General features: G+C 34.6%; 1 protein-coding gene across 4 annotated transcripts; it reads left to right on the forward strand.

The window, feature by feature from the left end:
• The first annotated feature begins 18,652 nt into the window (after positions 1–18,652).
• Positions 18,653–46,780, forward strand: LOC147396470 (protein SEMI-ROLLED LEAF 2-like). 4 transcript variants are annotated; one of them, XM_086450918.1, is made up of 21 exons: positions 18,653–18,715; positions 18,896–18,919; positions 19,184–19,341; positions 21,554–21,628; positions 22,785–22,900; positions 25,200–25,314; positions 26,052–26,180; positions 27,190–27,237; positions 27,398–27,591; positions 27,711–27,907; positions 28,492–28,784; positions 29,976–30,125; positions 30,249–30,626; positions 30,785–30,934; positions 32,267–32,339; positions 32,782–32,909; positions 33,021–33,221; positions 37,073–37,213; positions 37,318–37,446; positions 38,069–38,263; positions 46,389–46,780. In XM_086450918.1, the coding sequence occupies exons 3-21, from the start codon at positions 19,207–19,209 to the stop codon at positions 46,521–46,523; spliced, it is 2,982 nt and encodes a 993-aa protein (XP_086307044.1). In that variant the 5' UTR covers positions 18,653–18,715; positions 18,896–18,919; positions 19,184–19,206; the 3' UTR covers positions 46,524–46,780. The 4 variants fall into 4 exon arrangements, with proteins under 4 accessions (XP_086307044.1, XP_086307043.1, XP_086307046.1 ...); XM_086450917.1 differs by having other exon boundaries at positions 18,896–19,341; XM_086450919.1 differs by lacking the exons at positions 18,653–18,715; positions 18,896–18,919; positions 19,184–19,341 and adding an exon at positions 22,651–22,687.
• The last annotated feature ends 25,309 nt before the right edge of the window (positions 46,781–72,089 follow it).

The following is a 72,089-nucleotide window of genomic DNA, read 5'->3' on the forward strand; positions in this document are numbered from 1 at the left end:
TTTAGTAATTTTCCAATTTAGAAATTTTGCATTTTCCTATTTAAAAATTTCATGCTCATGGAAATATGTGATTTTTTTTAATTTGAAAATTTTATATATATTTTTTTAAAACTTTATATTTTAAAATATTCATGTTTTGCAAATTTCTAATTTGAGAGTTCATTCTATAATTGTAATTTTCTATTTTGAAAATTTTATTTCTAATTATAGGATTCATTATATATTTATAAATTTCTAATTTAGGAAACTTCAAATTTCTAATATAGAAACTTCACAAGTTATCATTTTAGAAATTTTACATTCCTAATTTTCTAATTTAGAATATAGCGCTCCCAAAACATTAATACAAAGTCCCATGTGAAATCTCAAGGTAATAGTGATGTCTCGAAATTTTGGCATGGTTTTATCTGTTTATGTTAGTATTCCAAACCACTAAATACCCGTTTTACCTGATAAACAATATACATTATATCCTGCATATGTACATTCAAACTATAATAATAACGAAAGCCTATATGCATCTTTTAATGTACGATAGATCAAAGTGCAGAAGAAGAAATTAATATATAACATTATACATAAACTCTTCACTCAAAGAAAAGTCTTAACGTTCAACCCAAAATCTATAATATAACTTGGACGAAATTGACGCTGCTAGTGGTTATAACCCCCAATACTCACCAGGTACAGGACTCTGGTCGTTTATTTGAAACTAAAAAAAATAGAGAAGGAAATGATGAGTAACAATAGTTATCCAGTAGGGAAGCAAACAATTCCTGCCAATAACTTCTCCTAAAATAAACGAATAAGCATACTAAATCATTTTAACATATGCAATAAACTACAATTAACTAATATATATAGTCAGGGATAAGCAATTAAATATTTTAAAACTTACATTACATCAATCAACAGTACTCACTATAACATTTCTTTTTATACAAATCTAATTGACCAAATAGAAACATTAAGCATGCATTTCATTTTATATATCAAAATAAGGCAACAGATACATAATATACAATGGTGGAGTAATGAAATTAGAGAGTTGAGATTTATGACTGAATCACTCCCAATCGAGACATGATGTTTCATAATAAAGTATTAGTTTCTAATTTTGTGGTTGGTCACTATCTACCACACTTGCGAGACCATTTATCCAGCTCAGGCTGACCGTTTGATGTGATTGTAGTAATAGGTCTATTTTCAATATGTCAAAATGTTTGACTACTATAGATTGTTAGTAATCACTGACTAATCATTTTCGTCTATGCTTATCAGACGTGCATGTAATTCTCAAATATACAACCTCATTCGTATATGACCATATTTACATTACAAGTTCACTGGTAAAAATAGAGAGGAATAAACCTGGATTCCAATTGTAACTCCACTCTCATACGCGTCTGAAAGCTCCCTTGATTCGCGGGATGCGCGGATCCACTTTTAATTTTTGAGGTTTGAGAATAGCCACCTAGTTATTACGGTCTATGAACCGAACACTGACTCTAAAAGGTAAATAATATTAATCTACGAAAGAAAAATATAGGTTAGGGGATCACGTTACGGGGTTGGAAGGTGTTAGGCACGAACCCCGTCCGGCAAACGCCGGTCTCTACTAATTTCCAAATAAACTACATTGCTAAAAAGACCTAAATAATAAAAATAAAAAATAGTCACCTTTTTCGAATGCAACGATTTTGTTCCTTCAGATCTCATAGAACAGTTCCTTGTACAGTATTCTTCGCTTCGTTTTGACACTAGATTCGCTTCAGACCTCCAAGGCGAAGTACCTCCTTCTTAGATCTGAATTTTTCTGATTTATTTATGGATTTCTGGGTGTATTTTGAAGGGCTTCTAGGTGTTTTTTGAGCTAAAATTGATGTATGGGTGTTAGGTAAAGAGTTAGGACTTCAAAATTAGGGTTTTGAGAGGGTAGGGAAGCTTTTTGACCGACTTTTCTTATGGTTTATTTTTTCATACGAAAATGGGTTGTAAGGACCCTTATTTATAAAAAAATTTAGATATTTTTTAAATAGAGTTATTGTTAGATTATAATTATTTTAAATAGAGTTATTGTTTAATTATAATTATTTTAAATAGAGTTATTGTTTAATTAGAATTATTTTAAATAGAGTTATTTTTTAATTAGAATTATTTTAAATAGAGTTATTATTTAATTAGAATTCTATTAGGGTTTTGACTTTTAGTCTCACTTGATTGACTTTAGTCTTATTTGATTGACTTTAAGATTTTGACTTGAGTCTTACTTGATTGACTTTAATTTTAATTAAGATTTCACTTTACATCAATTAATATTTTAATTATTAATTTCAAAATTTTTAATTATTAAAATTATGAAATTATCATTTTACCCTCGGAGAAGACTTTTTACGTTTTAAATCAGTTTTCGATGTTCCAGGATGTTTTGAAATCGATTTTTAGAAAGGAATTCGATGGGAATATTAGTTTGTGTTATTTATGAAATTTTTTGTGTGAAATGATCGTGAAATTTATGAAGGGCATTTTCATAATTTTATCGAATTTTGTGAAAATTATCAAAATGATTTATTTGATTTTGATTTGTTGTTTTATGTGTTTGAAAGGAATTTTCCAAGAGTACTATAGGCTCTAGGGATATTTTGATGTTAGGGGTATTTTGGTAATTTGATTATTTTTTAGTGATTTTTATCGTGAAGCTTCTTTTTGTTTGAAAAATGATGATTTCTAGGCTTTTAGGATTATATTTACCTAGCGTAGCGTGGTTTCTAAGGTTTTGTTGCTTTGAGATACCTCATCCGGATCTCTAAAACATATCTAGTAACAAAATATAGCAATGGAATAATCATCCATCATTGGGAACCGTTGCAATCGGGTTGACGAGTTGGTTAATCAGGCGAGTACAAAAATGAGGTGTCTATAGCGTCTCATACTACGTATGAGTTTAATTATCCATACCATACATCTTAAGATAATATATCACTCTGGATGATATGACAGATTATCCCTTCAAGTATTCACAAGCTCTTTAAAAGTTCACAAAATAGTTACATATACATATCATTTCTTTTCTTTGAAAATAAATAAAAAATTTTCTTTGAAAACAAATAAGAAATTTTCTTTAAAAAAAATAAGAAATTAACAATATAGAGTTGAGAATGAATATCTAATTTTCTACCATGCAACTGTGATCATGTGATCTAAAATAAATAACAGTACATAAAAGAAAATTAGCGCTTCGCACTAACAAACCGTAAATAAATATATACGTCACCTTGTAATAACAAAAAGTAAATTAATCCTAAATATCCATTCATTAACTCACACATAACATCACAATGTAAAATGTATAAATATACACGTCACCTCTCGGGTATGATTATGACATTTTACCTTTTCATACCCTTTTTTTATTTTTTCCAATTTATCAAACAAAACATTCATATTTCGATATTCATTAACTTAATATGAGTTCATAGAATATTAAAATTACTTTTAAACTTTAAAATTTATTTTTATCAATTAAATTGAAAAATTACAAAACTTAAATCAAAATAGGGTCCGAGTAGTGCACACCCAATTGACGAAAATAACTCAGTGAAATGTCCTAGTCACGTATAATTTGTTATATAATACAATTAAACATATCAAATATGAAGATCCAGACATGAATTTGAAATAACAAAAAGAATTCTATAATTTTGAAACACATTACAAATTTTTGTTAAAAATCTTAAATGCAATTTTCACAATTTACGATTACCAATAAAAATTGAGAATCCCTAATAACCTTTATGTGATAAGATTGAAAAGTGTGCATAAAAATCGAGATGATGAACATAAAAATCAAGGTGAATTAAACGTCGAGGCGGTTGATTTTTGAATCGGACCCAGTGCCGTCTTTTTTCTCTTCTACAACGGAGGACGATTTGGGCTCGAAGTAGATAAAATTCGAGGTTGAAGTTTTGAAACCCCCGTGTATTGTACGACTATTTTTTTATGAAATGAGAAGAAGGGAAGAGAAAAAGAAAAGAAAATGAGTGGATTTTGTAGAGGTCGACGTTATGAAGGTTTTTTCCTTCTTTGTTGGAAGTTGATAGCAACTCGTTCTCGGCGAATCTCAAGTTGAAGGTTAGGAAAAAATAAATTTTTTTCGTTTAAAACTCTCAGCTGGTTTTGGACGATTATAAAGATAATGAATAGTAAATTTTATTTAAAAATTATTTATATATGCTGGCGAGACAAAATCGATATTTTTAATATTATTTCATTTGACAATAACTTGACCGTCTGAACTCCAAAAGTAATGAGTGAATACTCTATTTTATATAATTTTTCATTCTAGATCTAATGACATAATCAAATTTTACAAATCATATCTCTCACAAAAATTCAATTTTTTGGTTCGATAGGACCCTAAAAATTGATGTTATTTCCGTTTTTAACATAATTCGACTTTTTAAGCTCCAAAAATGATGATTAAATACTTCATTTTTTATAAGTGGTGGTAGTAAGTGGGACAAGAGATGACAGAAGAAGAAACATTGGCTGAGCAGCAGAGGATGTTTGCAGAAGCTTGGGCAAGGATGAATGGTGGGGTAAACATCCCCAAGCAATCTGATTCAGAACCGAGCTTAGAGAGTTAATATTATAACTATTATATAGGTCATCCTTGATTTTTTTCTATGTAGGTTCTGTCATTTCCTATTGTCTATACTGGAATCGTGGAGGATGTAACAATCTTTGTTTATATTTAATTTCTTTATATTTACCTTTGGATTATGTAAAACATAGCAGACAAGCTAATCTTGTCCATGTTATTCATAAATGCTAAATTTGAAAAAAAATTATTGAACAAGACAATTCAATCATATGGGATTTTGTAAGCAAGACGATCAAGATTTGTGTTTCCTAAGCAATCTTGATACTAATTTGTAAAAAAGAGTTCATTGTCTTAGTTATATTTGTTTGTACAAAAAAGTCAGCTCTTCATCCAAATTCCCTGTATTCAGATTATGAATGACTAAATGAGAAGAACATAACCATACACTTGTGATCTTTTAACTTCATATTGAGCTGAGTTCACTTTTGTTTCTTACACAAGTTCCCCCGTAGAGCTTCGAGTCACCAAGAGTTTCTTATACCCATAGTGTTGTTGGCGTATGGGGATATTGGTCGTCCCAAGTATCATGTTTATAAGGTCTATGTTGGATTCGTAGGAAAGTTGTTCCTTGTCCCTTGTATATACTCCCTTGGGGCTGGTTGGCTGGTACCAACACATGTCAAAAGTGGGTCAGGATGGGGATTGCATCTTGATACATGGATGGAAATACTGACACTGAGAGGCACTAAAATGCCCAATGCCTATTAAGTTCTCTATTTGATTACAAAAGAAAAGCCATCTTACTCACTAAAATGACTTTTCTCACTTGTAATAGCAGAATGGTTGGTCGATCATTCATTCCTTGCTGGCATGAAAAAACCAGCGACCTACTGGTTGCTTTGGTCTTTACCGATCATGAGAGTCGTTATATATCATTTTTTAGTGAGAATAGAGCTTAGAAATGTAAGAAACATCATAATTGATTGAATCCATCCGAACCCTAAAGCAGAATGTTCGAGTACAACAGCTACTACAAATTATACTGGATGTTTATTAACATTAGGATGATCTTAAGAATGATTTCTTGATGAAAAAATAGCATATAAGAGGAAGATATCAATTGGACTTAATTGAAGATATCAAACTAGTAAAGAATAACATAATAAACAACTTGATCAATTGTGAATTGGTTAGTTCCATGACATACATGATAAATGATAAACAAGAACACACTTGGACCAACTAGTCACAATCTGTTCTTCCTTATCAAACCTTCAGCTCGAGTATAAATAATTTGGAGAAGAAAAACAACAAACAAACACCTTCCTTCATCTTCACGTAAGTATCTTTCTAACTCTTGTCACCATCTTCCTAGGTCATCATCAATTTGGCAGATCAGGTCTTTCTCGAGCAAATCCTAGCTAAAGGATGTAATCGACGACGTGCAGTCCAAACATTAACACAAGCCAAAAACATGAATATCATCAATCGACGACATGCGATCCAAAGTGGTTGTTCATACCTTCACCCAACAATATCAAATGCAAATGATCAATCTGAACATTTGGTGGTTCTCATCAAGATGATATTCGATTGGATGATTATAATCATTTGGTTTATTAAATTATTTTGGGGGAACAGACCAAAAGATTATACAACTTATAATCTTTGTACTGCATTTATTATCGCTGGACCCATCTGTTCTAAAACTAATCTTCTACTTAGAAGACTTGCAATAACATATATTTATTAGAAGTAAAATAAAAACATGAGAATTGGTGGAGATTTGCTAATATTCATGTTGAGCAAATAAGGAAGGAATTGAGGAGCTTAGAAGTTACTCACCAAATAGAGGAGACACCCAATTCATGTCTCGTCGGACTGCCAAAGACGAAGGGAACATTTAAATACCTGGATTGAGAAAATCACTCCGAAAATGGCTCTGATTGCTACCCCTCAAAAGAACCCGCTTTTGGTTTCTTGGCCTATTAAAGCTCTAGTCATTGCACCAAACATAGAACCCACTACAAATAAACAGAAACACATGTTTGTTCCATTAATAACAATTTGAAGAAGCCTTATCAATCCTCCCAATTTAGATTCTTAATAACCTCTTATTCTTACGAATTTAACAACATTGAGGACTACAAAAACTTATTTTGTTAAACTAACAAACTATTTTTTTCTGTGATTCTGTTATAAAATTTTCAAAATTCAATAGAAAGGTTACCCATATGGGTAGATAGTTAACAAGGTGGTTGAATTAAGTTACAAAACATTGAAAAGGAAAAGTGAACAACTACTTTTACATTTATAATAATTGAGAATTGAAGTAAGATAAAAAAGCATGTAAAAAAAAAAAATCACCCATACCAGAAAACAAAAGAAAGATCCAGAATCAGTACCCACTATGATCCCAAATATGTCATATCACTAAGAAAACTACAACAATAATTACCATAGCAATTAGACAAGTTCAACTCAACCACATCCTGGAGCATGGACTGGAGACTGTGTACACGTTGTATGGCATCTGGTGGGTCAAGAACTGTAACTTCTGGATGGTTTTGCTTGTTATCATTTTAAACAGTAAAGGGGTTGGGGGCAGGTATGAAAGAATGGCTATTAGTACGAAATGAACATTAAAATTTTGAATAAAAAGGAAAAGATACTGAAGTATATGATCAAAAGCACTTGAAGAGAGAAAATAAGGAAATCATGGATCTGGTTTAAAGCATATAAATTTTTTGTTGGGTTCTGGTCCCCCATGTTAAAGAAAACCAAACCCATGATGCTTCCATACAAGGTGACCTAAAGGAAAATGGCATAAAGAAGTATGAAAATGTCACCACGATACTAGTGTATTAAAATCTGCTATTCATACAACATAATGACAATAGGTAAGGGTCCAAGTGTTTCTTTTCCCTTCCAAGATGCAAATCAATGAAGGTGTTCTTTTTCTTCTTTTTTTAAATGAGAAAATTTAAGATCTCTCAACAAATTGCAGTCACTTGTCACCATGATACTAAGTGGATTGGCTGCTAAACATGACTTTTAAGCATCAAGTAATCTAGTAATCAGAACAGCCATTTTCAGTTCATTTTTTTATCCCCAACATTAATTGATTGCATTTAGAAACATAAAGTTTAAGAAGGATATCAAATATACATGATTTCACACAAATCATAAGGTTTTATAGTGTGAAGAAAATGAATAATTGCAAATTGAGTTACAGAGTTTATCTCCTCAAGAAAAGGTAACTCAAATGAATCACCTTTAAAGACCATGCTACATTGACAACCTTTAAAGAGATCTCCATAAAAAATGGAGAAAAACATAAAAACCATTTCAAAAACAATCTGACATCTCCAACCTTCAAGACTTGTAAGAGAATCCCCATCAAAGAATCCACTAATAAAATATGAAAACCTACTTGAGATATACAAAAAAAAAAAAAAAGTTGATGAGCAAAAGATAAAATGGATTATGAAAACACAATACAGAGTATAAAGCTATAAATGAAATAACAAACAAGATCCAAAAAATAAAAAAATGCCTAGAACATATGCTCTATGCCATTTAAAGAAGAGCAAAACTAAGTACAACTCTAGAATAATTTCAATTTGTGATATTATGTTATCAATTAAAAGACAAGACCATAATCCCAAGTGTAGATCTCTCAGATTTGTTATATATCTTGGTCCTTAACACTAATATTGAAAAAAACCAATCAACCCTTCACAAAAATGACATCTTCATGGGAAGACAACAACTCAAATGGGGACTTAAGATAAAATTTATTGTTTCCCTGTGGAGGTGGGCTCTTATCAAATCTAGGTTTTTACTTGGGTTTAATTATCTCAAAGAAAAAGGGCAAGATCGAAGCTTCAAAAATTGACTAAATCAACATCAATAAAAATATAGAGAAAAAAAATCGCACCAATAGAAGAAAATAGAGAAAAAAGAAGCCTTAAAATCAAGGATTGAAATAAAAGATAGCAAACTAAGAAAATCCAAATCCATCTCTCATTCTCTGCAAATTTGATATCTTCATGAACCAACTATCGATTCAATTGAAAATTTTGAGCAAAAGAAAGAAAAAAAAAACAAAATCAAAATCAAATAATATTGAATAGGGGGGAAAGACCTACGATCTCCAATTTCTGATATCCAATAAGGTTTCTTGTTCGATTTTCGAATATTTGAACATCTTTAGATTCTAATATGTTCTTAAGCTTTCCCTGTTTACGTGCACAAAATCTAGTTAGCTTTTCAAAGCATTTCTTTAGAAGATCATCAGTTTCTTCAACAGAGAAGAACCGATGGATATGGAGACAACAATTGTAGGATTAAGGAAGGACGAGGGTTGCATATATATATATATATATATATATGGGAAGGGATCAGTAGCCATGTGGTGCCCCGCCAAACGCTAACACAAATCCCTATGTCAGATCTCGAGGTACTAGGTAGCACCTCGAAATTTCGGCATGGTCTCCTCTGTTTATGTTAGCATTCCAAGGCATTCAACCTGCACCTGATAAACGACATACAATCCTGCATATAAACAAATAAAATATAATACTAGCGGAAGCCTATATACGTCTAATAACGAACGAAAGATCAGAGTATGGAAGAATAACCAGAATACAGGATTATACAAAATTCCTCACTCTAACAGAATTCCTAACACTCAAGACAGAATCCATAAGACTACCTGGAGGAACTGACACTACTAGGGGGTATAGCCCTAGTACTTATCAGGTGACGGACTCTGGTCGTCTATCTGACCAACCAGATGATCCTCATTCGTGCTCTATACTTGCCTCGCCAAGCTCTGAATCTGAAACTAAAAAAATAGAGAAGGAAAGGGTGAGTAACAATGGTTACCCAGTAAGGAAGAACACAATTTCTACCAATAACCTCTTTTAACATGAACGAATAAGCATGCTAAATCATTTTAAAATATATAAAATTTTACAGAAGAAACTACGATTAACTGGTACATATAGCCAGGGATGAGCAACTAAACATTTTAAAACTCACATTACATCGATCATCATTACTCAATATAACATTATCTTTTTATACAAATCTAATTGATCAAATGGAAACATTAAACATGCATTTCATTTTATATATCAAAATAAGACAACAGATACATAATACAGAATGGTGGAGTATTGGAATTAGAGAGTTGGCATTCACGACTGGATCGCTCCCAGTCGGGACAAGATGTTACAATTCTTCTCTGGCTTTTAGTTCCTGATTTTGTGGCTGGTCGCTGTTTACCACGCTTGGTTGATCATTTATCCGGCTCAGGCTGACCGTTTGACGTGACCGTAAGCAATGGGTCTCTTTTCGATGTGTCACAACATTCGACTACTATAGATTGTTAGTGATCACTGACTAATCATCTTCGTCTATGCCTATCAGGCGTGCATGTGATTCCCAAATATACAAATCATTCGTATATAACCACATTTACAGTACAAGTTCACTGGTAAAGATAGAGAGGAATAAACCCGGATTCCAGTTGTGACTGCACTCTCATACGCGTCCCATACCACGTATGAGCTTGGTGGTCCCTACCGTACATCCCAGGATAGTACACCACTCCGGATGATATGAAGCATTATCCCTTCAGACATTCACAGACTCTTTAACAGCTCACAAAATAGCTACATATATATATTACTTTCATTTGAAAACAAAAGAGAAATTAACAATACAAGGTTGAGAATGGATATCCAGTTTCCTACCATGCAAGTGTGGCTACCCGGCCTAAAATAAATAACAAAACAGAAACGTAAACAGCGCTTCGCGCTAACAGAAAGTAAATAAACATGCAACCAGTAATATTATCCCTGGATATCTATTCACCAACTTACACACAACACAACAACGTAAAATGCAGACATCACCCCTCGGGTGTGACTCTGACATTTTACCGTTTCATACCCTTTTTCCCTTTTTTTTTCGATTTTTACAGTTTTCAATCTCTTCAATAAAATATCCATTTTCTGATATTCATCAACTCAATATAAGTTCATTGAATATTAAATCACATTTTCCAACTGAAGAATTTATTTTTTTATCAATAATATAAAAAAATACAAATTATTTTTCAAAACGGGGTCCGAACAGTAAACAAGACCCAATTTATGGAAATAACCCGTTAAAATATCCTACCCACGTATAATTTGTTAAAAATACAATTAAACATTTCGAATATACAATTTCTGGTGTGAATTTTTGAAATAACAAAAGAATTCTATATTTTGGAAATACATCCAAATTTTTTTAATAAAATCATAAATGCAATTTTCACAATCTACGATTACTAATAGAAATTGAGAGTTCCTTACAATCTCTAGGCGAAAGGATTGAAGCGCATGCACGGAAATCGAGATTGACCGAACTTTGAAGCGGTTGATTTTTGAATATGGCCTAGTGATTTTGAAGATTTCGACGCCGCCATCCTTTCTCTCTTCTGCGATGAAAAACGGTTTGACCCCGAAATCGATGAAATTCGAGGTCGAAGTTTTCAAAATTCTCGTATATAAATACGACTGATTTTTGACGATATCGGGTGAAATAGAAAGTGAAACGAAAAAAGGTTGGGTAGGTTTTGAAGATGTTGAGGCTGCGAACGTTTCTCCATTCTGCGTCAAAAGACGATTTGACCCCGAAACGGACGAAATCCTAGGTCAAAATTTTAAAATTTTCGTATATAAATACGGTTGATTTTTGATGATATTGGATGAAAAAAAAGTGAAATGGAAAGAGGTTGGGTGGGTTTTATAGAGAACGCAGCTGTGGACATTTCTCCCTTCTGCGTCGATTGTCAACGGCGAGCCGTTTACGAGAGATCTGAGGTGGAAGATCGAAGGAAAAACAAATTTTTCGTTTATATATGTCGCGGCTGTTTGGACGAGTTGGGGAAGATGAGAGAAAAAAAAATTAAAAAAATTTATTTATATAAAATTTGGGACAAAATCGGTATTTTGTCTATTGTTTCGATCGACGATAACTTGACCGTCCGGACTCCAAAACTGACAAATGAATACTATATTTTGCCTAATTTTTTGTTTCGCATCTAATGGTGTGGTCAATTTCGATAAATTATGTCTCTATCCAAAATTTACATTTTTGTCCTGAGGTGACCCATAAACTTGATGTCGTTTTTGTTTTTGACGATAATTTGACTTCCTGATCTCCAAAAATGACAAATAAATAGTCCATGTTTAATAATTTTTCATTACGAATCCAATGGTATAATCGAATCTTAATGATTCTTGCTCTAACAAAAAGTCACTATTTTAGCTTGGTCCGACTCGGTAATCGAGGATTTTATAACTTTTATATTCGGACTCGCATTTGAGCATGCTTACAGGCTAAAGTATGTTTTTCGATCATTTTGAATCCAATGATGAGCTCAGATTCTATTAAAAATGATCAGAAACATCCTAAAGTTTTACCCCTAAGTCCCACTTTCAAGATTTTATAAAAATTCCACTATTTATTTTTCCTCGAGATACGAATTGAAAAATCGGGTTTTTACAAGCCAAAATCTCAAACCAATCGTATACGCCAGAGATGAAGAAGATAATATTGAGATGGGTTTTTTTTTTTTCTGTCGTTGTCATTAAGGTCAGGGTGTTGCGGAGATGGAATAGTAATGTTCGCTTGCACGTCTTCGTCTTCTTCGTCGTAATAGTTAGAATGGTAATGAGTTTTCGTCGCAATAGAGAGGAAGAGGGTTAGGGTTTGAGGTAAAATGAGGAGAAGAGAGGAGAGAAATCCAAGTTTATTGTTGGGGAGGTGTTTACAATTTTTAAAACTAACAAGTGGGAAATATCACACGTAGGTTATTAACATGTTAATCCGATCAGCGTCGTTAGATCTATGTTGATCTAACGATCAGCATAAGTTGTATGGATGTTAGTTTGAGATTTTGGTTGCTGATCCCTCCCTATATATATATATATCGGGTTCCGTGTACACATATCTACTCATATATCTACAACGTGTTTTGTCCTAATGGCTAAAAGTTTTAGATTGAGTTGATGTTTGGTGAGAATAATCTCTATGATGAGAAAATCATCATCACCAAAAATCAGCTCAATCCGAAATTTTTAACCTCGTCAAAAGTGATTTACAGAAAATGGAGGGTCCACGATTCTTTAACTCATTAATATGGGGTTAAAAGTTTTAGAATTAGTTGATTTTTGGTGGGGATGATCTCCTCGTCATAGCGATCATCCTCACCAAAAATCAGCTCAATCAAATTTTTTTAGCCCACACAAGATAAAACACGTTGTAAATATATATATATATATATATAATATATATATATATATATATATATATATATATAGGGTTAAATCAAGGGACATATGTAAAAACAATGTAATAATAAAACAAATTCAAAATATAGGTTAGATGTTTTGGATTGAGTTGATTTTTTGTGTTGATGATCTCTATTATGAGATGATCATCCTAACAAAAAAAATCAGTCCAATCTGAAACTTCTAATCCCATCAAAAGTGATTTAGAATGTGGACCACCAATAATTTGTAAACCACTTTTGATGGACTTCAAAGTTTCAGATTGAGCTGATTTTTTGTGAGGATGATCTTCTCATCATAGAGATCATCAACACAAAAAATCAACTCAATCCAAAACATCTAACCTATATTTTGAATTTTTTTTATTATTACATTATTTTTACATATGTCCCTTGATCCTGACCCTATATATATATATACACAACGTGTTTTATCTTGTGTGGGCTAAAAAAATTTGATTGAGCTGATTTTTGGTGAGGATGATCTCTATGACGAGGAGATCATCCCCACCAAAAATCAGCTAATTCTAAAACTTTTAACCCCATATTTATGAGTTGAAGAATCATGGACCCTCCATTTTTTGTAAATCACTTTTGACGTGGTTAAAAATTTCGGATTGAGCTAATTTTTGGTGAAGATGATTTCATCATCATAGAGATCATTATCACCAAACATCAACTCAATCCGAAACTTTTAGCCATTAGGACAAAACACGTTGTAGATATATGAGAGGATTAATATTCATAGCAAGTATGAGTAAAACATAATAGACGATATAATTGATGAGAGAAATAAAGATAAAGAATAGAAGATGTGAGAGGGTTATTGTTGATAGACATTGATAGGGAAGTGATACAAGGTGAATTGATTGTTATCTTAGTGTTATACAAATAATGGATTAATTGGAGTATAAGTTTAAATTAGAGTGATTAATTAAGGAATGTGCTAGGGTGACGCAATACATGTGACATAAGGTTACGAGTTATAAATGAGATTGGCTTGAGACTAAGAATAGAAGATAATTATACATGTCGTGTTAGTGAAATGGTAACAAACCTTGATAAGGTATGATTTTAATTTCCAGGAAGAAATTTTTATTAAGGGGGGGGGGGAATGTAAAACCCTGAGTTTTTGATTCGTATCTCGAGAAAAAATAAATAATAAAATTTTGAGAAAATCTTGAAAGTGGGATTTAGGGGTAAAATTTTATGAGATTTATGAGCATTTTTAAGGAAATCTGGCCTCACCATTGGATTCAAAATGAGCGAAAAACCTACTTTAGCCTATAAGCACGCTCAAAGGCGAATCCGAATAGAAAAATTATAAAATTCTCGATTACCAAGTTGGACCAGGCAAAAATAATTACTTTTTATTAAAGTAAATTTTTTTAAGAATTGATCATACCATTGGGTTCGTAATGAAAAATTATTGAATATGGACTATTTATTTGTTATTTTTGAAGTACAAAAAGTCGAATTATTGTCAAAAAAGAAAATGACGTCAATTTTAGGGGTTATCTCAGGCAAAAAATGTAAATTTTTGTTAGAAATAGAATTTATAGAAATTAACTGCACCATTAGATCCAGAACAAAAAATTAGGCGAAATAGAGTATTCATTCGTCACTTTTGAAGTCCGGTCGTTCAAGTTATCGTCGATCGAAACAATAGACGAAATATCGATTTTGTCCCAAAATTTATATAAATAATTTTTTTAAAATTTTTTTCACTATTTATTTTCTAAACGTGTTAAAAAAATCAGCCAAGGCATTTAAAAAAATTATTTTTTTATTCAATTTTCAAACTCAGATCCGTCGCGATTGGGTCACCGTTGACTTCTGACGTAGAAGGAAAAAAGGTCCGCAATCTTAACATCTATGAAACCCACCCAAGATCTTTTTGTTTCACTTTCTTTTTCACCATGTATTGTCAAAAATTAGTTGTATTTATATACGATGATTTCGAAACTTCGACCTCGAATTTCATCCATTTTGGGATCAAATTGTCCTCCGTCGTAGAAGGAAAAAAGACGACGGCGTCGAGATCTTCGAAACCACTGGGTTAGATTAGAAAATCAACTATCTTGATTTTTGTGTCGACCACCTCGATTTACGCGTATGTGTTTCAATTTCGTCACCTAAAGATTGTAAGGAACTTTTAATTTTTATTAGTAATCGTAGATTATAAAAATTACATTTAGGATTTTATTAAAAATTTGTGATGTGTTTCCAAAAATATAGAATTCAATTGGTTATTTCAAATTTATGCCAGAACTTGCATATTTGATATGTTTAATTGTATTTTATAACAAATTATACGTGGGTAGGATATTTCATCGGGTAATTTCCGTCAGTTGGATTATACATCGTTCGGACCCCATTTTGATATAAGTTTTGTATTTTTTCAATGTTATTGAAAAAAAATGAATTCCATAGTTGAAAAAATGATTTAATATTCAATGAATTCATATTGAGTTGATGAATATCAAAAAGTGAATATTTTGTTTGAGAGATTGAAAATTGTAAAAATCGAAAAAAGGAGAAAAGGGTATGAAACGGTAAAATATTAAAGTCACACCCGATGGGTAATGTCTGTATTTTACATTGTTTTGTTGTGTGTATGTTGGTGAACAGATATTCAAGGATAATGTTACTGGTTGCATGTTTATTTACTTTCTGTTAGTACGAGGCGCTGTTTACGTTTCCGTTTCGTTATTTATTTTAGGTCGGGTGGTCACAGTTGCATGGTAAGAAACTGAATATCCATTCTCAACCTTGTATTGTTAATTTCTTTTTTTATTTTCAAATAAAAATAATATATATATATATATATATATATATATATAGTTATTTTGTGAGCTGTTAAAGAGTCTGTGAATGCCTGAAGAGATAGTGCGTCATATCATCTGGAGTGGTGTACTATCCTGCGATGTACGGTAGGGACCACCAAGCTCATACATGGTATGGGATGCGTATGAGAGTGGAGTTACAACTGGAATCCGGGTTATTCCTCTCTATCTTTACCAGTGAACTTGTAATGTAAAGGTGGTCGTATACGAATGGTTTGTATATTTGGAACTCACATGCACGCCTGATAGGCATAGATGAAGATGATTAATCAGTGATCACTAACAATTTATAGTAGTCGAACGTTCTGACACATTGAAAAGAGACCCATTGCTTATGGTCACGTCAAATGGCTAGCTTGAGTTGGATAAACGGGCAACCAAGCGTGGTAAGTGCAACGACCGGCCATAAAATCAAGAACTAAAAGTTAGAAAAGAATTGTAACATCATGTTCCAACTGGGAGCGATCCAGTCATGAATCCCAACTCTTTAATTCCAATACTCCACCATAGTGTATTATGTATCTGTTGTTTTACTTCGACATATAAAATGAAATACATGTTTAATATTTTTATTTGGTCAATTAGATTTGTATATAAAGAAAATGCTATAGTGAGTATTGTTGATTGATGTAATATCAATTTAAAAATGTTTAGTTGCTCATCCTTGATTATATGTACTAGTTAATCGTAGTTTATTCTGTAAAACTTTGCATATCTTAAAATGATTTAATATGCTTATTCGTTAATTTAGAAAATGTTATTGACAGAAATTGTTTGTTTCCTTACTGGGTAACCATTGTTACTCACATTTTCCTTCTCTATCTTTAGTTTCAGATTCGAAGCTTGGCGAGGCAAGTGTAGAAAATGAGTGAGAATCATCTAGTGTGTCAGATAATCAGTCAGAGTCCGTCACTTGGTGAGTATTGGGACTATACCCCTAATGGTGTCAGAGTCGTCTAGAAGTATTATGATTTTTTTATCGAACATTAGGATTTTTGTTAGAGTGAGGAAATAGTTATATAATTCTGTATTTTGTTATCTTTCCGCACTTTGATCTATCGTACGTTATTAGATATATATATATAGGCTTTTGCTGTTATTATATTTTGTATATTTATGCAGGATAATGTATGTCGTTTATCAGGTGCAGGTTGAATGCCTTAAAATGCTAAGATAAACAGATGAGACTATGCCGAAATTTCGAGGCACTACCAAGTGTCTCGAGATCTGACATGGAGCTTTGTGTTAGTGTTTGGCGGGGCGCCATACCAAAACCTCTAATTCATATTTTGAACAACCATTGTTTTTACATATGTCCCTTGATCTGCCCTCAAATATATATATATATATATATATTAGTGGTGTTCGGAGGCCCTAAAGAAAGCTAAACATTGTGCCAAACATTTTTCAAACACATGAGTTAAAAGTTTTAGAATCAGCTGATTTTTTGTGAGGACGATCTCTATGATTAGGATATCATCTTCACCAAAAATCAGTCTGTTCTAAAACTTCCAACCCTATCAAAAGTGGTTTACAAAAATTGAACTATCCACGATACTTCAACTTGTAAATTAGGGTTAGAAGTTCTGGAATAAGCTGTTTTTTGGTGAGGATGATTTTTTCATCATAGAGATGATTTGCCAATAATTTGTAAATCACTTTTGATGGATTTAGAAGTTTCAGATTGAGTTGATTTTTTGTGAGGATGATTTTCTCATCATAGTGACCATCTTCGCAAAAAATCAACTCAATCCAAAGCCTCTAACCCATATTTTGAAAAACCATTGTTTTTACATATGTCCTTTGAACTGCCCCCTATATATATATATATATGTAACATTAATAAATTTTCAAAATATTGGTTAGAAGTTTCGTATTGAACTGATTTTTTGTGAGGATGATCTCTATGATAGATAGATCATCCGAAAAAAAAAATCAGTCAAATCTGAAACTTTTAACCCATTAAAAGTGATTTAGAATGTGGACCGTCGATTTTTTTGTCAATAATTTGTAAATCACTTTTGATGGATTTAGAAGTTTTAGATTGAGCTGATTTTTTGTGAGGATTATCTTTTCATTATTGTGACCATCCTCGCAAAAAATCAGCTCAATCCAAAATCTCTAACCCATATTTTAAAAAATCATTGATTTTACATATGTCGCGTGAACGTGCCTTTTATATATATATATATAAAGGAAATAAGGTTAAATATGAGATTTGGATTTTGTACTGAAAATGTCCTCAAAAAAAAAAAAAATTTAACAAAAAATACTCCTCGATGCTTGTTCCAAATAAATAATTAGAGTCAACCCCCCAAATACATGTATAAAAAATGTGCATTGCCCAAAAGGTTTCACGAGTGTCACTTATCGGAGTCACAACACCACCTTCAACAAAGTATTTGCAAAGAACCATCGATGTTCCTCGAGTTCATAACCTCGTATTTTGAGAAAAAGCATGTATGATTTTGTGCACGGTTGTAGAAAGTCAATTTAGCATTTTTTAATTAATTTACGGAATTGGTGTCTCTCTAATCTCATTGCGATGTAACTATAATTGGTCAATATAAGATCTCAAAAAATAAAGAGAGAAAAACAGAGGACAGAGCACAATGGTAATGGTAAAGAAGGTCAAAAAGCAAATATAAAACTTTTGACATGTTAATATATTTATTATAAGATCAACTCCCATAAATCCCGGGACCATGAGTATTGTTAGCATTCATTGAATTGTTCCCCAAAAGGGTAAATTATCATTATTGTTTTTATTATATAATTTTAATTAATTAATATTGCTAAATTAAAAAAAATGATTTGGATTGTTTTGTTTTGTTTCACCATATTAACGTCCACTGAAAGAAAAAGAAGCCTTGGGGGAATTTCAACAAGCCTTTGCCCCCCGTTCTACCAATTGAGGTTAACTTCTTCAAAATTCTCTGGACCGATTTAAAAATTTCCCATTAATATATAAAATTCGACAGAGATTTGCAATATCTGCAGAACCCATTTTTCAATTTCAATTTCAATTTTTTTTCTTCGCATGGTTAAGTTGTTATTTTCAGCCGCATTGACTTCTTTTTTTTTTTTTTTATACAGGCTGTACCAGATCTCTAAATTAAGGTTTGTGTTTAATCCAAAAAAGAGATATTTTCTCATTTGGATTGTTGGGTTATTCTTTGATTCTGAGAATTTTAAGTTCATTTTTGCGAAATTAGTTCCTTTTCGGCCATTTTTTGGCCCTGAAAAACCCAGAAACGAGGGAATCCTTGGTGATTTTTCGTGAATTACTGTAAACTTCTCTGAACCCATTTTTTATAAACCTCAGAAACGGTGTTGTTGGGATCTTCATTTTTTTTATAATTTTTTTTGAGAATTATTTGATAGGAGGGGTCTAAATTTGTGCCCAAATGGGGGTAATGTCGAGGCGGGTATTACCCGTCTGCGGTAACCTCTGTTTCTTTTGCCCTTCTATGCGAGCAAGGTCGAGACAGCCTGTGAAACGATACAAGAAACTTCTTGCCGAAATTTTCCCTCGATCTCAGGTGACTATCTATTTGAATTTGCCATTTTATTTAATGTTCCACTGTTTATTTTGGTCCATTTGGAGAAAATACGGTTACTGATCCATTCTTGCAATTCGTTCAATTGGGTTATCTTATATTTTGGTTTGGATGAACATAGAATCTGGTTGTTTAATGTCGATTCGTGAGATCGATACAAGCAAAATTTGGTTTTATTGTTTTAGCAATATAATTTAAATGCAGACATGTGTGTATGAAGTGTTAAGACACACTAACCCAGAAATCTGGAATGCCAACACTTCCCTAGGGTGAGTTTTTGTATAAAAAAAATTGGGTGAAGGGTAATGCAATGATGATTCTAGAAGAAAATATTGTCCAACTGAACAAGGGGAGGTGTAAGAGCTCAGGATTAGGTGGCTTTGATAGCTGCCTAAATCGTGGGTCTTTTAGCTTTCACTATGAATCCATAAGAGAAGAGAGGAAGAGAATCAAAGAGTATGGAGGGGATTTAAATGATGCAGGGCTAGGGACATTAGGGAGAAAAGTATTGGTATAAGGAGGACTCCCCTTCTTGAGTTTATATACTTATTTATAGGTTCCCAGAGAGAAGGTAGGTGCTATAGGCCGCTATCTTGGGTGAGTTGTCCACTCTATATGTACTATCCCCTTCATCAAGTTGATAGGTGGAACCATTGCAACAAAGTGAAGTCTATCTTTAAAATAAAGTTCAATGCGATTAAATATTTAGATGAGATACTCTTGTGAATGGGGATGTGTAAATAATCGGTTTATTTGGTGTAGCTTTGTCCTTTATAGGTAGGTATCCTTGAACTCCTCTTTTGTTAACGTAAATATTCTATTTCTTATTACCTTTACTCTTAGCCACCAATCCTAAATTCCTTTATGATCCTGATATATCACTTTGATTAAATAGCCATTTTGGAGGCGAGCAACTTGATATTCTACTGGGGCGGTTTGGGCCTTAAGAGGTAGTTCATGTTTACATATCCATGCGTTGGAAGTGATTTTGGTTTGATTATCATTGCCATTGTAGTCATCTTCTTGGAGTTAAAACCACCACCGACAACACACAAATATCGTACAGAGGAACCTTGTGTTCCCTCCCTTGGAGCTAAGTATCATCAAGACATGCATACATGAAGAGAGAAGGTTAATGAAAACGAAACTAAAGAATGAAAAATAAGCAGAGGAAGAGGAATTCAAGAGGGATTGGAGGAATGGCTCTTACCCCTGCTTGTTTTGAAGAAAGGCGAAAGAGGAAGAACATAAACGGTTGCCACTCCTAGAGATCTCTAGAAAATCTCCTCTTTCTTACACGACCCCTCCTTAAGTAAGCAACCAAATAATAAAATAATGACCTATCTTACATCACTACCCAAATTTATGGAAAATCTCCTATGACCCATTTGTCCATCATCACAAACAAAAGCTCACACTCCCACAAAACTTCAAAAAATACCTTTTTCCTCAAGAAATTATAGAAGGACCACTGAACTTAAGTAAAAAAGTCACACTGACTCTCAAATTATACAAAATGCTCTGAAAATGCATCAACGATGTCACATGTATGTGCTAAACCACAAAATTCTTATAAAACCATGTTGCTAGGGTAGAGGACATCATGGCTGATGAAGGTATGGTGGACATCTTAGAAACTCACCATATACTAATACCTTTTCTCATGTTAATCATACAATATCGAATGAATGTATATGGATAAGCTAATATGGTCGAAAACAAAATATTTGAATGTGTTAAGATAACTGGTTGTTAGCTTGTTTATAAAACATTATTGTGACGGTTTGTTAGCTTGTTTGTAAAACATGAGTATGACATGGCATTGACCACACATTTATGTCATTTTAGAATAGGGACATGATTCGTCCAACGACCCCCCTATTTTTTGGGATAAGTTTGGTCACGATAGTGGTAAACCATAAAATGTTGAGCTGCTTTTTTTTTTTTTTTTTGTTAATACCAATTTAATTCAGGGAAGTGGAAGCATAGGAAGTTTTGTTTCATTTTCTAAGGTTCTGGAATGTGAAAACCAATATCTCACAATGAGATGTAAGCTAGTTTTTAAAACTTCAGTTTCTTGATATTTACAGTATTTGAGGATCTAGGGAGTTCTCTAATATTGTGTTTTTAATCAAAATCCCATAGAAGGGTTTTATTTTCCTTTGCTTACTGCTATCCCTTCTTGTTTTGATAGGATATTGAGCCGAATGATCGGAAAATTGGAAAGCTCTGCGAATATGCTTCGAAAAATCCCTTACGCATACCAAAGGTATTATCTCTCTTCGTATTCACACAGAGGCCATTACTTCAAAGTTTGATGTGTCTTACTTATACATGTGCGAGTTCTCTACCTATTGTACCTGGATATTTCAAAATGGATGTTGTATACATGTCAAATACATCCATTTAAAGTGCAAATGCTGTATCAACACTGTATCAGATCTTTATCCTTGTTATAGATAATCTTCATAGTTTGCTACCATGCCTTATCTACCAATATGTGCTTATATGTATGTGTACGTGTGCGCCTTGACACAAACAGGTTTTTCTTTGATGTGGGTCTTATTTATGTGTGAGTTCTCTAGCTATGGTACCAGGGATACTTCAAAATGAATGTTGCATACATGTCGGATACTTCCATTTATAGTGCAAATGTTGTATCCACACAATATAAGTTCTATATCCTTATCGTATATGATCGTCATATTTTGCTTCTATGCCTTATCTCGTTATAAACAAGTAAAATCTTTCCAAGATGTACTTACATGTATGTGCGCATGAGTGCCTTGACACTAGCAGGTTCAATCTTTCCAATATATTTATAAATTGTCGAGATCCATGAACATCTGGAAAGATGGGTCTACAGCCACACACAATCATGGGGTTCACACTGTCTCCTCACCATGGAGATCATACTCAATGGGAAATCCGCCCTTTTGAAATGTCTAACCTATCAATTATGACATTTAGTTAACGGTGGAACGTACTCTCCGTAGTTGTTCTACTTGTAACCATTTTTCTTAGGCTAGAAATATTGGAATGGCATAACTTTTTATGAGGGTAATGTACTCACCATGGACTGATGTTCAGGTGGGCCCTATGAGCGTATGACCTTATAGACTTCAAAATTTCAGAAATCCATGGTCCTGACCCAAATATATTATGAAAAGAAAAGTTTCTAAAGTTACAGCTTGATTAACAATTATTGGAATCTTTCAGTCTTGAGAGTCATATCGACAGACTTATTCATTTTTAACTGAAATTTGTTTTGATTCTGGTATGATGTTTAAGGTACATTTCAATTGATTAGAGAGCCCATGCTTCTCTGGTATGCTTATTCTGCATATCTAGCTATCCATTGAGCTTTAAATGCTTATATTATAATATTCCTTTTTGTGCTGCTTAGTTCTGTTACTTCTCGACAGATTACGGAGTACCTAGAGCAGAAATGTTACAAGGATTTGCGTAACGAGCACTTTGGTTCTGTGAAAGTTGTGTTGTGCATATATAGGAAATTGTTATCTTCATCTAAAGAGCAGATGTAAGTTTGATTTTTTTAATTTTTTCATTGGCCTTTTACTTATCCTTGCTATTAGGAGTTTGGCTGCAAGGATATGATAGGAATATTCTTGAATTGGTGCCTACACATCTTGGAAAGTGTCTTTTATTTTAGTAGATTGTCCCTCATTTATTTATTTATTTTGAGGAATTTTCTTCACATTAAAGGAACACATGATTATTTATAGATGCCTGGACTGCAGCTTAGAGGACTTCTAGTTCTACTAGAACTACTCAATCATAAAATTACCTAACTTAAAACCTTCTAGAACCTTGATCCATGAATCCATGTTGGAAGGACATCATACCAAAGACGTACAATTAGGACCTTGATATGGTTCTATTCCGTTTATTGTATTGGAGGTTATGTTCCTTTTTGCTCTTGTTCGAGACTCTTATTTCTTATGACATTACTTTTCAAAATGAATCCTACTAATCCCAAATGCTAACTTTTTGGAACTAAAAATAGAAACACTAGTAACAATTAAATTAAAACTGCTAATTCTAAATTACACGTGCGGGAAACTTCTCAAAGCCCCAAAATGGCTAGGAATATGGGCTGGAATCTAATATTTGCAAGTGGGATTCTTCTAAGGTCTGTTGGGCCTAAACACATGGCCCCCAATGGGCTGTTCTTGGTCCACTGATCTGGGATTTTTTCTCTCTAGCTCACGCGCTAGCAAGTGAATTGGACCCCTCATTATACATACCCATCAAACGAATTTTGTTGCCTAACCCCCTTGAGTGGGGGACGGCAATTTTCTTTTTCATTAATTCATGGGGAAAGCTTGGGTTAGGCGATAACCACACAAGATAAATTAGAAGGAAAAGAAATTGCATCCGGAGATATTTACAAACTCTAGAGTCATCTATGCTGATCTTAAGATCTCAAGGAGGGAAAGTGAATGGATTTTTTTTTGAATCATTTGTTATATTTTTCTAATTGCCCAAGTTGCAGATTTATTTTCACCATCATTTATTTGGATAAAGTTGGACATTGGTAATTTAGATGCGAGTGTGACACATTGAAATCCATCTCTACAGCAATATCATATTTACTGTCAAGACATGGGTGGGCTCCCCGTATGACCTATCCAAAGGGTACCTTGAAGGGCTTCAATTTCAATTTATATTGGGTATCATGCTTATATGTAAGAAGTCTTAAGAATATTGAAGCATAGATAAGTTGACATTTTAAAAGTTAGGCCCTGTATGGATGCTTAGAAAAATTTTCATGAAAATTTATTTATTATGTGATATAGAAATAAGTTCCAGAGTCATCATCATCATCAAATGTACATATCCTTGCAGGACGACTGATAGCTGACTAGCGATTCATCATTGTCAAATCCTTACCCCTAAAACATGAGGTTGATTGTACAATCCACATTATTTTTGGTCTTTCTTTCATTTATTTGGAAGCTTCAATTTGCACATTCCTTCTAATTGGGACTGTACTCGACTTTCGTTGCACATGACCTAACCATCTCAATTGACTTTCCCTTTTTTATATCACCTATTGGGGCTGCTACTGCATTTTCTCTAATGCGCTCTTTTCTAATTTTATATTTTGTAGTTTTTCCACTCATCCATCTCAACATCCCCACCTCATTCAATTTTCCTTTTTAGTTTTATTGGGATGCATTGGTCACATAGCACTCTAGAAGCAGATTTTCACATTAACCATCCAACTCTAGTTTTATGCACAAGTTCCTCTTCAATCCTTATGGATAACAGAACCAAGGTAGTGAAAATAGTTGCTTCGAGGTATTTTTGGCCTTCAATTTTTACTAGCTCTTTCTCTCTATGGGTGCCAGTAATAAAGTTGCACTCTGTGTACTCTATCTTGGTTCTTATTTTAAAGCCCATCGACTCTAGAGCAGCTTTTTGGAGTTCTAGTTTTGCGACTCCTTTACTAGTCTCATCAACTAGCACTACATCATTTGCAAATGACTCAAACCAGTGGACCTGTTCTTGAATATGAGTGGTTCTTCATTTATAACTAATAGCTAGCTAGTGGTTACACACTAAATAGTATTACTATCACCAGGCCTTAGCCCATCTATCGAATGTGTCAAAATAACTACCACACTTAATCATTAGTGGAAAGACCATTTGCTGCTTTTTTGTTTCTTTGAGTGCATGAAACCATAATGTGCTTACCACTTTGGTTGAGGACCTTTACTTTTTCTCACTTTTTTTAATTTGTATTCGGTTATCTTAGAAGTTGCACATCGTTCATTTTGTATATGATATTCACCAAAGCTTTTCATTGCTTTCAGGCCTCTATATGCTAGTAGCTTATTGTGTGTTGTTCGGACTCTTCTAGAACAAACACGACAGGATGAGATGCGCATTCTAGCTTGCCATATCATTGTTGACTTCATTAACAGTCAGGTATATTATTTTTCTATAGGAAGGTAATTAAGGTCCACGTCTTATGGATCAATTGTATATAAAACTTAAAAATGGCTTGTGCATACACATTAACACATACTAGGGGCATAAGAACCAATCACTCAGTGAGTCCCACTTATAGGACCATATCATGGTAACCAAGTTCGGGTTCAGCAATTATTCGGCGGGAGGCCAATTCGGTTGAATTTGAGAAATTTCCAGAAAAACTTCAGGTGGAGGATAAGTCGGGAAAAAAATTGAAGGAGGGATCGATCCAAAAACTGATGATTTTTTTTTTTTCCAAAAATAATCAGAAATTAAATAAAAAATCATCTATTTTTCTTAATAATTGTTGATTTTTTTTAAATTAATTACCAAATTGTGTTGCACAGCCTATTAATCGCCGATTTTTTTGGCACAACCCTCTTTTCAACGATTTCTCCTAAATTTTCGTGAAAATTCGACAAATTTTGTGATTGGCTCCGTATCAATCTCATACCAAACCATGCATACCAGATATTTCTGGAGGTTCAGGAAAAAATGCAAATTTGTCAAAAGAAAAGCCTACATGTCCACTTTGATTGGATTTTGTCCTAGATGCTGTTGTAGGGGGACCTTGTAAATGGTGACACATGTGTCAACTGAAGGCTGAAGCAAGGTTACTGACCTGTTTTTAATATTTCAAAATAAAAGTATCCATTTTCTGAAACTGACTCATGGTTATGTTATCAATGTAGATAGATAGCACATACATGTTCAATTTAGAAGGCCTTATACCGAAACTCTGTCAGCTGGCTCAAGAAATTGGGGAAGATGAAAGAGCCCTCAGTTTACGTTCAGCCGGTCTGCAAGCTCTTGCGTTGATGGTACAAGTCTTTTTTGCTGCATTGAATGCTTCTATCTTCCACTAGATTATTTGTTGACGTCCATGATTTCATGCCAATTATTATATATGTTGTTAATTTGTTTTTCATTTCCTTTATTTTTTTTATATGATAATTGTATTTGCATCATTTCTCTAATCTGATAACTATATTTCCATAATTCTTAGAGTGGTATTTATCAAATTTCAGTAGGTCAAATTTCCAAACCCAATTTTATCTAATCTCATGACTTTATGCCAACAAGATCTTGATGAAAGATATTGCATTAACCAAATATAGGCATGCAAGATTATATGTAAGTTTACATTATGTCATAAACATGATATGTAGTATCTATTCTTTGTCTCCATACTTAATTTTGTCAAATCTTGTCCATCCTAGTTTCTCATTATTAATTTCTACTTTCTCAAAATCAGGAAATATCTCATCGTCACTAGGTTGATTTCTTGAAAACACCACCAACACTTCAACCAACAGGTTTGAAGTTCAGGTGCTGGTATCAACATTGATCCACAATATCGGGAAATTTCACTGTTCAGAGAACTAGACAAGATTAGTTGAGGAAAACACTCTATAGGAGAAGGAAAAAAAACCTCTAGCCATCACATGTGAAATAACAATGTCAAAACTGTTGGCTAGAATGGAAATATGTGTTTTACGCGCATTTTTTAGGCATTATATTGGGAGGATCCTCTTATGAGGTCCTCTCCATTTTCTCTCTCAGATTGTAGAGTAACAGTGTTTAAACCAGGGGATGTTTTGCTATTATTTTATCATCCTTGATCGTTCCATTGGAGTCAGAAATCGACTTGCTTCAGCAGTTACTTTTATAGCTATCTTAATATTTCATTTGTGACTACTGTTCAGCACCAAATCTGCTATTTTTTTCCTCTTTTACTCCCCCCCTCTCTCTTGTATGGCTTTCGACATGTGAATCATGAATTTTCTTACTTCCTAATACCATTTACATGCTTTTTCATGTTGTGCCTAGGTGTGGTTTATGGGGGAATATTCCCATATCTCAATGGATTTCGATACTGTGAGTTGTCTTTCCTTTATATAACTCTCTTCATTTGGTGCTTGACGTAATTTGATGAAGTTTGAATGATTGTTTATGTGATTGAAATATTCTGGCAGGTTTAATGTTTGTTGGCTTGTCTTTAGATTTGTAACCTTTTTTCTTCCTCTTCTGAAAACAGATTATAGAAGTGACTATAGCGAATTATATGGATTCCCAAATGAACTCAGAAACCCCACAATATTCTCAACCCCAAGGCCAGTGGGTTCAAGAAGTATGCAAAACAGATGATCATGGCTCATCTTTCCCAGGTATCATTAAAAGGGTACCATTACCAGACCTCATGAACTCCAATCCTGAGTCGGACCCTGCAATGTGAGCCCCCCCTTTTAAAGATTAGTATCTCATGGTTTCTATTTGTTCATTTCACAAGTTGATTATTGCTTCACTTAAATTGCAAGTACGACCCTTTGATTCTTTGTCACTTCTAACAGGGATGTTTCAAGAAGCCCCCTATATTGGTCTAGGGTTTGCTTGAAAAATATGGCTGGACTGGCTAAGGAGGCAACTACTGTCCGGCGTGTGCTTGAACCCCTTTTCCATAGTTTTGATGCTGGGAACCATTGGTCTCCTGAGAGTGGGATTGCTTTTTCTGTTTTATCAGATATGCAATTGCAGATGGAGAAGTCAGGTGACAATTGAAGTTCCATGTTCTATCATTCCCATGGGATTGGCAAGTTTGTCTGAGAATCCTTGTAGGGCTTAAAATGGGGTGGGTTTGGGTCGGATCTGAGTGCATCCTATCCAGATCCAAAATTTTATTCTGTTCCGTATCAGAATCTGACTTGGATCCGGATCCGGTCGGATAATTTTGGACTGTTCAACCTTTTTGTTTTTTTTTTTGCTATATTTCTTTTCTAATTGCTATGCTATTTTATGTTATAAGAATTCATTTTATATTAAAGTAGTAGAAAAAAGATATTTTGAAAAACATAAAAATATCAATTTTTTTAATAGTTAAAAAAATATCATTTTCAAAGCAATATGTCATTCGGATCTAGGTGGATATAGGGATCGATTTGTATCCGACTGGATCCGACTCGGATCAAGGGACATTAACCTGTATTCGATCAATTTTTTATTATTTGGGTCTACTCCAAGGGTCCAAACCCGCTAAATTCGGATTTGGATCACTTGGATTTTGGATACAATCCGACCCATTTTATGCCCCTAAATCCTTGTTGCCTTCATTGACATTGGTTCCTTAACATGCAGGGCAGAACACCCATCTGTTTTTATCTATCTTGGTGAAGCACTTAGATCACAAAAATGTTGTCAAACAGCCCAGTATGCAAGTTGATATTGTTAATGTTACCACACATCTTGCACAAGTAGCAAAGTTGCACGCCTCTGTTGCAATTACTGGTGCGGTAATTGACTTGATGAAACATTTACGCAAATGCATGCAATGTTCAGCCGAATTATCCAACCGTGAGAGTGATTCAATTAAGTGGAACACTGCTCTTCATTCTGCACTAGAAGAATGCCTTACACAACTCTCAAACAAGGTCTATAATTGCTTTCCATTCTCATGTTTTCTTATTTTGGCTACTCTGCTATCCAACAAGTGGTCCACTTGATGTTCGAGTAATGTGTTAGCAATCTATTGGGTATTTGTCCTCCCATAAAAAAAATGTCATTCGCATTGTAATCTTAAATGCATAAACTCTCAAGTTTCTAATCAACTTCATTGTGGACATCTGGATGCTGATGGCCCAAAACTTATGTGCTTTATATTTTTTGTTTTCTTTGTTGCTTACCTTTTAAATAAACTACTCATTTATGACTTTCTTAACATATTTTAGCTGATCAATTTGTTCAGATCTAACTAAAAAGAGTTAGAGAGAGATAAGAGAGAGGAAGATCAAGTGACAGACTGATCTTGAGAAGGCTCTAAGTGTGATACCCTAATTACTTATGCAAATTGAATTAAATAATAAATCTCTCAACAGAAAATGAACAAACAAAATACACATTACAGTTGCAAATCAGAAAATGGATTTAGGAACTCCTTACAGAATTTTCAGAATAGAACTTTCCTTGTAAAGATAGGGAGTTTCTTCTCTTGACATCATTCCTTATGCAGATGATTGGGCTGCGATCTTTTTAGAATAACTTGGATTCTTTTGATGATGAAAGATGAGAATGTGAGAATGGGTGAGCTGGAGAAAACATAGAAGCTAAAAAAGTCTTGTGGCCCACGTTTTCATGCATTGGTGACTTGGCAATGTCGTGAGATGCTCTCTCATGTTTTGGATGGTCCATGATAGTCATGGTAGTTTTATCAAGATCCCACATGTTCTTTTGGCCATCCAAAACAATGAATTCTCTCTCCAGGGCTGATGGAAGGTCTGGTACACTAGAAATATAATTGTATGGCAAATTTATAATCAAAATACTGCAATTAAAGCATTAAAGCATAGCATGATGAGACTTTTTGCATAGATTGGGTAGATTTTGTTTGGGTTAGAAAACATCCAAGGTGGGGCTTGTTGCATGAATTGTTTTGTGACACGTATCATAGAGTGCCATTAATGTTATCTTATTAATACTATATGATAGTAACCCTATCATTCCCCTGAACTTATCTGTACTTGAAAAATGCTTGAGAAATGAAAGTAACTTGAGATGAGTATGACTCCGATTATTTTTTCTGCATTTTTTGAATGGTTTTGGGCATCTAAGTTTTTAATTAACAGGTTGGGGATGTGGGACCTATTCTTGATATGATGGCTGTTGTGCTGGAGAATATCCCAACTACTACTATTGTGGCTCGAACAACTCTGACAGCTGTTTATCGTACTGCACAACTTATCTCTTCTGTTCCTAACATATCATATCACAAGAAGGCAAGTTTGCTTTTAATCATTGATTTGTTGCTTGATTCAATACATATGTAGCTACTAATACATGTCATGTTTGACTCCTGTGAAAAATCAACTAAGTTGGGGAGTTCCTATCATATATTTCAGGCCTTCCCCGAAGCTCTATTTCATCAGTTGATCTTAGCAATGGCCCACCCGGACCCAGAAACCCGAGTTGGGGCCCATCGTGTCTTCTCTGTCGTGCTCTTGCCATCATTTAATTTCCCTTGTTCAGATCCTCACGAAAAACCATCTTTAGCTCTCTCGTGCTTCTCTTCTTCTATTGCTGCCTCACAGAAGATAAGGAGTGGAAGCTTCTCTATGCAGTATGAAAGTGGAGGCAAACCAAATGTCATGGATGGAGGAATAGGGGAGGATGGAATCCAAAATCTTGTTGATGTAAAATATTATAATGTTTTTCCATCTCGTAGTCAACCTCATAGCTTCAAGCTTTCTTCTCCATGCATGGTGATGGATAGAAAAGAAGTATGAACCTATAACTTATCTCTGATAGATATGATTTTTTTTATAACGTATAATTTTTGTTTAAGGAGTTTTCGTATTGTTGTATCTTTCAGACTTAACTTTATTTTGAAGCAATTTCAGCCATTTTAACTATTCTTTGCCGTCTAAACATTCTTCAGGAGCTAACTTCCCTTCGTTTGAGTAGTCACCAAGTGGATCTTCTGCTTTCATCGATTTGGGTTCAAGCAACATCCACTGAAAACACTCCGGCAAATTTCGAGGCGATGGCCCACTCTTACAGCCTTGCTTTATTGTTTTCCCAATCCAAGGTGAGGTTCATGCTCTTATTTACTTTTACTGTGTTGTTTCTACCTCTGTTCTTCTCTTCATTAATGTGATTCTTTTCAAGCCTTAATAAATGAAACATACAAAATCAAGGAGACAAATTATGGATTTAATTTTTATTTTTATTTTTGTATGGGGAGCATAACATACTCGTCATTGTGTTACCTAGATGTCACATGGTGCTAGGTGTCTAAACAAATATAAGTTGATTCGTTTAGGGAAATTTATCATTTTCATCCGCCAATATCATTATCCTAAGAAATGTGGTAGCCTGTAAATCAAAAGGCAAAAAGAACAAGATCTGTGATTCTTTGATATGTGGTCTATGTGCCTATAAAAAATGACTGCAGTTTAGAAAAATATCTTAGACTGGAAGAGAACTTGCACTAGATAAAATATGTTCTCTGTCAAGAAAAACCATTTTTGATACTTAAGAAACAATTTTATTACGAAAAGAGGAAAAAGTACAAGAAAGGGGGAGGACGAGATGACCATCCCACAAAAATAAGAAAAGGAAAGATTAGAAAGCCACTAAATTACAAATAGCATCCCTTCTAACCGGAAAATCCTCAAAGAAAACACCCTTGAATCCTTTGAACAACTTTCCCCAAAAGAACACAAACATTTTGACATGTCATTCACACCACCATGCCTATATATGTCTACTAGTATCTTGTCAAGTGTTCGAGTGTCCCCCAGTTGTTGGCATAACAACCAAAACAATAAATAGTCCAGAAACATTCTCGAAGTCAGACATCAGAATGTTTGATCAGCAGCATACCGGTACATGTGGACCCAATACATGAGGTTGGACCAAACAATAAATTGTTCTCACCTTGCAGATCTCCTACTTCAAATATCAACCTAATCTGAAATTTTAGCTATCCATATTGGATAATTTTTTTTTCTAGACCATCCATCATCTTGGACGATCAAATGAATAAAACAGTTCACTCTCTTCAGTGAAACCTATGATTGGCTGATGTGAACCCTGAACTAGTGCACAGTATCCCATATTCCCCAATGAAAACTTTCATTAGGTTGGTAGAATTAGTGCTCAATGTCCCATATTCCCAACATAGACTTTCATTAGGTGGATCCTTGTCCTTCCATCTTCCTAACACAGACAACTCCCTAATTGTATTTCTACTTATTGTTTCCGCCTGGATATCAGGTTGGGCAACCCAGTGTTACATGTTTATGAAAGTGAGCTTTTGTGTTCACTTTTGAAATATTTTTCAATGTAACTTCGTATAGTCTGTCTATTTTATGGTTATTCCTTGTAATTGTGTAATTGATTATCATGCTCATGACAGAACTCGAGTCATGCTCTGGTTCGGTGTTTCCAGCTGGCATTTTCACTTAGGAGCATCTCCCTTGAAAAAGAAGGTAAGAAAGTTTGTCTGTTTTTCTTTTATATAATTATTTGCTGATATTGAATGGTGACTTTTAAATAAAAAACATCAAAGGCTAACATTAATGTAATTTGGTAAAGTTTGGGTCGATAGTTATTTGTTTATCAAATACCTAAAGTCAAGTTATTTTCATGGAAAATCCAAGATTCTTAAGACTCTACTGATGTGTTGCCTACCTTACTTTGAACAGCTTGGAGAATTTGTTTCCATCTTCCCTAGTTTTTCTTACTTCTTTGACCTAAACTTGGAAAGATGTTAAAACTCACTTTGCCAAATAGTTACATTCTCACAATTCTCTTTTGCATCTTTTATATCAATTTGTTTTTAGGAAGCAAAGTCCATGCTTCGAAGTTTCCTTTTTCTTTCTTCTTCTTTGTGAATTGTTCTTACGATAGAAGTTCCTTTACGAATTGTAGGGGGTTTACAACCATCTCGTAGAAGATCTCTCTTTACCTTGGCATCATCCATGCTTATATTTTCGGCCAAAGTGGGCAATCTTCCACATCTAATTCCATGTGTTAAAGGAACACTCATGGATAAAATGGTTAATCTCTCTACCTTTTCCTTGGATGTGAAATTTATTTTGAACTTTTTTTTTTATGTTTCTTTGTTTAATTTCAAGGATGGGATTTATTAAAGGGATCTCTTTTGACAGGCTGATCCTTTTCTTGAGCTGATTGAAGATACCAGGCTGCAGGCTGTTTTTGTTGCATCAGATAGTGCGATGACAAATTACGGATCACAAGAAGATGAAATCGCTGCCTTAAAGTTTCTCTCAGCAATAGATGTGGACGATGGACAATTAAAAGAAATTGTGGTATCCCACTTTATGAAGAAGTTTGGAAAATTATCAGAGGTATTTTTCCCTTGGTCACTCTTCAAACTATTTTCCTCCAAAAGGTGTTTTAAAGCACAAGGTTCTCTAGTCTTGAGAATGATTCAGTAAATTTGGTCATATGGGCAGTATATCAATAGCATTGGTGCCTGCCGGATAAAGCGAGACTAGAGTACCTTAATATGTTATGAAACTGATGACTAACCTAGCTACTGCAAGTAGTTGTTCTTCAAAGTGCAACGGAGTCACTATCAGTCAATTGAGACAAAAGGAAAGGAGTTTTCTACGAGCAAATTTAGTCGATAAGCATCATTCAGTCTGTGATACAAGCCCTTTAGGGATTATCTTTTACATTGTTTTGGAAGTACTCTAATTTAGTAGGAAAAGATTGGTAGTAGATTTTATGAATTTTCTCCAGGGTACTCTTATTAATTGTTTCTGTCTAAGTAAGAAATACACTCTGTTTTGTGAAACATTGCCGTGTTGGACACATGGCAAGACATTTTTGCAAAACAATCTTAATTTATTTGTTTATTTTTGTTTTCATTATTAGTTATATATCTTCATATGACTTAATGTATATTAGTTTATTTAAATATATTGTATTCTCAACATGAACACAGGTGTTTTAAGATACTCACACATATATAGTGTGATAAGTGGTAAAAGGGTTCTACTAAATTCTAGGTTCTAGAGATTACCAACTCAATAACCACAAGAAAAAGTTAGCCAACTTGATTAACCTCATAACCAATACATCCTGAATACTTGGGAGGAAGAAAAAGAAGACCTTCTTCCTTTTCTTTAAGACAAAAATAGTAGGAGGAGCTGTTTAAGAGAAAGAAACAGTAAACCAGAGTAGCAGCAGCATGAGCGGTGAGTGGATCGGATACCATGGAAATTCTTTTAGAAGAATACAAAAAATACACTAATACAGATGTGGAAATTCAGACATATGTCATAAAGTCAACCATGACTGGAGACGGTAAATGAGGGAGCTCTTGCTCCAGTTGGAATTTTTGATGAGGGGGAAACGGAAGAGCGATGGTACAAGTAAATTTTGGTTCTTTTACAAACCAGCTACAACGAGCCAACCTTATCTTCCAGGTTTACCACTGTAAAAATTATTTTGAAGCAACATGATTAGGTCATCTAAATCAATGTCTAATGTCAATATATTTCAGGTTAATCACATTCCAAATCAGTAAATAATTAGATATTGGTCGTTGAAATATTGTTTTTTATGTCTTCATTGTTTTATGAAATTAATGAAGTTATTAACTTCACTTAGGCACGCTATGTCGCATATCCTTTTTTGACTATGCTGGTACCTATCCTCCAAGCAATGTGCTCCTAAGCATGAAAGAAGACCAGCTAAGATACTCCTTTGCTCAACACGTACACTCCTTATAAATTAGGACTCTACACCCCTTTTTTGGTTCCTCCATGTCATAACCATCTTAGAAAGTGTGAATATGAGGGATTTTAGCATATATGTCCTTCCAAAATCTCACCTATGGTATGTATGGTGCGCCCACCGTGTAATTTATGTTGTTGTAGAATCACTGTAAAGCTTAGTAATTCCTTTCCAATGGCTTAGAATATAGTTACCCTCTACTTACTATCCCAACCAAGATATTCTTCCACACTTTAAATAACCCTCCTCCGAAGACCTCTATTAATTTTTTTCCAAAACTCTCAGAGCCACTTATTCAAGAGCTCTATTCTTCAATTAGTCTTTGAAAAAAGAAAAAAAAAATAAAAAACAATTGTCTACTTGGAATCCGGATCTTGCGCAGCTATCAAGCGCATAGCTCTCCACATTGGGATCCAAATCTTTTTATTTGCTGTAGGGTCCATCTTTTTGTTCACTGTAGGAGGATTCACTGGACAAGCAAAGCACCTTGTGGAAGCAATAAGAAATAGAGAAAAGAGACAATGCAACCACAACTACATCGTTCTCCACTACTTTTGTGTAGTGCTTATTGCTCTTGTGTTGATTATATTTCAATATGCTATGGCCTCCTCTTTCCCTCTCTCGCCGGTAGATGTAGGGATGTAGGTACTTCCGGGAGCAAGGGCTTATAGGCATATAGGCAAGCATATGTAGCATAAGGGGTGATGTAGATAGGCTTGCTGACAATTATCTCAATGCCTATGATTGAGTTAAGATGTGTCGAAGAAATCAACAAAATTGACTGAGTCAAATCGGGTCAACTCACTTTTCAATTTAACCAAGTGAGTCAATTCGGTCCACTCTTTGACCGGTCCACAAGACTTTGTCCAACCTTTCATGGGTCTCTTTCTTTTATTGAGTTTCTGTTTTTTAAGTTGCTTAAGTAGTCCTAGTTAGTTTCTATTTCAATTTTAGAAAGTTTCTTTTCTTAGTTAGTTTCTAATTCAACTTTAAGAAAATTTTAATTTATTTTATATTTCTATTATTTTCTAAATTCATTTTTATTCTTTAGGCTATAATTAGAAGTGTTTTTAAGTGTCCAAAAGAAAATTCTAATAGGATTAGAAGGGTAGTATTATGTTATAGATAGATAAAAAAATTACTTTTTAGTATTTTAGAAGGTTTTTAAGTTATTATGAGGGAGTTATCTTTATAAGGAGCTCCAATAAACAAATTCGGCAGTTAGTTTTTTTGAGATTGATTAATAAAAGAAAAAGAAGAGAGTTTTTCACCCTTTTCTTTGTTTTTTTCTTCTTCTGAGCATAAGAATCTTGTATTGGCTCTTAATTTTAGTGTTTGCGATTGATTTCCATCAATCTCAGACATGAATTAAAGTTTCTTATCTGTTTTGCTCGACATAGAGATTTTTCATTACACCTACTTTTTGGGATTTCACCTTAGAACCTGATTTTTAACATAAACTCTAGGTTTGCGTGTTCCACCCTACATCAGGAGGCAAAGTGAGCAGCCATTGATCTAGCGGTAGGGAACCAGCATCCTGACACGAACCAATGTTTTGATGCACGTTTGTTCCACACACTCGTCTCTTGGCACTCACTACGGAGGTCTCACGACACCTCTTCTCGAAGGGAAGTTACATCAGTCTGGCGAACAAAGAACTTGGCTATCGTTCCTATCATGAAGGCGCCTGATAGCAGAGCACGTTTTCTCTTTCGCTTATTAACTAATCGGTTTTCTAAATTTTTCTAGTCTTAAAGAGAGTGGCTTGATGAGTGAATCATTATCCATCATCGAAGCCTCATCCCAAAGATTTGGGGTTGGCTAAAGGAATGCTGTTCTAGGCTTGGGAAGTGAATAAATGTAGAAAATAAGTTTGAAGGCTAGATGGCATAGAATAGAACTAATGCAAGTGCTTACCTCCTTTGGATAAGTAGCCCTTCTCCAAAAATGCTTGTCTTCTCTTAGATCTTTCAAACATTGAATTCTATATTGTCTTCAATCGCTAATTAGCAGCCCCTATATAAAGCCCATGATAAGATGAAGTAAAATAGTCCACTTCAAATCCCAAAGGTCCCGTGAGACAACCATGCCAAAAACTTCACCTCTACTAAAATTGATTCTAAGACTGGAGGCTGCTTCAAAGCACTTTAATTTATATATATCAATATATGGAATAAATTCTGTGTTTCTGTGGTTCTGGGTTCTTTTGTGTCTCTGTTGAATAGGCTTTGTTATAATTGGTAGTCAAGTCAGTGTTTCTATGAGTCCTGAGTTATTCGAAGAAATCGAGTTAGTGGGCGTTTAAATATTATATAGACGATGGCAAATGAATCCTGGGATATTTTAGGTGGGTTATTTCCCAACAAAGTGTTCCAAATATATTTTCCGTGTGTCTATTATCTGTGTGTATGTGCTCTAGGTGAAAATAAGTTATTTTAATGAAGTTCTACTGCAGGAGGAGTTATCAGGCATAAAGAAACAGCTCCTACAAGGTTTTTCACCTGATGATGCATATCCATTGGGTGCTGCTTTGTTCATGGAGACGCCACGACCATGTTCTCCACTTGCACGGATGGTGTTTCAAGCCTTTGATGAGGTTAAAGCTGTGTTTCTATTTTCATGTTGTCCTCACTATCATTATATACAACTGTTGGTCAAATTGGTAAAAGAGCTCTTACATATTGGACGGTTTGCCTTCAGATCATGCCTCCAGCTGCCATGACAGATGAAGAAGCATTTCCTGAAATGAGTAGAAGTCATTCAGGTCACAATACAACACTCTCAGTCAACACGCTTGACATTTTAAGCGTTAGCCAACTCTTAGAATCGGTACGTCTGCCATTTTATCTTCATTGTGGCAAGATCCTCAAATAATTATGAAGATGATTCTGAACTTCTATTAGCTAGAATGCAGGCATCATTCAGGGGGTTATATCCATCACCCCATAGGTCTCACCTTGGAAATCTCATAAATGATTCAGATGGAAGGATCATCTAATCTTATTGATTTTTGACCTGTCTTTGTTTTCTTTTTCTTTTGTATCCTTCGGGGTGGTTATCTCGATCTCCCCCTTGTTTTGCTATTAATACAACATCTTTACTTTGCAAAAAAAAGGCCTTAGGAGACGTTCTAGTTATGACTAATTGAGTATTGGGTATCTATCTGGCTCATTGACGCCAAATCAGGCACTAGATTATGGAAAACACACTGAAAATCAATATGACAGTCAACTTAGGTCATGCTTCTGCAATCTGGGAATTCTAAAATTATATTCTTTCTTTCATTCATCTTTTTTTTTTCCTTCTATTTTTTTTTGATAGTTTTTCAGCTTTTGTTCTTGGCCAACTTGAACAAACTGGGCCTGGTATTTTGAGGAAATTATTCTCAGTTCTTTTTTATGTGAAAGGCATCTATTTCATTAATTGTAATAAAGGTGAATATCCTTGATAGGTATTGGAAACAGCCCGGCAAGTTGCGAGTTTCCCAGTGTCTACCACACCCATACCTTACGACCAAATGAAGAATCAATGCGAAGCCCTTGTAATGGGTAAACATCAGAAGATGTCGGTACTTCTAAGTTTCAAGAATCAACAAGAAGTGTTCCCCAGGGAAAATGAAAGGAAAGTGCCCACCTTTCCGAACACGGTGAGAAGATCTAAAATCTTAATCGTCATGATTTAATTGTCATTGTTTGATAAAATATTTTGGGTTTAACCTGTTTATTTTCTTAAAAAGGATCTTAGACTTCTACATCAAGGGGGATTAATATAAAAAAGCCTAAGGTAGCCTAGACATGATATTTGGGTTTCAACTTTCAAGGTCTATACACAAAGTATACTGCTGCCAATGGCTGTGGTTTTGGACCTTGACCTATGTTGGGTCACTCCATAGATTTACCATGACTACAAATTCACAAAAATTGGAGTGATATAATTTACAATCCTTATCAATCAAAAAAAAAAAAAAAAAAAAAATTTACAACCCTTTGATGACGTTTTTTTTTTTTTTGGATGATGGGGTGGTGATGTGGGGAGGTCAAAGTAGATTATATTTTGTTTCACTGCTACCTGATTCTACCTGTTATGGGGCTTGAGAGAAGAGGAAATGAAAGGGAAGAAGATGAAGAAAATATGTAAAGAAGCCCTGGGGTGTATAGAGGACCCTTTAGGTTTTATATTAAGAAATATAAAAAATAAAGAATTACCCCTAAGGACTTATATCCTAGTAGTCTAGTAAAAACGAAAATTACTAATTACTACTAATAATATCTAATAACAACTAATATCATCCAATATTCTTCCTCAAGTCGGAGCATAGTTGTTAATCATGTTCAACTTGACAAGTATATCTTAAAGAGAAAAATGACTGATGTGGCGGAAATATGTGAATCAATAGATTCAAAAAAATTAAGTGATTGTGTTCAATAGAACACACAAAACCAGTCTGAATCAATAAGATTCAAGCTTGGAAAAGAAGGGAAAGCCAGAAAATTAAATTGAAACAAGAGAATAACTAAATTCAAAATTTATTGAATGAGTTGTTATGAATTTAATTCTAAAAATTCGTGTGTTAAGCTCCTTATATAAATAACTTCATCATAACAATTTAGAAACCTTTTAAAATACTAAAAAGTAACTCTCCTAGCCTATCTATAATAACATAATAGCAACTTTATAAACCTATCATACTTCTAAACACTTATAGGCATCATGCTTGTATTTGGCTGGTTGAGAAGGCTTCGATTTGGCATATGAGGGATGCAAAACAACCTTCTCTTTGTTGTGCATGAAGGAATAGGGGTTGGCTTTCTCACTATATGTGCATCCTTGTTGTGGAGCCAAGGTCAACCTAAACGTATGTGGCAAGTGCACATAAGGACAATGTCGCATAAAATCTGATTCGTTTATGCACCTATGCTGAATGCAAGGTGGCATTGTTGAGTGACTTGCTTGCGGTATTCATCATCAACCCAACCTATTGAATATGGTCTAGGGTATTGAGGTTTGGGCAGCTTGAGAGATTCTAGCATATGCTACGAGATGATGTTTTTGCTACTCCTACTATCAATGATCAATTGGCACAATTTAACTTGAACTTTGCAAGTGGTGTGGAACAAACTATGCCTTGTGGGAGGATCAACATGTTGGACGGAAAGAAGGTTGTGAATTACGCAAAAATTATGTTCTTCATCTTCATCATATCCATATGCATCATAAACTTCAATTCCATCGTCATCAACATCATCTCGACGTTCACATTCAGCCTCCACAACTATGGCTTGTCAACTACGACACTCCTTGAAGGTGTGACTAGGTTTGCCACATTTCAAGCACTTGTTTAGCTTGGGGTGTGCATAAGGGTTGATTGGTTTAGGTTTATGAGGGGGTGGTTGATTATTGTTGGTTTGATTGAGCTAAGAAGTAGAATTAGTATTGTTTTGGGGCTGGAATGATGGTTTAGGCTGGCTGAGAGGTAGAGGTGTGCGTAGATGGATTATGTTGGGGCCAATTTCAAGGTGGATAAGTGTCGTAAGAGGGAGAGCAGATTGAGGGTAATTGGTCCAGCGATTATTGTTGTGGGAAGTCTTAGAAAAGGACTTGGGTTTGGTCATGAAAGACTACCTTCAATGTGTTGTTGATGGCGGCATGAAGGAAGGCGTATTGATGTGTAGCAAGCTTTGCTTGTATCTTTCAATTTAGCGTATTAACTATTGGAAATATGTCTTCATTTTGCTTTTTCTAGCTTTCTATTCTTCTTTATGTAAGGGCATTTATGTCCATTCACCTTGATTATTATAAATATCTTGTCAAGCTCTCATTGAGGCTTAACAGTTCTTCTTGGTATCAGAGCCCTAGAGGACCCATTGACAACTCCCCTTGGGCTTTTTTTTCTCTTCGGTTTTGGCCTCTTGAAGCATCACCGTCGTCGCCAACCTACTCTCTTCTCCTCCAATCGTTTCGTTTGATCTTTGATCGATAGGTTAGTTTCTATGAGCCTCCTCTTTTATATTTATATAAGAGAATTAGGGCTACAGTTAAGTGGGACATGTGGAACTGGAAAAGACTAGTTTGCCCCCACACGTCATATACATACTAATAATACTCCCCCTCAAGTTGGAAAGTCCAACTTTGAACAAACTAAATAAACTACAGAAAATAAACTACTAAAGAAGAGAAAATAGAAGAAACTAAAGAAAAGATAACACTCCCCCTCAAGCTGGAGCATAAATATTAAGTAAATCCAGCTTGGAGTAAATAAGACTGAGGCAACTACAGTTAAGTACCTTAGTGAATATATCCGCCAACTGATCTTCAGACTTCACGAACGGTGTACTAATTTTCCCACATAAAACCTTGTCTCTGATAAAGTGACAATTTGTCTCAATGTGCTTTGTTCGCTCATGAAACACTGGATTGGAAGCAATAAATTGCAGTTTGATTATCATAATATAATTGCATAGGAGTAGCTATCTTAACACCCAATTCTCAAGAAAATTCTTAACCCACGTTAGTTCACATGTCATAAGAGCCATTGCTCTATATTCTACCTCTGCACTAGACCTTGCAACCACATTTTACTTCTTACTTCTTTAGGAAATCAAGTTTCCTCCCAAGAAAGTGCAATACTCAGATGTAGACCTCCTATCAGATGGAGAACCTGCCCAGTCAGCATCACAATACCCCTCAAAGTCCAAATGATCTTTGGATTTATACCACAAACCACGTCCTGGAGATCATTTAAGAAATCAAAGGATTCGAATAACATCTTCCCAATGTGGAACCCTTGGTGTTTCCATAAATTGACTCACTACACTTACTGCAAAAGAAATATCTGGAAAAGTGATAGTCAGATAATTGAGTTACCAACTAGTCTTCTATATTTTCCTGGATCATCAAACAACTCTCTACTATCTACCATCAACTTTGAATTAGGGTCCATTGGGGTGTCCATAGGTTTACTTCCCAACATACTTGTCCCATTAAGCAAATCAAGAACATACTTTCTTTGAGCTAGGTTAAGACCTTTCTTGGATCTTGCAATTGCTATCCCTAAGATACTTTCTTTGAGTTAGGTTAATACCTTTCTTGGATCTTGCAATTGCTATCCCTAAGAAATAACGCAACTTGCCAAGTTCTTTTGTCTGAAACTGTGTTTGAAGGAAGGCTTTCAGCTCATCTATTCCATTAGTGTCATCACCTGTGATGACCATATCATCAACGTAAACTATTAGAATAATAGTCCCTGAAGAATTGAAGCGAACCAACACAGAATGATCTGTCTTGACACTGTTTCAACCCAAATTGAACTACTAACTCATTGAATCTTGCAAACCAAGCTTGTGGAGACTGTTTTAGGCCATAAATGACCTTTTTCAACTTACACACCATGTTAGACTCCCCTTGAGCAACAAAATCAGGAGGTTGCTCCATATACACGTCTTCTTCCAAATCACCATTCAAAAAGACATTCTTAACGTCCAATTAACGTAAGGGCCACTGAAAGTGGGCAATAAGGGAGATGACAATGCGAATAGTGGTCATTTTGCTACAAGAGAAAGTTTTTGTGTAGTTCACACCATAAGTCTAAGTATAACCTTTGGCCACGAGACGAGCCTTCAACCGCTCAACAGACCCATCAGGCAAATATTTCACCACATATACCCAATGACAACCAATAGTGCGCATACCAGCAGGTAAGGACACTAACGTCCAAGTACCATTGTGATGAAGAGCATCAATCTCAATCTCCATAGCCTATCTCCAACCTGAATGAGACAAAGCATCCTAAAATGAATTGTTATGAATTTGATTCTCAAAATTTGTGTGTGAAGCTCCTTATATAGATAACTTCATCATAACAACTTAGAAACCTTCTAAATACTAAATTTTTTTTCTAGCCTATCTATAACATAATAGCAATTTTTTAAACCTATTGTAACTCAGTTTGGACACTTCTAAGCACTTATAATGATAGCTTAATGAATAAAAACGAATTTAAACAAAAAATAGAAACTAGCAAGGAATAGTACTCCAAAAGTAAGTATGTAATAGAAATCTTTCTAGAACTAGAAAATAGAAATCATACTAGAACGAGAAATAGAAAACCTCCTAGAACTAGAAAATAAAAACAAAACCTACTAGAACTAGAAATTGCTTAAGGCTAACTAGAATTGTAGATCTCCTACATCAATGACAGACAACCTTAGTAAAGATGTGTGCTAGTTGTTGAGATAATGTGACGTCAGGTGTAAAGATGAAACTCGCTCGGAGCTTTTCACAAACAAAATGAGTGTCCACCTCATTGTGCTTAGTTTGCTCATGTAGAATAGAGTTAGAAGCACTGTGAATGGTAGCCTAATTATTAGTTGATCACAATGAAGAAGTAAGACGAGTGAAAAATAAAGGAAAGTGATGGGATTAGGGTTGATTGACCCTCCTCTGTATGTTATTTGTTTGATTAATAAATAATTACAAATAACACCCTCGACATTGAAATATTACGATTCAACCCCTACTACATAACTAACTACTTATTCCTACGCTCACCCTCAAGTGGGGCATAGATCATGCCCAACTTGCTTAGAAAATTATCTAGTTTTTTATTGTTATCTTTTTTAGTCAAGATATCAACTAACTGGTTCTCTGGCTTCACATATGGTTAAGAGATGACTTGAGATTCAACTTTTTCTCTAATGAAGTGTTCGTTTATCTCTACGTGCTTAGTCTTGTCATGTTGAATAAGATTAACAGCTATATGCATAGCAACCTTCTTGTCACAATACAATCTCATAGGCTCATCTATTATAACACCAAGTTCACCCCTGGGTTACGTAATTTGCTATTAAAGGACCGAACCTCGAACTGCTTCGAACCAAACCTATTCGCGGTACGGTTCGCTATAAGATGCAGCAAACCTCTTCATTTTACTTTGGAAAATTTTGAACTGACATCCACTGTTATTGTCAGCTTAGTGTTACCGCAGCAAGTCATGTGACTCGTTAAAAGGACTTTTTACGTTAATATTTTACACTCACCGCCATATATTAATTATATTTGAGATATCACCTAAAATTTCAAATTGATAGCATACTCCTTTGACCTTAGTTTTCATTAATAGACTAATCATCTTTGACCTGTAATAAAAAAATCTGATTTTTTCCAAAATCCACCAACTTCAACATCTTTTTCCCCCTTCTCATCGCTAAAACCTGCAAATGCTCTCATCTCTGTCTACCAATATGAATCGGATTCATTCTTGACTGGCGAACCACGAACCTGAATTTGAACCGAGTGGACCCACGAATCAGGTAACATAGGTTAACCCAATACGATAGGTACCCAGAGAATATCTGTGGCACCACGAGCCATTGCTCGATACTCTACTTTTGTACTAGATAAAGCAACAACAGCTTGTTTCTTACTCCTTCATGTAACAAGGTTGCTAAAAACATATGCAATAACCAATTTGGATCTATGATCATCTTTAGCCCCAACCAATCTGTTTCGGTAAAGACTTCTATCTTAAGATGGCCATGATTAGAGAATAGAATTCCCTTCTCAGGAGTTTCCTTCAGGTACTACACAACTTGATTTGTAACTTCACAATGAGGAGTCCTAGGAGAATGCATAAACTGACTTATTACACAACCTAAGTAATATTAGGTCGAGTTAAGGACATATATAGAGATGCCCTACAAGTCTTTGAAACTAACCAACACTTGACAACAACTCTCTATGGATACCATCAAGTTTATGATTGGGGATTAATAAGAATGTTTGTTGGCTTGGCTTCGAGCTTCGTCGTGTCTTGTAATACTTCCAACACATACTTGCATTGAGAAATAAATATACCCTTCTTTGACCGAGCAACCTCAATACCCAGGAAGTACTTAAGATCTCTCAAATCCTTAATCTCAAATTCTGACGCTAGAGATGTTTTCAATTGACAATTTTCTGTCAACGCGATGTCATCAATATAAACAAAACGAACAGTGATGAATTTTCTCTTTTTACAAAGAGAGTGTGATCAGCATGGCATTGAGAGTATCCTACTTGCTTAATTGCTTTTTTGAAACGGTTAAACCATGCTCTGCGAGATTGTTTCAACCTATTTATAGATTTCCTCAATTTACAGAATTTTCCGTCATTTTAAGGAACACAATATCCTAGAGGAGGATGCATATACACTTCTTCTAGTTCGACATTCAAGAAAGCATTCTTCACGTCTAACCGATGAAGTGGCCAGAATAGATTTGTCGCCAATGATAACAAACCTCTAATTGTATTCATTGTGGCAACTGGAGCAAATGTCTCAGTGTAGTCGATACCATGGGTCAGAGTATATCCCTTTATACTAATCCTGCGTTGTACCTTTCAATTGTGTTATTAGCTCTGTGTTTTGCAGTCAATACCCATTTACATCCCACTAGTTTTTTCTACTTGGCAAAGCCACCAACTCCCAAATAATTTTTTTTTCTTGAATTGCTGCTTTCCATTCCTGTATCTTAAGGGCTTCTGTAACACATTGAGGAATAGGAATAGAAGAGATGGGAGAAACAAATGCACTATAGATAAGAGATAATGGGGATATGATAAATAGTTAAAAATAAGATGTGATATGCATGACATGTTCCCTTGCGTAAGGCAATGGTAACATTAAGATCACAAGTTTCTGGGAGAAAACACCAGTCTTTCACCTTGAACCCCCAATTAACCTCTCCTCAACTACCTCCGGCTTAGACTCTCGAATATCCACAAATATCAGGCTTCTCATCACAGGTAATAGACTTAATAGCAGCTTGCTTATATCTATTGTTCAGACCTCTAACATTCCACTATAAAATCTTAATCGGCACAAGAAACTTGATTCCTGAACCTCATTCTCTTCCCTGAATCTGAACCCAAAGGAAACTCGCACACATTCCTTTGCAGATCCTGAACTTTAAGAAGACATGTCTTCTGCTTCTTAACCCTAATTGGATCCACATCAGATACTAAATTTGCTGTAGGCCTTAAAAATGAGGGACTGTAACAACCTGCCTTTGATATCCAGAAGGCTCCACTGCTACTTGATTCTGCGGATTTATAGTACAGGCCTTTTCCCTAGATGGGTTTTAAATTTCAGAAAGGGCTGAACTTTTGTAAGGATGATCATCTCACCAAAAATCAGCTCATTCTGAAATTTCTAACCCCATCTAAAGTGATTTACAAGTTAACGGAAAAAATTGTCCATGATTCTTCAATTTGTAAACCACTTTTTATGGGGTTAGAAGTTTTGGAATGTAGTGATCATCTTCACAAAAAATCAGCCCATTCTGAAACTTCTAACTCATATATTGAAAAATGTTTGGCACAATGTTTAGTTTTGTACATGGCCTTTGAACCCCCCCCCCCCCCCCCCCCCCCGCCCCTTATATGTGTGTGTGTGTGTGTGGGACAGGATTAGGAGCCAACTAAATGACCAACATGTTTCGTCCTATATGGGCCAGAAGTTTCAGAATGGGTTGATTTTTTGTGAGGATGATCTCCGTGGTGACAAGATCACCTTAACAAAAAATCAGCCCATTCTAGAACTTCTAACCCCATGGGAAGTGGTTTACAAAAAAAAAAAAAAATTGACTGTCCATGAGTCTTCTACTTGTAAACTGGGGTTAGAAGTTCGGAATGGGCTGCTCTTTTGTTGATTCGTCCCTTATATATATTTGGTTTTTCAAGTATTTTCTAATCATAGTTTTCTCATTGGTCTTGGTTTTGCTTTTTTTCTCTTTCAGAAAATGAAGCTTTCTGAGGGTTGTCTAAAATCTGTTGAGCAAGACCAAGTCTTCTGCTCAAGTGAATATGAAGAGTCTTTCAGGTTACCACCTTCAAGCCCTTACGAAAAATTTTTAAAAGCCGCCAGATGCTGAAGAGATCATTTGCAATGGTATTTGTGTGTAAACTATCATTTAATATATAATATGCTCGTCTTTGGCTATTTTTTCATTCTTTATTTGTAGAAGTTAAACATAACCTACATGGAAATAACATATATATATATATATATATATATATATATATATATATATATATATATATTGTAAACCCAATTTCGGAGATCAACCTTTGGGACAAATCTTATGTACTTAGCCAAATAAATGAAAAAAGAAAAGAGGAAGATTCTCTATATGATGTCTGTTGACTTGGACATAGCACATGACAGATTCCCTGGAGAGCTCATTTGGTAGATATTTGGGAAAGATATATATTAATATTATGAAAGATCTATAACAAGTGGGAAAATAAATGATGATGAGCCAAACCTTGTTTATATGTTGCATTTGATTACTCCATTAAAACTATTCTCTATTACTTTATTGGAATTGGTTGATTCATTTATTCCTACTAAAAGAAAAAAATAAAACACGACAGAAGAAAATTGATTATGTCCATGGTGATATATGTTTTTTCCACATTAGAGTCGATTGAGGAGAACTTTAGATAGATATGAATCTTTCTTTTACATTTATACGTAAAATATGTTAATACCACCGAACTATGTACCTAAGATTCGGTAACATAGTACCGATAGGAAATACATAAAAAAATTAGTCTTCTAAAATACCAAAGGATCGAATTTTTTAAAACTAGATTGATGATGTTCTACTGAATGATGGACAAGACATTCCATAAGATACTTTTCCAAAAGTAAATACCTAAAAAATTCTTCTTCTGAATATCTCAATCGGCCTTCAAAATGTTTGAAGTAGATTGGTAACATACCATCGAAATTAGTTGCAATACCCATCAGTGTCGTACATTTCCACCAATTCATGTAAAATACCATTTTGGTGATATGTTATCAATAGGAAAATTCTTCTGGAATACACATTGGTTAGACAGGGACGAATTAGCTTGGTATTGTACTATTGAAGTATGTAATATGGTTCAGTAAGACATTGTTGATAGCCTATAGTATACCTCAAAAATTGGTCAAACTATTTGGGAAGTAGGTTTGTATTGTTCCATCGAATTATGTAAAATGGATTCGATAAGACATTACCCAATTGAGTGTACCTCAAAATTTTGCATTTTGGAACACTCACCTACTAGATAAGGTCGAATGATCCTAAAATCATGTTAGTAACGTATAACTTAAGATCTATATTTCAAGAATGCTTGTAAGTCAGAGCAGCCATGACACTGTTACCAAAATTTTAAATCTTCACTTAAGTTTTTTTTTCTTTAAAAAAAAGGTAAAATTCGAAACACATGAGCAACGAAGAAACACATAATAACCAAATTTAGTCCATCAGAATGCTCTCCAACATACAAACCCTCTACTTTCAAAAGAAGAATATGTTTGACAAAATGATGAAATTCTCTTGGGTCGTCGAGGCACGACTATTCCAGGAAAGAAAGGGAAGGAACGACACTGAATTCTACATGGAATAATCCCTCGTGCACATTGAATTCATTCAGTCCCTCTGATGTCTCAATCGGTATTTCTTCATTTGAATCAAAACCTACATTCAGTAACACTCCCAATAGTCCGCAACGAATTTATTGGTCTGAATGTCTCTATTTATTGATTCTTCCATCCCAATAGACCTCTTTTTCATTGAATCTTGACTTGATAAGCTCATCCTTCAAGGCATGGTATTAAACCTCCTAATGGTTCTCTTCCAATCTTTGGTTTTTAATTTCAATAAAGTTGATCTTGGACAGAACAATCCTTCTTCTAGACTCTTTTTTCTCTCATGGATTCTCGACGTTATTGACTTGAGTGCATAAATAATACCTTCAGAATTCCCATTCTCTCAAGGCGAATTACAAAAAAGAACCCGTCGCCACTGCTTTGGAGCTCCAATCAAATTTACATTCTAGTGGCCAGAAGAGAGGTTCATCATCGGCATTCAAGTCTTTTAAGTTGGCAACTTGTGATAGATACTCAGTATTGAGAGACATCCAAGAAATGTCCACACCGATGAATCTTCGCAGAGGTTCTCAGTACTTGTTGGGAAGGATTCTTTCAAATCATCTCCCACCGAACTCATGTCTTCTTGCCAAATTACGCCGTCTGAGGTTCTATTCAGAACCAATGAAGCCTCTTCTATAGGATTTATCTTCGACCCATCGAAGAAATGTATTTGGTTACCCAAAAAAAGACCGAAATTCATCGATAATGATATCCATGAATCAGGACTAAATGATGGAGAAGACTTATCAGCCGAAGAACACCACATATAGTCATTCCCATTAGTCCATCTTTCAATTTCGAATTCTCCTCATTCCTGCCGCCTTCTTCCTCTAATTCATCTAAGACAGCAGAAGCATTCTTTTGATGTTTAAGAGCTGTACCCATTTCACAAAATCTCAAGCTGATCGACAAAATTGATCGTATATTCGATCTAATGTACGATTTAGTCTTCTTTGAATAACATGTGGGATATACCATCTTCATCATAAATTCATTAGGATTCTCTCTTCTAATAATTCCAATTCTATTGGAATTTTAATACATGATCTCTGCAACATCGGTTTAATCGATTCACCACTAGAAAAAAACAAGAATAAAATTATATTATAATCTCAAGAACGCCTGCTTAGATCAGGAACCACAGCAGAATTCAAATTATATTCAAACAAATTAAACAAGGTATGAAATAGACTAGGAAAAATCTCAAGAGGTCTGACTTGGACAAACGTTTAAAAAGTCAAATTCGAACAATAAATAAAGAATTGACGATCTTAAGTCTCCGGAAGTCTAGAGAATGTGATGGACTTGGAGATCCATGACTTCAATTATAAATAATTAAAAAATCATAATTATTTAGTATAACTATCTTATTAAATAATTATAAGCCAAGTTAAAAGGGTTTATCTTAAGGGTGTCAATGGGTACCATGGTTTTAAATATCGTCCGAGATGACTCGTTTGATACGTCTCGATATCACCCATGAACAAGATGGTTAGACAGGTCAATGTATCGGACGAGATTTAAAACCCATGTTCATTTTTCTCATTGTTGAACGAGATGTCTCAAACGTATTAGAAAATTCATCCAAGACGACTCAGTCTCACTCACGGAAGAGACGAGATGTCAAAACAAGTTTTAAAACCATGATGGGTATAGATTACTGATGTACCTAAAATCGATTAATCGGTTATGGATCCTAATGTTTTCGGGTTCGATTCTGGGTAGCTATCTTAAAGGACCTGATAAGAATCGGGTACCTGACGGGTATCCAATAGGTACCTAACTAGTAAATTTATTTTATTTTCCAATATTTAAAATAAAATTAGTAGTAGTCTAATTAAATACTAACTAAGAGATATCTTGAAGTGGATGCATTTGTACCAAAATTAAAATATAAAGAGAATGAGAAGTGTTTAATTTTTTACCTTTTCTTTATGTGAAGGTCCATTCATTTTTCACATGTTATAATATTTCAACAACAAATAAATGGTTTGTATCATAATTTTCTACAATTTTATTATCAAAAGTTTGATTTTGCTTGAAGAATTCATTGTTGATCTTAATTTTCAATTGAGAAATTACAAATTTAAATTATTACATTTATAAATAATTGTCTTTTATCAGATATTTGTCATTTTTTCATTCATAAAAGTATTATCTATTTTAATGGATATTCGATGAGTATCGAGTATTTGTAGGATCAGTTCTGGCTCTAAGAATCTTATACCTAAAATCGATAAGAATTAAAACCAAGATTTTATTTAGGTTGCGGTTTTGGGTATATGTGGAATCAATCTAGAACCGACCCGTTTGTAGATACATGAGGTTCAAATGAATTTTGACTTCATCTACGTGGCTTTAAGAGTACCCTCCATTCAGTATTTAAGGTGTGAATGAGCATCATAAAAGGAGTTTTAGAAATCTATTTTTTAGCTCGTAGTGACTCACAACAATAGATAAAGCGAGGTCTACCTAAGAATTAGGTAAGGGAGTTTCGTTGAAGGACAAGGAAGGTGTTAGGCACCTTGGTCTACCCATCAAGTGATGTTACCAAAGTTTGGTCATTAGTGAAGTAGAAAACTTATTTTTTGTTGTTGTTGTATTTTTTGAAGTTAGAGGAAAATATGAGAAGTTAAGAGAAAAATGGACTATTTCACATGAATGTTTTTTGGTTTTATCTCATACAATCACCAAAATTGCTGAAATAGCCAAGATCACTTATAGATCAAATTGATCACCTTACCTGTGTTATTATTTTCGATAGTCGAATGGCCTATTAATGATGATTGTGGTTGTTGTGTATACCTTCAAACTTCGAAAGCTCGGATTGCACTTTGAATTAGAGCATAGATAGTAGCATGAGTTGAACTCATGAAAGATGTCGAGAGAGTATGAAAGGGAAGATACAAAGGAGAGGTCGTACATGTCTGGTCTTAGAGAAAGATAAATAGGATAGTTGATTGATCAAGGCCGAGAGGGTGACTGTTAGAGAAACTGCCATGAGGAGTGTGCCAAGAAAAGATGGGGGTCGAAAGTTAACGTGGGTGGAGTCCAAAAGGATTTGAGGAATAAGGGATGGGTGTTGTGGGGCTACTATGAAGGAACAAAACTAAGAGGTGAAAGGGAAGATGGAGAGGGATTGTAGGGGGTGTTGCAGATGATGAAATGAAGGATTGTAAAAGGCGTTGCAGATGATGACAGTGGCTGAACCGAGAAATGAAAGGGAAGATTGTAGAGGGTTATGTAGATGACGACAGTGGCTGAATCGAGAGATGAAGGGAGGGTAATTGCAGCTACTGCAATGGCTAAAAAAAGAGGAGGAAGAAGATGATGGGCTGCTGTGAGGATGTCAAAGAGATAAGGAAGAAGATGATTGATTGCTGTAATGGGGCGTCAAAGAGAGAAGGAAAAAGGTGATGTGCTACTGTAATGGGACGTCAAAGAGAGAAAGAAGAAGGTGATGAGCTGTTGTAATGGCTGAAAAGGAGGAAAGTTCCTTCCTCTTTTACACTTCTCCTGCTTTCCTTCTTCCTGCCTTTTTTTATTATTTCCCCCTCTTTGCTGTTTGTGAGAGAAAAGTTGAAGAGAAGACCCCCCTTTTGGTGTTCCAAAAACGTCAGACTTTTCTTTTTTTCTTTCAAGAATGTCAGCCTCCTCCCCCAGGAGAGAGAAAACTCTCTCCCTTTATAGCATAGTCTTTCTATATATATATATATATATATATATATATATAATATATATATATATATATATATATATATATATATATATATATATAGGGTAGCGTTCAATGGCTAATTTTTTGGTAAAATATTTTTCAAAACATGAGTTAGAAGTTTTGGAATGGGCTGATTTTTGGTGAGGATGATCTCTATGGTGAGGAGATCATCATCACCAAATATCAGCCCATTCCAAAACTTCTAACCCATGTTTACAAGTTGAAAAATCGTGGACCGTCCATTTTTTGTAAACTGTTTTTGATGGGGTTAGAAGTTTTGGAATGGGCTGATTTTTGGTGATGATGATCTCCTCACCGTAGAGATCATCCTCACCAAAAATCAGCCCATTCCAAAACTTCTAACTCATGTTTTGAAAAATGTTCTGCCAAAAAGTTTGTTAAAAAGTTTGCCATTGAACGCCCCCCATATATATATATATATGTTTTTTTTTTTTCTTTTATTTGTTTCTTTTATGTTTTTTTTTTGTTTGCTTCTTCTTTTCTTTTTTATTTGTTTCTTTAATCGAACCAAAGAGAGACCATTCTCTTTCTAATAACAAGAGAAAGGGGGTCTGTTCCCATGCTTCGTGACTCACGCCACTTCCATAGTTCAATGTTAGTTAGATTTGTTGATTGCTTGAAGAGTAGGAATTTTGATCTGATTAGTTAATAGATTATTCGATTAAATTTTAATGTACTTGTGGTTGGTCGATTGAACCTTAATTTGAATTTTAATGGGTCAATTAAATTTTAATTTCAATTTGACTAGTCGATTAGATTTTAATTTGAATGTTAATTGGTTGATTGCATTTTTTATTTATTTTTATTGGTTGATCGAATTTTAATTTGAATGTTTATTGGTTAATTGTATTTTTTTATTTTTTATTGGTTGATCGAATTTTAATTTGAATGTTGATTGGTCGATTTTATTTTTGTTTAGTTGATCGATTGAATTTTAATTCAAATGTTAATTGGTTGATTTTGATTTTAATTTGAATGTTAATGGGTTGATTAAATTTTGGATTGAATATATTTTCAAGTTGATCGTTTGAATTTTAATTTTCATTTCGATTTAAAAACTTTCAAGTTAGTTGTTTTATTTCAATCTTTCTAAGAGTCAATGTCTCTAGTTCAAGTTGGACATCAAGGGGTATTTAAGTCATTTTGTGATTTTTTCATAATTTCTTCGTTTTCATTGATTTGGGTTCCGTTAGACTGGAAATCATATCCTAAAGGCAATGAAGGTACTTTCAAGACTTTTCTAGGGTTTGAAATTTATGAGGGATATTTTGGTCATTTTGATGATTTTTGCAGATTTTTATGAATTTTGGCGTGAGGTTTCTTTCAGTCCCAACGTGAATATTTCTAAGTCTCGAGGTCATATTTTCCTAGCATAACGAGATTTCTAAGTTATCAAACTGTGTAGCGAATCTAAGCGTGTGTACTTGGTAAGTCGAGTGAAAAGTGTAGCGATCCTAAGCGTGCGTAATTCTATGTCGCGTGGCAAGGAGAAAGAAGAGAGTGAAATTAGAAGACATAGACAATTGGAGGAAGGCCTCTCACAAGATTTCGAGTTCGTTGCACTCATCATTACAAATCCACAGCAACTGGTTGACGGATTGTCAAGTCAAGCAGATGTAAAAATGGGGTGTTAACAGATGCCTCTCTTTGGCAGACGTTGGACGAAAATTAGATGACAAATCTACTTTGGTAGATAATGCGATATCTGAATGCCAAAGTCAATGACATTTCATTTTTATAGCATGATTTGGGGGTTCGTTGGGACGTCCGGATCCTTGAGGATAAAACTCTCATCGGACTAAATATGTCAGATCCTTGAATTTTGAACAATTCTCTTTGACTTATGTAAAAGTGCACGTGTGTGCAATGGTATAAAATTAACGGAGTAGTCCATCACATCATTGAGAATAAACTCTCCTCGATAACAACACATATCAAGTCCTACAGATCTTTTCTCGCTGACGATGATGATTCAGATTAAAATGTAAATATACGATATTGAATTATGGCAAGTTTGGACAACTAGATAATTAGAATCATAACATTATTAGAATCAGGTGATGTAAGAACTTCATTAAATCTTATCGAATTTTTTTTTTTAGAGTTTGAAAAAGTTTGAGTATCATTTATCGGATTCGAGCTTATTGGAACCACGCTTCTCGGACTAAGGTTTGTAAGAACTTAAAAAATCTTATTCCAATTGGAGTTCTCGTTTCTCGGATTCAAACTTACTGGAGCCACGCATCCCGGGTTGGGTTTTGTAAGAACTTAAAAAATCCTATCAAAGTTGGAGTCTCATTTCTCGGACTCGGGGCTAAGATTTATAAGAACTTAAAAAATCCTGTTAAAGTTGGAGTCTCGTTTTTTAGACTCAGACTTGCGGGAGCCACACTTCTCGAGCTGAGATTGTAGGAACTTAAAAAATCATATCAAAGTTAGAGTCTTGTTTCTATGACTCAGGCTAAGGTTTATAGGAACTTAAAAAATCCTGTTAAAGTTGGAGTCTTGTTTCTTAGATTCATATTTGCTGGAGCCACACTTCTTGAGTTAAGATTTTTAGAAATTTTAAAAATCCTACTTTAACTCATTCTATAATTCAAAAAAGTTAGAGTCTCATTTCTTGGACTCGAACTCAATGGAGTCACGCTTTTCGAGTTAAGATTAATTAAAGACTCAATATTAACAAGTTCAAAGATTAGGAGATTGGGCTTTTATTGGCTTATCATGCATTTGGATTCATTATTGGGCTTCGCCGGATTTTTAAGCTTTTGAATAAGGTTTTTCTTTTTGATCATGGGATCAAGAATGAAAACTTCGAAATCACAGTTATTCTAAAAAATTCCCTTGGTTTCAAGGTTGGTTTCTAACTAAGACTTGACTATGAAATTAATGGACTAGATTACACTTGAAAAGTATGGATGAGAAACTACGGGCTTTGATAAAAGACAAATAGAAGAACTAATATGCTTTTAAATTTCAAGATTCTTAAGATTATCATATGTGTAATAAGGAATTGATCATTGTCTTTTGAATTTGTTTTGAAAAATGCTTGAACTGGACTTAAAAACCTTGATAAATATTATAATAAAATATTTTCCTCTTCAAAGTGATTGATGATTCTGCATTTTCCTTTGACGAACGCTTGGACAAGTAAACGTATTTAAATATTTTACAATGTTCAAGACGGCTTCTGAGTTTTTTCGACTTCAATATTGTCATTGTCAAATTGAGCTCTTGATTGAAAAACGAATGCTCTGACTTGAACGACTTTCTACATTTCATAGTTTCTATGTAAGTTTTTTTTCGAATTTTTCTTCTCGGTGGGATTTTTCTTCTCCTTTTTTGGTGTCCTAATTTTTACTTAGATTACCTTTTCAAGTTTTCAATCTAACGGGCTTTGTCTTCCTTTTTTTCTGATGATGCCTTGATTTTTTTCTAAATCTCCTTTTTCAGGTTTTCATCCTAGCAAGATCTCATTTTTCTTTGTTATGCCCTAACTTTTGCCTAAGTCCCCCTTTCAGGTTTTCAACTTAGTGGGCTTTTTTTCTTGATGATCTTTGATACTCAACTCGACAACCTTGGTTCTCTAGGCCTTAACCAAATCAATTAACATTCAGGAGGACTTAATGGGTGGGCTTAGGACATGATTTAGAAAAAAAAGGTATAAAGCTCAACTTCCTAAAATGCCCCTAGTTTGATATTCTCCTTTTTCATCAACTCTTTTGAGTATATCTTTTTTTATGCCCCTAGTTAGACATTCCCCAATTTTTTTTAATCTTTCAATAGGAGATTTTTTTTTGGATGACATTTTCCTTAAGAGAATGTATATATATATTTTTTGTGACCAGGCTGAAGTAACTTCTCAGGTTGCCTACGTACCCCAAATCTTTCTTTTCTCTTTTGGGATCAGGTCAAAACGTAGTTCATACAAAACCCCCCTCCCACTGTTGGTTGGTGTGGTTTAGAAAGAAGAGGCTATCAAAATTTTTAGAGACTGCGAGGGGTTAAAGAAGGTCATATTTTCTTGGCAAGATAGGAAAAATTTTCGACTAAAGAAAGCCTCATTTGGTGAAATGCTACTTGATTTGGTCAAGGTTCTGGGAACTCGATGTTTTGATTGCTTTGTCAAGTAAGGTTTTCTTTTGAGAAGGAATACTTTTCAATCTTCTTCTACGGAATTAAATGTAATTGAATTCTTTGTATTTAACTGTTCAATTATTCTAGAACTTCAAAAAAATCTTTTCTTCTTTTATGAATGAGAACTCTTCTCTCTCGAATGAAAAACATGATGGATCCCTTCTCGTAAATCTTGGCACTTTATCGATCATTCTTGATAATCTTTGACTTTGAAGTTTATTTTCGATTATAAGTCTTGATCTATTTTGGTGCGATCTGTTCTGATGAAAGGTAACATATCCTCGTAAGACCATGCAAGAACACTGCTGAATTTCTTAAGTAAGTTTATGATTTTCTCATGTTCTTCTGAGGATAATTGTAATACCCTGAATTCTAGTTAGTATCTCGATAAAATATAATAATGAAATTTGGAGAAATTTTGGACAGAGGGACTTAAGGTAAAATACTCAAATTTTGCTCTATTCATTTTTGGTGAAATATGACTTCGCCATTGGATTCAAAATGGTCGAAAAACATACTTTAGCCCGTAAGCATGCTCGAATTCGACTTCAGATGGAAAAGTTATAAAATCATCGAATTTCGCGTCAAATGGGACATAAAAGTTATGAATTTTTGTTAAAGCAAGAATTAATAAAATCCGAATACACCATTGGGTCCGCAATGAAAAATTATAGATAATAGAACATTCATTCGTCGATTTTCGAGTTTAGGAAGTCAAGTTATCGTCGAAAATAAAAATAATGTGAAATTACCAACTTTGCCTTTTAAGTCATTATAAAAGAAACTTAACGTTTCTTTTATTTCATTTCTCCTTTCTCAACAAACCCCAACCAACCAAACCTCCAAGGGTTTGAACCCCTTCTCATCAAGATCCTTCTCGATTGAGTCCCCATTAAGCCTCAATGAAAAAGAGGAAATCATCGACGTCGGTGAGCTTTGTACTTCTACAATTTTTAGACATAATTTTCTATATTTCTTCCTCACTCTCCATAAAAAATCAGGAAGAAGGTTTCGACACACTCCACGTGGGGTTTCATCTACCTCAAGGAATGTTCGTTCTCCATCATAGAAGGAAGAGAGAGTACCGTCATCAAGGTGTCCGCAGTCATCAACCATCTTACATTCAATATTACCAACCTTGACATTCTTGCCGCTCTTTGCCTCCGCTCAATCGTCGAAAGTAACACATGTAGGATGCCTTCCCTTCTACCTTCAAGTTATATGATATTTTCTATAGAATATGATTCTAATGATTGATGTTATTTTATCTAAACAATTAGCGATTAATTGACAAAGTTCAGGTAGTTTCAATTTGAGTTATGCATGATTTTGGGTTTCTATTAATTTGATTTCATTTTAGGAATAGAGATTTGACATGTTTTTACCAAGTTTTAACATTAGTTTCATGGGTGTGTCGAAGTATTTGAAGAATGAAAGAGAAATTTGAAAAATAGATCGAAAAACCAAAATTTCGTGAAATGGTTTAATGCTGTCGACAGGAGCTGGCAATTCCACTGACACCTGCCACAAGCCATTCTGTCGGTGGGACCGATAGAATCATGCTTTTGCCACCGACAACCATCGACAGCCACCGACAAAAAATTCTGTTCCAAACTGAGTTCTAGCTCTTGGAAAGCTCTCCTTATGTCTCATATATGTTTTCCTACCCTTCATTTCATTAAAAACATTTAAGTAAATGTCCTTTTTAAGTTCTTTAATTTCTATTTACTTTAATTTATTTAATGAAATTATGGTTTTATCCCCCATTTCAAAACAATGGTAATGGTTTCGAGATCCAAAACTCAAAGGATCAAAATCTGATTTTTGACTTCAAGAATAAAACTTAAATTTCAATGTTTTCGACCGATTTTCAAATTATGATAGCTTTTGCATTACTTTGAATTAAGTTATAAAAATTACATGATCTTTCTCATGTTGTCGAAGGCTACCTATTACAAACAATCCATTTTCAATTTCGACGATTTTGAAAAATCACGTTTTCCAACACTTAGTCAAATTTTAACAGTTCTTTCAGCGTTTACAGCTTATAGTTTTATCGCGCTTTCCGAGCCTTTCTACTCAATCAAAACCATCGAATGAAATTAGTTGATACTCTATGATTTTTGAATAATTTTAAATGCGAAATTATCTTGATAGATATGTAGAAAGTTAGCCAAGGGATTGTTCGATTGATTGATGGATGGATAGAGAGAACGTATGTTCTCGATTAATTGTTGGGACAGTGCCTCTAGTTTTACTTGATGGAATGATAGATGGATGAAATGATTGAGGGATGGAAATGACAGATGGATGTCAATAGAGGACACTACCAAACCTTGGTTGTATTTTCTATAAAAAGAAATAATATATTATATACAAAACAAAATAATTTATTTACTAGAAAAGAGTCGTGGAAAACTTACAAAGAGTGATGCGTTGATGTATATCCAGAAGTGGCGGATCAATCTAGGATCAGTACTAGATGTCATATACTTTTCAGTAGTATGTGATACCTTAGAACATATTACAGCTTATGAGATCTGAGAATTTCTCCTACTTCTTTCCTCTGGAACGTTCTGGGTAAAGGCGGACTCTGTATAGTGTAGAGGTAGGCAGGGTTCACATGTATTGTCTCTTAATAAGCTTCGACGTTGAAAGCGCCCTCGATCCGCGGGGTGAGCGGATCCGTTTTTGACCTTTGAGGTTTGGGAGTCGCCACCTAATTATTACTGTCTAGTGATGAGTGTCTCCAAACACTCAATTATACGCACATTTTTCAGATATTTATCTTGATTTTTGTACCTATTTCTCTATATTAAGATAATAATCATGATAAGCCTCAAACCACCACGTTGCATGTTAATTAAGCTTAATTATATATAAATAAATTCATTTACTAGATAAATCTAATTACGTGTGTTTCTTGTGCAGAAAATCAACAATTTGGAATCAAAATCTCAAGGCAAAAGCATTTGGGCCCACTTTGGAATGTCCTAGCACTTTGGAATGCCTTAATCCTTAACTCATATTCTCCTCTTTTGTCTTTTTGTGCAAAGAAAAGTGGAGGCTACTTTTAGACTCTTCTACATACATTTTTCTCTATAAATAGAGCCTTCATTTCTAGAGAAAGGGTCCCATCTTGGTTCTCTTATCCAAGACTCCTTTAATCTAAGGCTCTTTGCCTATTCTCTTATTTTTTGTATTTTCATTTTCTAGTTATTTCCTTTTGGCTAATTAGTCTTGTAAGAAGTAGAAGAAGAAGAAGTTGTAATTTTCACCATGAAATGAAGAAAAGTTCTTTCATCTCTTATCTTCCCTCTCTTGCAATGACATTAGGCTAAGTTCCTCTCCATTGGAGAGTGGAAAAGCCTAGAGCAAGTTCTTGTGTTATTTTTAATTTTATGCCTTTCTTTTATTTAAAATGCTTATGAATTCTCTTTAAGTTTCTTGCACCTATTATTCTTAATATAGATACTTTATGCTTAGATTAGATCAAGATAAAGTATGCTTAAACTAGATAATTGGTAGTAGGAAGTTTTCAAAGAATTCTACTTTGTTTATGTTCCCTTATTTCATTTCATTTGCAAAACTTTTCGATCTAAGGAGATAACACCAAGCCCTTACGATTGAGTTATAAAAAGGCTTGAAACTAAGAATTGCTCATCAACATGTTCTAGGTAGATCCACCTCTAATGATGTTTTAATTTCATAAGTTTACTTGCTTTTAATTTCATTTACTTTAGTTTCTTTTTTAGTAATTTTACATTTTCTTATAAGTTCAAAAATACAAAGAAAAATAGTTTTAATTCCTTTTAGTTAATTTGAATTTTATCTTCTTAGCTTAATTCTATTCCTCATTTCTCTTGGGTTCGATCCCCTACTTGTCCCACAAGTAAGGTAAATGTAAGATTATTATTAACTCCGGTGAGAAGAACAACGATAGTCTCATCAGAATTTTGGCGTCGCTGCCGGGGAAAGGTAAAGTAGTAATGGTAAGTTTTGATTTAAAATTTATTTATTTTTATTTTATTTTATTTTTATTTTTTTCTTTTGATTTCTTTCTATAAGTTCAAGTGTTCTTGAGATTTTAAGAGAGAAGAAAGAAGGAAAAAACATTGGAAAAAAAAAGTCATTCCCATTTTCTTTTTCACCCTTGACAGCAGAACTTAAACTGACTGTAACTTTCTTCTCCGATCTCCGATTATCTATTAGTGCATATCGATTTGGGGTAGAACAAAATTTTCTATAAAATGTGACAAAGTTAGCAAGATTGTGATAAGTCAGATTCTGTTTTTGAGTCCGTTTACTATCATTTCTGCTAACATTTCTGTTTTGCTTCTTCTAGGTGAACAAATTTTTTTTTTCTTCTTTTCTTTCAATTTCGTTTAATCTTTAGTTAGGTTTATTTTTCTATTTTAGAAACACTTGTATAAGATTCTTTGTAATTTTTTTTAATTATCCAAGAAGGCTTGGATTGTAATAGACTAAGGAAGGACGACGGTTGGACAATACCGTCATGGCTCCTTAGGTTTGCACACCAAAATTGGAGTTGGTGGCCTAAGTCGACTTAAACCGTCTTCACCCCGTCTAGCACGAGAGGTAATCCCGAAACACCCACGCCTCTCTTTGCTAGTGGGTTACTCCTTACCTTTGTATGTTATTTTTTCAATTTGCACACACTTGGAATAGTTAATTAAGTAGTAAAGAGCACCCCTCTCCTAGGGATGGCATGATAAGATAAGGATTGGAAGTCATTACCAATTCCTTGCTCTAATTAGAATAATCAATTCACTAGTTATACAATCAAATTAATTAAAATCAATTAGACTTGACTATAGGGCCCACGAGCTTAATAGGAGAAATTCCGCTTCAAGTTGTGCCAATTGCGCTTCTTGGTCATTTTTGTATCTAGTAAGATCTTTTCCTTTGAGGGGATAGACTCAATCTATTCAAGAAAGGAAGGTATTTAAGCGTGCTCTTGCTTATGCATTATGCGCCTCCTCTGATCTGGAGATCTCAATGATTCAAACTTGACTTCATAGAATCGAGTTGGAAGGCTAGTTGCGCTATTTCTACCCAGTTAGGAGCTGTCTAGCTTTAGGCAACCTATCTAGGTCCAGTCTTTTCTTTTCGTGATTGTTTGATCGACTGTGTGATTTGTATGCTTGGTAGACGTTCACAAAATAACGTGTTAGAACCATTTGATCCTGAGATCGAACGTACCATCAGTAGGATACGCAAGACACCATCAGTAGTTATGATGGGTGATCGAGAGCGAACTCTCAATGAGCTCTTCGCTCCAGCTTCCACATCTCCACCCACATGCATTGTTTTACCGTTGAACAATGCACCTCAGTTTGAAATTAGGGCTGTCACCATCAATATGCTCCTTAAGTTCCACAGTTTAGAGCGTGAACAACCTTACACCCATCTTAATCGATTTTTGACTATATGTCAAACTTTTAGAAATCAGAATCTAGATGAGGAGAGTATCAAGCTTATTTTGTTCCCGTTATCCTTGGAAGACTATGCAGCTGCGTGGTTGAACTCCCTAACACCCAATTCCATATCTACTTGGGATGTTCTATCAAAAAAATTTATGGCCAAATTCTACCCCATGGCCAAAATTGAGAAAATGAAGGACTCTATTAGAAATTTTAGAGCCCGTCCTGATGATGAATTTTCCCAAACTTGGAAAAGATTCAATGATTTATTGGTCAAGTGCCCATACCATGGCATTGACAAAGCACAGTTGGTGCAAAGTTTTTATAGAGGATTAACAATGAATCAACGTACCTTAGTCGAGTCAATGCATAAGGGTCAGTTCATGAACCAGACTCCCAACTAAGCGTCCGATTTCCTCGTAGAGTTAGCTGAGAGTACTCAAAACTGGAGTACTAACCAAGAAGAATTTGATAGAGACGATCCGATTAGGAAGACAGGCATGTATGAGATGAAGGCAGACCCTGATATCAAAAATGTCATGTGTAGTCTAGTGAGTGGGATGAATAATCTCACGAAGAAGTTAGATGCCTTTACCATCTCAACATCCAAACCTCACCTAGACCCTCGTACAATTTCGCAAGTGACTGTCGAATCGAGTTCTTTGTGTGTCATATGCGACGGCAATGACCATTTGGTCGAGTGTTGTCCCACCTTGCCTCAAATCAAAGCTGAACAAGCAAATGCGATTAATGGCTATAGTGCTTTTAAGAAGCCAACTCCAAACTCTTTTAGCTAAACGTATCACCCAGATAATAGGTTTCATCCTAATTTCTCATACAGACAGAATGAACCTATTCAATCTAGTGGTCCGTCAGGTTACAATAGGAGTTTTCCTAGGCAATCTGGTTCTTCCACAAACCAAGCCATTGTTCCTTAAGTCCCTTATCAACCCCAACAATTTACCGATTGCAGAGCCATCATACCAGATCCCATGACCAATTACCACTAGCCTGCCCAACAACAGTCGTCCTTAGAATCTATGATTGCCGAGTTGATGAGGCAGCAACAGCAGTTCATCCAAACTCAACAGCAAATCCATCAAAACAAACTCAGATTAACCAGGTCACTGCGCAATCCATAGCTAAGATGGAAGTTCAGTTGGGGCAGTTAGCTCTTTCCTTGAGTGGAAGAGAGAAAGGTCAATTTCCTAGTCAGACTATCCCTAACCCTAGAGGTCAACCTTTGATTCCAAACGGATCAAAAGGTCAATACGAAGTAGGAAGCCATTCTGGAGCTCAACAAGACTCAGTCCAGGCTATCCACACCTTGCGTTCGGGAAAGAAGGTGGACAACAAGGTCCAACCTATTGACACGAGAGAAAAAGTCTTAGAAAAGGATAAAGTTCAAAAAGAAGCCATAGAGTCTCCAACAGAGAAGAAGAAAGATTTGGAAAATCCTCCTATCATTTTGCCAATTCCAAAAGCTCCATTTTCCCATCGCCTTAGAGATTCTAAAAAAGGTAAGCAGTTTGAGGGTGTCTTAGAAGTTTTCCAAAATGTGCATATCAATATTCCATTCCTAGATGCCATTAAGCAGATACCTTCTTATGCGAAATTCTTAAAGGATTTGACCACAGCTAAAAGGAAAATACCATTTCTCGGGAAGCTATTATGGCAGCCCAAGCTTCGTCACTCATCCAACAAACGATTGCACCAAAATTTAAGGATCCTAGATGTCCGACAATTTCTATTCATATTGGAAATCAAGTGATCGAAAAATGTCTCTTAGACTTAGGGGCCAGTGTGAATCTTTTACCATATTCGGTTTATAAACAATTAGGTTTGGGGGTTTTGAAACCCACAGATATCACGTTGAGTCTAGCCGATAGGTCCATAAAAATTCCAAAGGGTATAGTTGAGTACGTGATAGTTAAAGTCAAAGATTTCTATTTTCCTATTGACTTTATTGTCTTAGACACAGAGCCAGTCATCAATTCGAACAGTCATATTCCTATCATCTTAGGACGTCCATTCTTAGCCACGTCTGACGCAGTCATTCGTTGTAGAAACGGAATTATGACTTTAGCATTTGGGGATATGAAAGTGAAACTGAACGTCTTCCACAATTTCCAAGGAATTGATGTAGATGATGGTATGGAGGAAGCGAACATGATAGATACGCTAGTCAATCAAACGTATCAAGAATTAGGGTACTCTGATCCCCTAACGAAATGTTTGGCTCACTTTGGCTTTGACTTGGACGTAGAAGAGTCTATAAGCGAAGTCAATGCTTTGCTTGAATCCGTTCCACTCTTAGATTCTGTGCGGTGGCATGCAAAAGCTGAAAGTCTTCCTGTGCGCACATCCAATCTTATTCCTTCTCATGTCGAACCTCCAAAATTAGAACTCAAATCTCTTCCAGAGACCTTGAGATATGCATTTCTTGGCAAGAATCAAACCTTGCCTGTGATCATTTCCTCTCACCTCGATGAAGTCCAAGAGGGAAAGTGTGTTAGGAGTATTAAGGGAACATCAAGAAGCTATTGAGGGAGCATAGCTGACATCAAGGGAATTAGTCCATCTGTGGTGATGCACCCTATTCGTTTAGAGGATTTTGCTAAACCTTCCTTAGAACCTCAGAGATGACTAAATCCTGTCATGAAAAGACGTGGTTCGGATGGAAGTGATGAAATTGCTAGATGCGGGTATTATCTATCCTATCTCTGACAGTCGTTGGGTGAGTCCTATACAAGTAGTTCCTAAGAAATCTAGTATCACTGTGTAGTGAACCAAGACAACGAATTAATCCCCACTCGAGTCCAAAATGGATGGAGAGTGTGTGTCGATTATAGGAAACTCAACTCGATGACTCCTAAGGATCATTTCCCCTTACCTTTCATTGATCAAATGTTAGAGCGTCTAACAGGACATTCTTATTATTACTTCTTAGATGGTTATTCCAGGTACAACCAGATACCTGTTGCTCCAATCGATCAAGAGATAACAACGTTCACCTGTCCCTTTGGAACTTTCGCGTATCGTCGCAAGCCTTTTGTATTGTGCAATGCACCCGCTACTTTTCAACGGTGCATGATGAGTATATTTTCCGACATGCTATAAAGATATTTCGAAGTGTTCATGGACAATTTTTCAATTTTCGGACCAAGTTTTGAGGAATGTCTCCATCACTTGACTTTGGTCCTTCAACGTTGCAAAGAGGTCAATCTAATCCTCAATTGGGAAAAATGCCATTTCATGGTAACATCGGGGATTGTGCTAGGGCACATTGTTTCCGCTAAAGGGATTGAGGTAGATAAGGCAAAGGTAGGTCTAATTGAAAAATTACCACCTCCTAGAACGGTCAAAGAAATTAGGTCATTCCTAGGCCATGCGGGTTTTTTTATCGTAGATTCATTAAAGATTTCGAAAAAATCTCGAAGCCTTTATGTGAGCTATTGGGAAAGGATGTTCCTTTCGACTTTTCAGAGTCATGTCTCTCTGTGTTCAACAAGCTCAAGTCCGAGTTAACCTTGGCACCCATTATTCAACATCCAAACTGGAGCATTCCATTCGAAGTTATGTGCGACGCTTCAGATTATGCAATAGGCACTGTTTTGGGTCAATGAATTGAAAAACAACCTCATGTTATCCAATATGCTAGTAAAACCCTTAACGATGCTCAGCTTAACTACTCTACAACGGAGAAGGAAATGCTAGCAGTGGTCTATGCCGTTGAAAAATTCCGCCCCTACCTTATAAGATCTAAAGTTGTGATCTACACAGACCACGTAGCATTGAAGTACCTTCTATCAAAGAAAGATGCTAAAGCAAGATTAATCGTTGGATTCTACTTCTATAAGAGTTTGATCTCGAGATCCGAGACAAAAAAGGGGAGAAAATGTCGTAGCTGATCACTTGTCTAGGATAGTTAACAAGCCATCCGAGGAATCCTTACCCATCTCTGAATCCTTTCCCGATAAGCAACTTATGCAACTCTCTCAAGCCAATGCTCCATGGTATGCGGACATTGTCAACTACCTAGTTACAGGTCAATTCCCAGTCGAAATGACTAGTCAAGAGAAACTTCGTCTTCTGTCAAAAACAAAATGGTATTTCTGGGATGAACCATACTTATTTAAGTATTGTCCCGATCAAATCATTAGACGTTGTATTTCAACCTGTGAGCAAGTCAGTATCTTAGAGTTTTGCCATAATCATGCCTGCGGAGGGCACTTCAGTGGTAAGAAGACCGCCATGAAAATCTTACAATGCGGTTATTTCTGGCCTAGTATTTTTCGTAATGCCCACGAGTTTAGCAAATCTTGTGATAGATGTCAGAGATTAGGAAAAATCTCTAAGAGAAATGAAATGCCTCAAAATCCTATCCTGATCATCGAAATTTTTGACGTGTAGGGTATAGACTTCATGTGATCCTTTCCTATCTCCCAGGGTTACCAATACATCCTACTTGCCGTTGACTATGTGTCAAAATGGGTCGAAGCTGTGGCATGTAGAACTAACGATCACAAGGTTGTGATCAAATTAATCAAGGAGATGATTTTTTCAAGATTTGGTACTCCACGAGCTATCATAAGTGATGGTGGTTCGCATTTTTGCAACAAGATATTTGCTGCGTTGATGAAGAAATACCTCATAACGCATAAGGTTGCCACACCTTACCACCCACAAAACAAGTGGGCAAGTAGAGATTTCTAATAGGGAAATAAAGACTATCTTAGAAAAAACAGTCAATCCTTCAAGGAAAGATTGGTCTTTGAGATTGAGTGATTCACTCTGGGCTTATAGGACTGCATCAAGACACCCATAGGGATGTCTCCTTACAAGTTAGTTTTTGGCAAGGCCTGTCATCTCCCTGTAGAACTAGAACATCGTGCATATTGGGCGATCAAGCGCCTCAACTTTGATTTTGATAAAGCCGGTGAGAAGCGAAAGTTACAACTAGACGAGTTAGAAGAGATTAGAAATGACTCGTATGATTGTGCCAAAAAGGTACAAAGAGCGTACCAAATTCTTTCACGATAGGCACATTCTTAGGAGGAATTTCATTCCTAATCAAGAGTTTTATTGTATGATAATAGACTCCACCTTTTTCTAGGGAAACTTAAGTCTCGATGGACTGGCCCATATATTATCCAAACAGTCTACCCCTATGGTGCTGTTGAAGTCCTTAATCCTAAGGACGGATCCACTTTCAAAGTGAATGGCCAACGTCTCAAACCGTTTCTCGAGTATGTTCCGCAGGAGGAAGTTTTTTTTCTCGATGATTCCGTCTATCAAAATTAACTATGTTTTCGTCTAGCTAAAGACGTTAAACTTAGTACTTCTGGGATGTAATCCATGCACTTCAAGGGACATTGTGTTAAATATCAACATGACTATAAGGTCTTTCTCAGGTGTTATCTAACCCACTTCATTTCATTTTGTCAATTTCAATTTTACCTTTGCATGTATATGTTGAAATATTGAGGACAATATAATGTTTAAGTTTGGGGGTGTATGGGTTGGTTGGATTTCCACTTATTATTTTCTTCTTTTATACAAAAAAAAATTGAAAAATATTTGGTTGGCAACTTTGTTGTATTTTTCTCAAAGTCTTAGCTTGTATCTTTTAAGCACTTAGTGAAAATATTTAATCAGTCTTTCATTGGAAGTTATGATCTGGAGTCCCCATTTATGTTTCTCTTAGGCAAAAATTAGAGCAAAGTTATCTTTTGGTTTATAGTCACTTCTAATAAGGTTACCAAGAGTCTAAAAAAAAAGAGCTTGTTACCTTCTTTCTACCTAGAGTTTAAGGAAAAACTAGGTTTGATGAACTTTGACTTCCTTGTTCAATTGGTTGGTTGATTAGAAGAAAAACAGAACTGGATTGTATACACCTTGTACAGCAACCATTGAATTAGACTGGGTACCTTGAAAAGGGCTGCCTACTTTTCTTAGAAAAAAATAGTGAAGAAGTAATATATATAAAAAAAAAAAAAAGTCAAAGATCCAAAAGTTTATGTAAAGTTTTAGTAGGGTGAAAGCCATCAAGTGTAAAAATGTGAGTATACTGGAATATCACAGATAAAGCCCCTTAGAGGTATTAAAGTGAATATCCACACTTCTCACTACCCCAGACAGGATGCTAAGTTTAGAATTAAACCCTAAGTTACTCCAATTATTCTTGAGTAGTTAGAGGTTGAAACTCATTTTGGAAATCGAATCTCTTAAATTTCGAAGTTAGAATCACTATCGCTCAAAGGTCAATTTAAGTCTAAGTTTTGTCGTAGAGAAATAAGGGTGGGGACTCTATACCAACCAGCAGTACTTCTAATTGATTGACAAAACCAAAAAAAAGACTTGTGCTTTTCAATATAAGTTTTGATTTTGACTATTTTTACTTCAAAGTTATTTTCAAATTTTGTGGGTATATTTTCTGCAAACCCTCACGAGTCAAACTCGTCCACTAGGGGTAACCTAGCTGTTCAAGGGCTTGCTGCATTCGCTAAATGCAGTCGAGGTGCCTGCGAAAGTGACAGTTTTATTTTCTAGGGACTAGAAAAAGGTAAGTTTGGGGGTGTGATGAGTGTCTCCAAACACTCAATTATACGCACATTTTTGGATATTTATCTTGATTTTTGTACCTATTTCTCTATATTAAGATAATAATCATGATAAGCCTCAAACCACCACGTTGCATGTTAATTAGGCTTAATTATATAAATAAATTCATTTACTAGATAAATCTAATTACGTGTGTTTCTTGTGCAGAAAATCAACAATTTGGAATCAAAATCTCAAGGCAAAAGCATTTGGGCCCACTTTGGAATGTCCTATCACTTTGGAATGCCCTAATCCTTAACTCATATTCTCCTCTTTTGTCTTTTTGTGCAAAGAAAAGTGGAGGCTACTTTTAGACTCTTCTACACACATTTTTCTCTATAAATAGAGCCTTCATTTCTAGAGAAAGGGTCCCATCTTGGTTCTCTTATCCAAGACCTTTAATCTAAGGCTCTTTGCCTATTCTCTTATTTTTTGTATTTTCATTTTCTAGTTATTTCCTTTTGGCTAATTAGTCTTGTAAGAAGTAGAAGAAGAAGAAGAAGTTGTAATTTTCCATGAAATGAAGAAAAGTTCTTTCATCTCTTATCTTCCCTCTCTTGCAATGACATTAGGCTAAGTTCCTCTCCATTGGAGAGTGGAAAAGCCTAGAGCAAGTTCTTGTGTTATTTTTAATTTCATGCCTTTCTTTTATTTAAAATGCTTATGAATTCTCTTTAAGTTTCTTGCACTATTATTCTTAATATAGATACTTTATGCTTAGATTAGATCAAGATAAAGTATGCTTAAACTAGATAATTGGTAGTAGGAAGTTTTCAAAGAATTCTACTTTGTTTATGTTCCCTATTTCATTTCATTTGCAAAACTTTTCGATCTAAGGAGCTAACACCAAGCCCTTACGATTGAGTTATAAAAAGGCTTGAAACTAAGAATTGCTCATCAACATGTTCTAGGTAGATCCACCTCTAATGGTGTTTTAATTTCATAAGTTTACTTGCTTTTAATTTCATTTACTTTAGTTTCTTTTTTAGTAATTTTACATTTTCTTATAAGTTCAAAATACAAAGAAAAACAGTTTTAATTCCTTTTAGTTAATTTGAATTTTATCTTCTTAGCTTAATTCTATTCCTCCTTTCTCTTGGGTTCGATCCCCTACTTGTCCCACAAGTAAGGTAAACGTAAGATTATTATTAACTCCGGTGAGAAGAACAACGATAGTCTCATCATCTAGGAACCGAATACTGACTCTAAACGGATAAAGAAACTAATCTAATAAAGAAAAACTGAATTTGAGGATCACGTTATGGGGTTGGAAGGTGTTAGGCACCAACCTCACCCGGCCAATGCCAGTTTCTACTTATCCCAAATAAGACTACATTGCTAACAAATACCTAGATAGAAAAAATAAAAGAGATTTTACCTTCGAACGCAACGGTTTTATTCTCTCAGATTTGATAAAACTGTTCCTTGTACCGTACTCCTTACTTCGTTCTATCTCTGGATCTGATTTCGGATCTTCGAGACAAGGTATCTTTTCCTTAGATCTGAATTCTTTGAATTTTGTTATCGATTTTGGGGTGTTTTTGAAGAGCTTCTAGGTGTTTCAAGCTAAAATCGAAGTATGAGTGTTAGGTAAGGAGTTAGGACTCCAAAACTAGGGTTTATGGGAGGTTAGGGAGGCTTTTTGACCTACTTCTCTTAGGATTTATGATTTGATACGAAAATATGGTGTAAGGACCTCTATTTATAGATTTTTTTAAGGGTTTGTTTAGATAAAATTATGTTTAATTAGAATTCTATTAGGTAGAATTGTATTTTAATTAGAATTTTATTAGGTAGAGTTGTATTTTAATTAGAATTATTTTAGGTAGAGTTATATTTTAGTTAGAATTCTATTAAATAGAGTTATTATTTAATCAGAACTCTATTAAGATTTTGACTTTTGGTCTTATATGATTGACTTTAAGATTTTGACTTTAGTCTTAATTGATTGACTTTAATATCTTGACTTTAGTCTTACTTAATTGACTTTAATTTTGACTTTAGTCTTACTTGATTGAATTTAATACCTTGAATTTATTCTTACTTGATTGACTTTAATTTTTTGGAGAACCCCCCTTTATTATATCTTTAATTCTTTGGACCCCCAAATGGAGGGGTCCTTAAAGAAATATCTTGGCAACCCTCAACAATTTTGCTTTAGAGTCTGATTGATTGATTTTTTTAGTTTAAAATTTTAAATTAATTTTATTAATATTTCATTTTAATTGTTTAATATTTTATTTATTAATTTCAAAATTTTTAGTTATAAAAATTGTGAAATTACCGTTTTGTCCTTGGAGAGGACTTTTCGCATTTTAAGTCGGTTTTTTATGTTCTAAGATATTTTAGAATCTATTTTTCATAAGGAATTCAATGAAAATATTGGTTTATGTCATTTATGAAATTTTTTGTATGAAATGGTCGTGAACTTTATCAGGGGCATTTTTGTAATTTTGTCAAATTCTATGAAAATTGGCCAAATGATTTATTTGATTTCGATTTGTTATTTTATGTGTTCTAAAGGATTTTCCTAAGTGTAACGTAGGTTCTAGAGATATTTTAAGGTTAGGGATATTTTGGTAATTTGGTCATTTGTAATGATTTTTATCTTGAAGCTTCTTTTTGTCTGAAAAACGATGATTTCTAAGCTTTTGGAGTTATATTTTCCTAGTGTAGCGTGGTTTTTACAGTTTTGTCAGTTTGAGATACCTCATCTGGATTTCTAAAACATATCTGGTAATAAAATAAAGCATTGGAATAAACATCCATCATTGGGAACCGTTGTAATCAAGTTGTCGAGTTGATTAATTAGGCGAGTGCAAAAATGGGGTGTCTATAGACGTGAGGGGTCTCCTAGGCTAGTTAGTGATCACTGTTAATTTGCAATCGTCAAATGGTAGGCCTCACCGTAAGGTGAACTCTGTATTGGGTTCTGTAGACACCCCATTTTTGCACTCGCCTGATTAATCAACTCGTCAATCCGATCGCAATGATTCCCAATGATGGATGTTATTTCCATTGCTTTATTTTGTTACCAGAAATGTTTCAGAAATCCGGATGAGGTATCTCGAACTGACAAAACCTTAGAAACCACGCTACGTTAGGAAAATATGACCCCAGAAACATAAAAATCATCATCTTGCAAACTCAAAAAGAAGCTTCACGATAAAAATCACTAAAAATTGATCAAATTACCAAAATACCCCTAACATCAAAACAACCCTAGAGCCTACGTTACGATTAGAAAAACCCTTTCGAACACATAAAATAACAAATCGAAACCAAATAAATCATTTCGCCAATTTTCACAAAGTTTGATAAAATTACGAAAATGCCCCTCATAAAGTTCACGACCATTTCACACAAAAAATTTCATAAATGACACAAACTAATATTTCCATTGAATTCCTTACGAAAAATAGATTCTAAAACATACTAGAACATTAAAAACCGACTTAAAACGTGAAAAGTCCTCTCCGGGGGCAAAACGGTAATTTCACAATTTTCATAATTAAAAATTTTGAAATTAATAAATAAAATATTAAATAATTAAAGTGAAACATTAATGATATTAATTTAAAAGTTTGAACTAAAAAATCGATCAATCGAGCTCTCATGGAAAATTGTTGAGGGTTTGTGAGATAGTTCTTTAAGGACCCCTCCATTTGGGGGTTCAAAGAATTAAAGATATAATAGAGGAGGGTTCTCCAAAAAATTAAAGTCAATCAAGCAAGACTAAGGTCAAGGTATTAAAGTCAATCAAGTGAGACTAAAGTCAAAATTAAAGTCAATTAAGCAAGACTAAAGTCAAGATATTAAAAGTCAATCAATTAAGACTAAAGTCAAAATATTATAAGTCAATCAAATAAGACTAAAAGTCATAATAGAGTTCTAATTAAATAATAACTCAATCTAATAGAGTTCTAATTAAAACACAACTTCACCTAAAATAATTTTAATTAAAACACAACTCTACTTAAAACAATTCTAACTAAAACACAATTCTAATTAAAAGAACTCTAATTAAATACTAATTCTATCTAAATCAACCCCTAAAAAATCTATAAATAGAGGTGCTCACACCTTATTTTCG

Source organism: Akebia trifoliata, chromosome 8 (assembly GCF_017979445.1).
Source record: "Akebia trifoliata isolate Shusen 1 chromosome 8, ASM1797944v1, whole genome shotgun sequence".
Lineage (NCBI taxonomy): Eukaryota > Viridiplantae > Streptophyta > Magnoliopsida > Ranunculales > Lardizabalaceae > Akebia > Akebia trifoliata.

Coding starts and splice junctions, on each gene's coding strand:
- LOC147396470 (XM_086450917.1), top strand. CDS start 19,207: ATGGGGGTAATGTCGAGGCGGGTATTACCCGTCTGCGGTAACCTCTGT. Junction 21,629..22,784: donor ATCCCTTACGCATACCAAAG/GTATTATCTCTC, acceptor ACTTCTCGACAG/ATTACGGAGTACCTAGAGCA. Junction 32,910..33,020: donor GAACACTCATGGATAAAATG/GTTAATCTCTCT, acceptor CTCTTTTGACAG/GCTGATCCTTTTCTTGAGCT.